This window comes from Lepus europaeus, chromosome 17, assembly GCF_033115175.1.
Source record: "Lepus europaeus isolate LE1 chromosome 17, mLepTim1.pri, whole genome shotgun sequence".
In the NCBI taxonomy this organism is placed as follows: Eukaryota; Metazoa; Chordata; class Mammalia; order Lagomorpha; family Leporidae; genus Lepus; species Lepus europaeus.
In genome coordinates, this window is record NC_084843.1 from 78,924,427 (window position 1) to 78,994,026 (window position 69,600).

The 69,600-nt window shown below is 57.5% G+C and overlaps 3 protein-coding genes across 3 annotated transcripts; all 3 read left to right on the plus strand.

Annotated features, from left to right (window-relative positions):
* The first annotated feature begins 27,736 nt into the window (after positions 1-27,736).
* GDF10 (growth differentiation factor 10) lies at positions 27,737-38,541 on the plus strand. Its single transcript, XM_062215274.1, has 3 exons — positions 27,737-28,043; positions 35,539-36,446; positions 38,350-38,541. The coding sequence occupies exons 1-3, from the start codon at positions 27,737-27,739 to the stop codon at positions 38,539-38,541; spliced, it is 1,407 nt and encodes a 468-aa protein (XP_062071258.1).
* An 8,906-nt stretch (positions 38,542-47,447) lies between these two features.
* On the plus strand, positions 47,448-51,341 carry GDF2 (growth differentiation factor 2). The gene is made up of 2 exons (XM_062214650.1): positions 47,448-47,884; positions 50,376-51,341. Exons 1-2 carry the CDS (start codon positions 47,524-47,526, stop codon positions 51,305-51,307), a joined length of 1,293 nt encoding a protein of 430 aa, XP_062070634.1. The 5' UTR covers positions 47,448-47,523; the 3' UTR covers positions 51,308-51,341.
* A 6,722-nt stretch (positions 51,342-58,063) lies between these two features.
* On the plus strand, positions 58,064-66,259 carry RBP3 (retinol binding protein 3). Its single transcript, XM_062214317.1, is given in 5 exon segments — positions 58,064-61,108; positions 62,046-62,236; positions 64,181-64,323; positions 65,230-65,608; positions 66,226-66,259. Coding segments are annotated over 5 exon segments (3,792 nt in total).
* Positions 66,260-69,600: the final 3,341 nt, after the last annotated feature.

A 69,600-nucleotide genomic window follows, 5' to 3' on the forward strand; every position in this document is an offset into this window, starting at 1 on the left:
GCACCAGGAACCAGGAACTTCCTCTAGGTCTCCCACATGGGTGAAGGGGCCCAAGGACTTGGACCATCTTCTACTGCTTTCCTAGGCCATAGCAGAGAGCTGGATCAGAAGAGGAGCAGCCGGGACTAGAACCCAGTGCCCATATGGGATGCTGGCGCTGCAGGCTGGGACTGGGGCTGGGGCTTTACCCGCTACGCCACAACGCCGGCCCCTTCGCTGGGTTCTATCAGTCAGCCATACCCAGTCTGAGGCACAGCCCAGGAGATAATGCTCACAGCTTGAAGGAAGCATGTGCCACAGGTGTGCAGCTCTGATCTCCCCCCGCCCTCTGGTTCCTCACATGCTAGGTGAACTCCCTGCTGCCCCTGGGCCCTGCCCCTGCCAGCCTCCTATCAACACCCTCACCTCCCCCGGGATCTGTGAATGACACATTTCTTAGGATTCAGGCACTTCAGTGTCCCTTCCTCAGTGTGATTCAACACACACACACTCACGAGGCGAGACCTCCCCACGGAGGCCTCCCCTGCACACCCCTTGCCTGCTGGCTGCTCCCGAGAGAGGCCTCAAGACCAGATTAGAAAGAAACCATAGCAATAAATGCAAATCACAACAAACATGAAAACTGTCCACAAGGCTGCCCCCAGCCACCCCCCACCCCCCGCAAGGAACCCTGGTCACTTGTCAGGGCATTGGTCCAGAGGCCCACTGGCCACCTGAGGAAGCCCTTGGCATGGAGGACGAACCCAAGCTTAGAGAAGCCCTTTGTTACTCAAAAGGACCCATAGACAAATGGCTGCTGGACATGAGCCTGGGCTGGCCCCAGAGACCTGGGGAACAGTGCCGACAGCGACTGCTCACAGGCCAGGCAGAGGGTCTAGGGGGCCGGTGCTCTGGTGGAGCGAATAAAGCCATCACCTGCAGTGCCAGCATCCCATAAAGGCACTGGTTTGAGTCCTGGATGCTCCACCTTCGGTCCAAATCCCTGCTTATGCACCTGGGAAAACAGTGGAAGATGGCCCATGTGCTTGGGCCCCTGCACCCATGTGGGAGACCCAGAAGAAGCTCCGGGCTCCTGGCTTTGGACCAGCCCAGCTCTGGCCATGGTGGCCATTTGGGGAGTGAACAAATGGATGGAAAATATGTCTCTCTGTCTCTGGCTCCTAACTTCGGATCAGCACACCTCTGGCTTCGAGGTCCTTTGGGGAGTGAACCAGCAGATGGAAGACTTCTGTCTCTGTCTCTCCTCTCTCTCTGTAACTCTGTCTCTCAAATAAATAAATAAATACTCAACAACAACAAAAACATATGTACCAGCAGATGCTTCTAAGTCCAGAGGTTACCCCAAGGACATTTAGCTTGACAGAGCACTGAGGGAAACACTTGCATCCTGCGTTTTATTCAGTGGCGTTGAGGAGTGAGTTTGTGTCCCTGAAAAACGTGTATGTGGGAGGTCTAACCCTCAGCATGATGGAGGTGGGATCATTGGGAGGGAGCTGGGGTTGGATGAGATCACAAAGGTAAGGTCTTTATGATGGGGTTGGTGCCCGGAAAAGACACCCCCTGGTGGCAGTTTGGCCCATGAGGTGCAATGTCATTGGAACGCTGTGCTTCCTGTTACTGCACACCCTAAGAGGCTGCTCAGGCAGCTGGGTCCCTGGCATCCAGGGCGACAGATCTCTGCCCGTCTCTGTTTCCCTGCCTTTTAAACCAATAAAAATAACTAACTAATTGAAAGAAGAGGCGACACAAGATGAGGGTGTGAGGACAGTTGCTTGAGCCATTCAGTCGCTTTGTCATGGCCGTCCACGCCGCCTAGCACGAGTGAAAATCATGTAAGCTATTGTCACTTATTAAGAATTCACCGACTATTTCTTACACCATTGGAATGCGTCAAGAAGAAGGCAAAGAATCCTTCTCTTTAAAGAAGGTCTAGGAGAGAAAACAAAACCACTGCTCTTATATTTTTCAAACCGAGTTGTTTGATTATGGTAGCCAAGGGCCACATACGACTCGCAAGCACTTTGGTGAAATGTGGCTGGACCCAGTTAAGACGTGTTGTGTGTGCCACGGCACAATGGGTTCCAAAGACTTATAAGAGAAAAGAAAGCAAGCTTATTAATTTTTCTATCGATCACATGTTGACATACGGATGCTTGGATCCACTGGGTTAAATAAGACGTATTCCAGCAGTGAATGTCACCTGGCCCTCCCCCTTTTCATGTGGCTTGGAGAAAATATGAAATTACACACTTGGCTCACATCCGTGGCTTGCCTTCTGTTTCCATTGGACTGCGCCGCTCTGGAGCCCGAAGCAGCAGACAAAGCAAGGCTTTTGAGCGAAATGGGCGCACATTCCAACCCCAACCCTGTCATCAGCAGCTTTGTCAACACGGGCAAATGACTTAACCTCCGTGACCCCCGGCTTTCCCGAACAGGGAAGTGGGTGCAGAGGGATGCATTTCGCAGCATCCTGACGAAGCTCAGGTGGCATCAGGGTTGCCCTGTGCCTCGTGAGAGTTGGTTACACAGCAGAAAATCCACCGACGTCCCCTCCCAACCTCCTCCTTGGTGGCGAGCGCAAACCACACTGTCAACGCTCTGTTAATCAGTGCCAGCTGCAGGGCTGGTGGCATTGGCAAGATGGAGCCCTGAGCCAACACAGCCAGCGAGAGGAAGTCAAGCCACCCAGAGAAAGTCTTCAACGGTCTCCTGTTCGGAAAGCTGAAAGTTTGGGGGAGTGCTCTGAGTTCATCTGATCGGACTGCAACTGTTGTCCCCAGTCAGCAGAGAATCGCCACGGGGCAGTACTGGTGTGGTGTGTCAAACACAGGTCCCAGCTGCCCCACCCCACCACAAGCACCCCCAGAAGTGCCATGGGGGTCCACACTCATCACTGCCACCTGTGGCTGCTCCAGGAAGTGCACATTAGGATACCAGTGCAGAGATCCATCAGAGGCCACCAGTCTCTGCAGAGACCATCTTCCAGCTACAACAGAGATGAGACGCAATGGGAGAGATGGCACGGCTTGTCCTGGGGAGAAGGGTAGTGCCTCATTTAGTTGTCCAGACTGTAGAGGACTGGGTATAAGCTGTGTCTAAGGCCACGGTGGGTGCCACGCTGTAAATGGACACACGGTGGCCAGACATCAGTGCCAACAGCTTGGACTGAAGTCCTGCTCACTTCTACACACCCACGTTCTGAAAGGGAAAGGGAGAGAGGGGCTTATCTCGGGGAGAGTGAGCGTGTAAGAGCCAGATTTCACAGAAACAAGCAGAGGAGTGTGTGTGTTGAATCTGAAGACTGGACAGATACCTGGAAAGCTGCCGGACCCTGGATGCTCCGGGCATGTGCAGAAGGGTCTAGCCTTGCTCGGCTGCTTCCTTTGGGGATGAGAGCCTCAGGTACAGGGACTCTGGGGCCAGCCTTCTCCCCAGAGCCCAAATGCAAAGGAAAACCAACAGCAAGAGTGGAAGTGGGTGGGCCTTCTGGGAGGGAGAAGTCTTGTTCCCTTGAGCAAGAATATATGTATGTGCCCGCACCATTGCTTAGTTCTCAAAAGATTCAAAGAGCATGAAAGGGACAGGTAGCCCCCAGTGCAATGAGCCGTGTTAGGCTGTGGGCACCCCTGGGATGTCCGAGTCTTTGTCACCTGAGCTCCAACATGGACACCTTCGGTTGAGCAAGGATCTCCAATCTCAGGCTTTGAAAAAGCAGCCACAACCCCTGCCCCAGGGCATGCTGGTGCAGTGGGAAAGTTGTCCTGGGAGCTTCCTCTCTCCTGAAAGACACATACACCCTTCTAGTGAACTTGACTTTGTCTGCCCTTGCCCAGACTCCAGTGACCCCAAGTTCCTGGCCCCAGCCTCAAGTACAGGGACAGCGAGACCAGCGTGCTCAGTCGCTCGCTCCCCCTCCAGTGCCAAAACACAATGACAAATGAAAGCCAGAGCAGAGGAGGGGTGAGGCAGGCTGGAGGCAGAGTCCTGTGCTGGGAGGGGTGCCTGCACCTGGCAACAAGCACAGCCCCACCCATAGTCTGGGCCCCCAGGGATGGGCTTTGGCTTGGGGGGGGGGTAGGGAGGCGCTTCCGGTGTTGCTCAGTGGCAAGTGCCTTTGGGGAACGGGGACATGTGAGTCAGACACAGGTCTTTGAACTCAGGCCCCCCAGCCTGAACTCTGGAGAGACAGGAAGGCACCCTGGGTAGTGACTCACTTTCTGTGGGGCCGCCCTGGGGAGCAAAGGCTCCGCACGTGTGTCCTGGATCCGCCCGCTTTTCCACGGGTGGGGACCAGAACATTCAGACAACAGCGTTGGGTGGGACTTCCGGAGCTAGTGAAACACCCCCAGCCCAGGATACGAAGCAAGGCCTCCATGACCACAACTGCCCACGGCCCTCAACAGGAGGGGAGGGTGGAGGGAAAGGCGCATGGGGCTTACACAACACCCCCAGCAGAGTTAAGCCCACCTGCTAAGTCTTGGAGGAGCAGGGTCCTCGCTGCTGTCCCGGCCACATAGGGAGTGGGATTTTTTTTTTCCCCAAAGATTTATTTATTATCTGAAAGGAAGAATTACAGAGAAGCAGAGGCAGAGAGAGAGGAGAGAGAGTTCTTCCATCCACAGGTTCACTCCCCAAATGGCCATAATGGCTGGAGCTGGGCTGATCCAAAGCCAGGAACCAGGAGCTTCTTCCAGGTCTCCAACATGGGTGCAGGGGCCCGAGGACTTGGGCCATCTTCCACTGCTTTCCCAGCCATAGCAGAGGGCTGGATCAGAAATGGAGCAGCCAGGACTCAAACTGGTGCCCATATGGGATGCCGGCACCGCAGGCGGCAGCTTTACCCACTATGCCACAGCACCGGCCCTGGAGTGGGATCTTAAGATTGGCCATTTCTGTAGCAAACCTGTAACCTAGAAGCACTCACACCCTTTGATGTAATGGTTCCCCCCAGCACTGAATCTATAAAGAACTGATCTGTGATTCTTAGAAATGGTCACTTTGGTATTATTGTACCACCCAAAGCTTACATTAACCAACGACAGGGGCTTGGCCAATCAACCTTTTGCATGTACGATATTGAGGAAGCATGTGGAGTCACAAGGGACTATGGCAGTGCCTTCCCATAAGGAATAGAAATCACGATATGAAAATGTGCAATTGCACAGTCACGGCTCTGTGAAAGGACAAAAACACCCGGATGCAGGAAAAGCCAAGAGCAGATCGATATCAGAACGGGATTTAACTCTGTGATGGGAATGCAGGTCGTATTTTCCTTTCCTTTGGTATTTTCCACATGGTCCCTCATGGGAAACTAGGTTTGATCATTATTTTAAGGTTTTACAGTCACTTCAGGCTGAAGGCCAGTGGACAGCCCATCCAGGCTAACAGAGGGGGAGCCCTCAGGCACGGAAGGCTGCCGTGTGGGTGCTACTGCATGGAACTTGAGGGCCCGTAATGCAGACAAGGCCCCCTGGGATCCCATGATGCAGCCATGGGTCACGGCTTCATCCTGCGCTTCCCCCATGGGGTTTCCCACAAAGCCCCAGGGACTCCTGACTCTTCTCCCAGGGAACGGAGCATCCCCCGTGCCCCAAGTGGAGACTGAACAGAACCATGTCTAGCCTGGGTGCCCACGACAGACCCCAGGGATGGTGGACACAGACGGTGGACTCCCCGGCGTGCCCTCGGTCTGGGATGCTCAGCTCTGGAGCAGCATCGGTGGACAGAACAGATCGGGAGGCTCACCCTCTCTCCTTGGCTCTCTCCGCTATCTCTCGACCCTGTCTCATCACGGGGACAGTGGCAGAAGGGATGATTTCTTCATTCTCCCAGGAGGAGAGGCATGATTGCCACACGTGTCCCGGTTCCTGATGGCAGAGACCCCGTGACCCCTGAGTCACACATGGTGGCACTCGGCACGTGTCTGTGTGTCTTCATCCTCACGGCGGCTGTTTTCCTATTATTCCCACCCAAAGAGGATGTTTTTGTCCTTCAGTGGGGTGGGCCAGCTCCGGGTCCCAGAAACAGCATCTGTCTGCTAAGAGACTAAAAATCACCAGCAAAAGTAATTAGCCACAGAATCTCCCCCTGGGTCAGCGTGACCCAACTCAACCAGGCGAACGCAGAAGAGCTGAAGACGTGGACAGAGCGTGGGGCCCTCGGGCCAGAGACCCTCGGAGCTGTGTGCAAAGAGGAGAGGACTCGCTGTGCCCTTGTGCATAGTGATAGGAAGACTGAAGACCTCTCACAGGGCAGGGGTGGCTGTGCTGAGTCCCTGCAGGGACAGGCCAGGGTCTAAAACACATCCTCACCAGTTCTCCCGCACACGCAGACAAGCAGGAAAATGACCCAGGGTGCGTGGCTATTGGGAACTTCGTGTATCACTTCTTCTGGATGGCGAAGGCTTTCTGGAATCCCTGGGCTCCCCAGACCTCAGCACCCCCACCGTGGCCATCAGCTGCCAGCCAGTAGGCCACCCACGCCCACCCCGCGTCATGACAGACAAAGGAAGAGAGCTCCTGGCTCCCTCCCGGCTGGCCTCCATGCTGCTAGGAGCTGTGGGTTCTTGCACCGGTTCAGAAAACAGCCTGCCTTCTGCCTACAAGCTCCCGAGGCCTTCCAGAGTTCACAGGTGGTAGGGTCAGGAACCTTTCTCTCCACCCCTGAACAACGGGACGTAGCAGTAGGAGAGACTTGGACTGACAACAAGCATCCCCCGCCTCTGGCCCACTTTGGAGGTCGGTTGCATCCCATCGTTGGGACTGACACAACACAACCGGCCCCTGTGACTCCTGGGTCACACGCTCCCTCGGGGGAAGAACAGCATGGATTGAGCACCTGCCATAGGCTTCATGGGATCGGAAAGGGGCCCAGCTCACCCAGTCTGTGCATGGTGGGGCCAGGATCCCGACCCAGCCCAGTTGGCCTGTCGGTCTTGTCCGGCCTCCTCCACACCTGGTTGATGGCAGGAGTTCACTCACCAGGGTGCCACTTTCTCACCCGAAGACCAGAGAAATTGTGGGGTGTCCACTTCAGTCCAATAGGGTGCATAGCGTCACTAATCCCCCCAAACGCTAGTAAAATGGCCACGTGGAATCCAGAACCACAAATATGCAAACAAGAAAAGAAAAGGAGCGATGGCAGCAAATCAGAGATGTTAGTTCCTGGCTCCTGGCTTGGCCTGACCTAGCCCCACTCGTGGCCATTTGCGGACTGAACCAGTGAATGGAAGATCTCTTCTTTCTGTCTCTGTCTCCTCCTTTCTCTGTCACCCTGTCTCTTAAATAAATAAAATGGATATTTTTATAAAAGATATCGGAGGGGCTGGCACTGTGGTATAGCGGGTAAAGCTGCCGCCTGCAGTGCCAGCATCCCAGCTGCTTCACTTCTGATCCAGCTCTCTGCTATGGCCTGAGAAAGCAGCAGAAGATGGCCCAAGTCCTTGGGCCCCTGCACACATGTGGGAGACCTGAAAGAAGCTCCTGGTTCCTGGGTTCAGCCTGGCCCAGCTCCAGCCTTTTCGCCATCTGGGGAGTGAACTAACAGATGGAAGACCTCTCTATCTCTGTTTGCCTCTACCTGTAACTCTGCTTTTCAAATAAATAAATAAATATTTGAAAAAAGATATTGGAATAAGTGGTCCCCTACCATCTCCACACCCTGCACGGTCAGGGGAGTACCCTCCAGGGCCCGAGGTGCACCCACCACAACCTTGCTGGTTATGAAGAGGAGAACTCAAAGTTCAGAGGCACAAGTGACTGCGGGGTACATGGGACTGGGAAGGGGCTGACGTACACATCCACAGCCCCCTCCCCTCCATGCTCCCAGGCCAGGCAGCCGTTCTCCCCAGGGAGGATCTGTGCTTGCTGGCCACAAACACAGCTAATCCCCACCTCCTCAGATTATTCACCATCTCCCAGCACTGAATGTCCTGCCCAATCACTTCCGGGTCAGATTAACCCCTCAGGGTTTCATATTTTTTAACCGTGTGGTAAATGGGGTTGCTTTTCCATTTTTTAAGTTTATATATTTATTTGAAAGGCAGAGCAGACAGAGAGAGAGGGAGAGATTTACACACACAAAAGGCCTCAATGGCCAGGGTTGAGCCAGGCCCAAGACAGAACCAGGAACTCCGCCCTGTGTTTTCCATGTGTGTGCAGGGGTCCAAGCACCTGGGCCACCCTCTTCTGCTTTCCCAAGGGCATTAACAGGGAACTGGATGGGAAGCAGATCAGTCAGGACTCAAACTGATATGTTGGGCTTCACAAATGGTGGCTTAACCCACTGTGCCATGGTGCTGGCCACCTGCTTCTCCATTGTAACGTCTGATTTTTTTGTTGTTAGTATAGCAAAATACAATGGACTTTTTATATTGAATTTGCATTTACCACCTTACTACAGTCGCTTATAATTCTAGTAGCTTCTTAAGAGTTTTTTTTTTAAAGATTTTATTTATTTATTTATTTATTTATTTATTTATTTATTTGAAAAGCAGAGTTACAGAGAAAGGCAGAGGCAGAGGCAAAGAGACAGAGGGAGAAAGAGAGAGAGAGAGAGAGAGAGAGAGAGAGGTCTTCCATCCGTTGGTTCACTCCCTAGATGGCTGCAATGGCCAGAGTTGCTCTGATCCAAAGGCAGGAGCCAGGATCTTCCTCTGGGTTTCCCATGCTGTTGCAGGGGCCCAAGCACTTGGACCATCCCCTCTACTGCTTTCCCAGGCCATAGCAGAGAGCTGGATTGGAAGTGGAGCAGCCGGGACTTGAACCAGCATCCATATGGGATGCTGGCACTGCAGGCGGCAGCTTTACCCACTACAGCACAACGCCGGCCCCAAGACTGATTTTTAATTGGCAAATAAAAACTATGTACTTAATGGCACACAACATGCTGTTTTGAAATACATATACACTGCGGAACAACTAAATGGAGCTGGTTATCATGTGTTACTTCATATGCTCAGCACTGTTTTATGCTGAGAACACGGGAAATAAACTGGTTGCAATTTTCAAGTTTAGGATGCACAATTATTACTCACTATGGTTATGCTGTAGAATACTCTGTTGAACTTATTCCTCCTGTTGAATCTTAGTAGCTTTGTTACAGCTGCTCCTCTGCTTAAAAATGTGTTATTTCAGGGCCAGTGCTGTGGTGTAGAAGGCTAAGCTGCCACCTGTAGTGCCAGCATCCCATATGGGCACAGGTTCGAGTCCCAGCTGCTCCACTTCTGATCCAGCTCTCTGCTATGGCCTGGGAAAGTAGTAGAAGATGGCCCAAGTGCTTGGGTCCCGGCACCTGCATGGGAGATCCAGAGGAAGCTCCTGGCTCCTGGCTTCAAATTGGAGCAGCTCCAGCCATTGTGGCCATTTGGGGAGTGAACCAGCAGATGGAAGACTTCTCTCTCTTTCTCTGCCTCAGCCTCTCTGTAACTCTGCCTTTCAAATAAATAAATAATTTTTTTAAAAAAGTGTTATTCCTATACTTTTGCTCTTCCATAAAATATAATAACCATTTCATCGAGCTTATCAAAAAATCATTCCAGAATTTTAATTGGAATTGCATTGAATGTAAAGGGAAAAATCTGGAAGGACTGACCTTCGTATGATGTTAACTCCTCCATCTCTACATTGGTCCTCCTTTTGTGCTATTTTAACGTAGGCATTCCCAATGTCACCAAGAAGGGCGTGATAGTTAATTTCCCGTGTCTGCTTCACCCATAAAGCACAATTTCTGTCTGTTTCCGTGAGGGTGCTTCTGGAAGGGATCCTCATTAGAACTGTGAACCGGGGTAAGCAGAGGGTCCTCCCCTGTGTGTGGGGAGCAGCCAGCCCCCCGAGGTCCAGAACAGAACCGAACGGCAGGGGCCAGGTGAGCGCCTCCTCTTGGCTGGAGCTGGAAACATCCACCTGCTCTGCCCCTGGACCTGGTGCTCCTGGTTACTGGCTCTTGGACTCAGACCAGGGTTTCCAAAGCTCAGGCTCCTGAGTCTCCAGCCTGAGCTGCAGCGCTGTTTCTCCTGGGTCTCCGGCTTGCAGACAGCGCATCACAGGACCTCTGTCTGCGTAACCAGGTGAGTCAATTTCTATAGTAAATCTTTCTATCATCTCTCTCTCTCTCTCTCTCATCTCTATCTATCTACCCATCTAGCTAGCCAGCTATCCATCTATCTATCCATTCATCTATCTATCTATCTATCTATCTATCTATCCATCCATCCATCCTTCCATCCACCTATCCATCTATCTATCTATCCAACTATCTATCTATCTAATTGCCTATCTAGCTACCTGTATCTGTATCTAGCTATCTCCATCCATCCATCCATCTATCCATCCTACGGCTCACTTCTCTGGAAAACACTGACTAATACCAAATCTTTCGCATTCTTTGCTAGTGGAGTCCCTGGTCCTGTACTGTGAATGGTACCTGATTTCCTAGTTATACATTGTTTCCACAGAGGTCACTGACTTATGTGAAATGAGTGCAGCCGGCCATAATCCTCACCTTTCGCGTGAGCTCTTGGAGTTTTTGTTTTGTCCTGTTCTGGGGTTCCCAGTGAGCAGCTCTTCAATTCCAGTGGATCACAAAGAATGCCCTGACGTCTACTGAGACCTTGCAGCCAGAAAGACAGATGCCAAGTCCAATAGGGTGCTGCAGGAAGCAAAAGAAAACTCCCGAAACACAGTCAGTAATGTTCTAGGAGAGGTGGAGAAAAAGATTGGATGCATAAGGAAACAGGAAAGTATAAGAATTAAACAGATAACTAAACAAACAAACAAGTGCCGGTGCTGTGGTATAGCAGGTAATGCCGCTGCCTGCGATTCTGGCATCCCATATGGGCTCTGATTTGCGACCCAGCTACTTTGGTTCTGATCCAGCTCGCTGCTATGGCTTGGGAAAGCAGTAGAAGATGGCGCAAGTCCTTGGGTACTGCACCCCATGGGAGACCTAGAAGAAGCTCCTGGCTCCTGGCTTTGACCTGGCCCAGCACTTGATGTTGCGGTCATCTGGGGAATGAACCAGCAGGGAAGACCTGTGTGTGTGTGTGTGTGTGTGTACATCTTTGTCTCCCCCCACCCGTAACCCTGACTTTCAAAATAAATAATTTTAAAGAGATAAATAAATACAATAAAATAATTATTAGAAACAAAAGTATATCATTAGCACTGCAGAACAACCGAGGAAGACTTCGGAAGTGCAAGTTAGTGTATCACCCAGAAAATCGACCGGAAGTGTTACAAAAGAGTAAGAAACTAAAGGGAGCAATCCAGTCTAAAGTAAAACAGATGGAAGTTCCAGAAAGATGGGGAAGAGGTGGTAACTATTAAAGCATCGTGCAGCACATTGTCGCCCATCTAAGGAGATGTGTATCCGAGTATCCACCCAGGGCCCAGCCTAACGCCCTGAGTGACAGCACCTCAGACCGGAAGTTAAAGGAAGACCCTAAAACACTTTCACAGTGCAGAAATGCACGCCCAAGGACACGCTAGACTGGAAGAAAGGGAAGGCCCAGGACACCCAGCTTCTCTGCAGGCATTCTGGGAACCGGGCTAGGTGCAACATGCAGCAGTGACCTGTCTGTGGTCTGGAAGAAAGCAGGACTCAAAGGATGAGCAGAGAGAAGACAGAGCAGAGCCGGGCAGCGCCGCAGCAGGTGGTGCCCAGACCCGGAGAGATGTCGCGAGAGGCAAGTGGCCTCTGTAGGCACTGGAGGAGGGCGCTGGATGAGATCCACCCACCGCAGACGACTGGCGGTCCCTAAAGGACCAGACTCCTCAGAAATCGCCATCTGGGAGGAAGTTGCACACGGCAGACCCAGGAAATACAATTCTCTCCTCATTCCCAGCGCCACTGGGTCTCTGCTTTGGATTTTGGCGACAAGCACAGACATCAGAGATCTGCTTTTCCTGAACGGGTCACGGAGGGTTTACTTCTGCTTCCTGAGCGCAGTGGAGGTTGGGGAGGGACAGGACCAGGGCTCTGCTGAGAAGTCCCGCTCTCTGAAGACACCTGGGCTTGGGTCGTCCCGTCATGCTCTGAGCCACTTCTGAGTCTTCTATGGGGACAACTCCAACTGTGCCCCAGGGATCCCACGTGTGTGCACAAGGGGCAGTGGCTAATTCAGGGGGACCGTGGTCTGTCCCCCAGGCTGCTGGCCCCTCCTCCAGGGCCACCTCGCCCCAGGTGTCCACAGGCTAGACCACGAAGGGTTCAGAGACCCAATGGTCACAGAGAAGTCCCCTCTCTTTAGGTGCACTAGAGAGAACTCTGCGCTCCGGGCCTCAGTCTCTCCCCTGGCAGCAAGAGGACCCGCGTGCTCGCTGATGAGACTGAGCAGAGGCCTGGGGACCCCTTCCTCTCTTGGGGTCCCTCTGCCCTCGGCAGCTGTCATCCACCTGCCACACCACCCCATGGGAGCCCCAGGAGCACAGGACTCCTGGAGACGGGGACGATAAAACCCAGAAGCCTCACCACAGGTTTATCAAATAGGTCAGGCAGGCCACCTCAAACAGGGACGCCAGGACCCCGTGGCCTGCACCTTGCTTGTCAGCCATCTTGGAGTTCCCAGGGGACCGCACCCCAACGAAGTGCTCTGGATGGGCGGTGATGACGGCCAAGGGCTGGGGACACGAGGGAGGCTGGGAAGCACTGGGGGAAGGGGTTATTGTCACCTGGCAGGGAAGGACGCTGCAGTCCATCCCCTGAGTTCCGAGGACCCTGAGCGGGCTGTGGTGGGGGTCAGAGGAGCACCCCAGGAGCCACCACCCCCAGACCTGACTCGGCCCAGGCCATTCATGAACAAACGGAAATGGCTATGTCAGAGAGGCAGGGAGGGCTCAGCCAGCGACAGCATGATGCCTCTGCTCCTGGGCTGGGCCTCAGAGCGCGCCCCTGGGGCAGCCGCTGTACCTCTGCGCTCTCCAACGGGCCCCGCACACCTCATCAGATGCAGCTCCGCCAGCTGCACCGTAAAACCCTAACCAGGCACATAAAAGCCGCCCACCAGCCTGCCATGTGCCCCTGCAGAGAGGTGAGCGTCTGTGGCAGCTCAGTGACGCAGGCTCCCGCTGCCTGGCTCCTTGGCAGGAAGAGGAGCCATGGCGAGGCTGCGGGTAGCCACGTGGAAGAAGACACCGAGGGCAAGAGCTGGCACCTCCCACAGTGATGTAAGGGGTGACACGGAAGCCTCAGGTCGCTCTGCACGCAGACACTGCGCCTGGGGAGCTGAAGGTCATCCAAGGTCACCCAGGCAGAGCCAGGCTGGTCCTCCACCCCTTGCTGTCTGGTGGGCATGGCCAGCCCCCTTGCCCGCTCCCCTCCGGCTTTCAGAGGCCCTCCCCAGGGGTATGGATGACCAGGCCCCTCCCCCGTGCAGGCAGAGGGCAGTGTCTCCAGCACCAGCATGGGAGGTAGGATCTAGGGAGCGGAAGGCAAGAGCAGACCCCACACGTGTTGTGTGCACCCCCTGGGTCACTGCCTGCCCACAGCAAGGGCCCGGCTCTGGGGCTCTGCCTGTGCATGGTCCCTGTGCTCCTCTGAGCTCTCCTGCAAGGCTACGGTCCTGCGTCAGCAGCTGGCAGTCACCATGGCCTCCTCCTGCTCTCCCAGAGCCCATGCTGGTGACTGGCTGCGTGGAGGACCACAACAGGCAGGGGACCTTTACCTCCCACTGTACCCAGCGACCTGCAGGTCCTGGGAAGAGCTTGCCTATTCCCCTCCTACCGCTGAATCCTTGGCCTCAAGCACCTTTCCTTCCTCGTTCCCTGTGCTACTTCCTTCCCAGCTCAGTCACCACCTCCAGGAAGCCCTCCTGGGCTTCTCCAGCTAGTTTAGCTAGGACCACCCAGTGAGAACCACTGTACCATCTCTTGTCCCCACCTGGCCTTGTGCCCCTTGAAAGCTGTCACACTCCATCTTACCTTGGGCACCCCTGCTCCTTCTGTCCCCAGAACTACCTGCCTTAGGGCCCTCAGGCATCATCTTCAACAGAATATTGAAGAGGGGAAAAAAATCTCAAAATCCCACAGAGAGGGGCCAGCACTCCCATACAGGCGCCAGTTCGAATCCCGGCTGTAATTCTGCCTCTCAAATAAATAAATCTTTGAAAGAGAGAGAGGGAGGGAGGGAGGGAGGAGAGAGAGAGAGAGAGAGAGAGAGAGAGAGAGAGAGAGAGAGAGACAGCTTGAGGAGCCTCCAGACTGGAGATGGAGCCGTCTGAGGACATCAGTCCTCTGCAGGCCCACAGTGGGAGTGGAACAAGCCAGCCCCGACACCCGGTTGGTTATTAAGCTTCGTGTAGCGTTAGCATGCCTGGGACTGATGGCGTCCTGGGATGCAGGATGTTCAGAGCCCGAACCAGGAAGGTCGTGGGTGGATCGGGATGCTTGGTCACCTGCCCTGCAAGGAGCCAGGAGCCACAGCGATGCAGCGGATCTCACCTGTTCTGCCCCTCACAGCGATCCTCTGAGCTGAGCCCACTCTCATCTGCATCTTATAGACGGGGACATGGAGCTTGCACCTGCTCCAGGACGAAGCCGCTACCAAGTGGGCCACCCCCAGAGGTGAGCTGGGCCTGGGACTCCCGGGGGGCCAGGGAGGGGGCAGCACGGAGGCAGCAGGTGGGGACCGCAGGATCTCTAAGGTACGATTGGCTGCAGCACAGCTTGTGTGCCCCAGGCTGGCCAGGTCCACAGAGACCACAGCAAAGCTATGTCGCGATGGGATCTGACCGGCCAATGCCTCCCAGAGCCTGGCCTCTTTGAGACAAGATACGCACTTGGAGAAGGTCCATGGGATGGTGGAAAACATCAACCAGAAAGCCAGCAGTCCCAGGAGTCCAATACCGGGGAGAGTCCCTTTGGCCTGAAGGACGCAACGTGGAGACGCAGGCTGAAGTCTGCGGTGCATTTACAAAGATGAGGAGGGGCGGGGTGGGAACTAAACTCCTGCGTGGGGAACAGTGGACGCTGAGATGGCACAAGCGGAAAATTCTACTCTTTTTAAAAAGCACGCCCCGCTAACAATCGAGACTGATTTCTCGGAAGCTACGGGTCACAGGATACACAATGTACAAGATGTTGATCAGTCCGCGTGCCCCAGGCAGCTCACCCTTCATCAGATCCCGCAGGACCCTTCGCTGCCAAGAGCCAATCAGAGAGCCCCTGCCGCCGATCGCCCTCCGTGATTGGCTCTCCAGCAGGCCAAGCAGAGTCCTCCGCTGGCATTCTCTCCCTGGGCTGCGCTCAGTCTGGCCTTCCTCTCTGGCCATAAACTATGGCGGAGAGACAGCCCAGAGCCTCACCCCTCCCTGCTCCCCATGGGAGAGAATGGCACTGACACCTGAGACAGAAAGCATCTACGGCAGGCGTCGGCAAACCACAGCCCCCATCTGGTTTTGTGAATAAAGTTTTATTGGCACACGGCCATGACCATTTATTTAGATATTGTCTGTGGTTGTTTCAGAAGCCAAGTTGAGACCACACTGCCCACAAAACCCATAATATTTACTGCCTGGCCCATCACAGAAAAAGCGCTCTGCCCTTTGGCTGAGACGGTAACGTCTAACACGCCGCCCTCACTTTTTATAGCAGCCCAGCATTCATTATCGGATAAATGAACATTAAAGCCGTTTTCATTTTGATGAGGGAGGGAGGGAGGCAGGGAGAGAAAGATGGAAGGGTAGGAGGGGGCCCACAATGTTGAGGTCCCTACTCTGAGTTTTCCCCAAGGCTGGCTGTACCCCCTCTAAACAGCTCGCTTGTCTGAGTCCATCAATCCCGTATTCTCTGTTGTTCTAGCTCCACGTCCTCAGCGTTTGTGTAGATCATGAGGACCGGCAAATCCTTCGAAGCTGAGCATGTCTGGTTTGTTACTCTTCCTTCCTCCGGCCTCACGAGCAGGGCTCTGGGGAGGCAGAGGAGCTGTGAACCACTGGGGAGCATCCGCCCTCACATGCTTCCGTCCTGGAGGGAGGCCCACTTCACTCTCTGGACACACCGCAGACTCCTGCCAGCCACGGTCTCCCCAGGAGCCCCTAGTGTGAAGGATCGGGTCCTTGCAGGACCAGCCCCGCACAGGCTGCCTGGGGCCCATCCCAGCCCGTGATGCAGCGAGAGAGATGGGGACAAGCTAGAACTTGACCCTGTGCTGTGGCTCGGGCATGAACTTGTGCCCCTAGACACAAGCAGGAGCTGAAGCCCTGAAGCCTGGTGTTTGGAGGTGGGTCTTTGGGAAGATATCAGCTCAGGTAGAATGCTGCTGGCTTTACAGGAGGGGGGACAAGACCCCACCGATGCAGTCAGACAGCTGTGCTCCCTGTTGCTTGCCATTCATGCTCTTAGCTGCCGAGGGCCTCTGCTCCCGGGAAGACCACCAGCAGGTGAGACACCCCCCTCCCCGACCACCACCACCCAAGACCTTGCACCTGCAGAACCGTGAGCCACAGTCAACCTCTTTTCCTTACCAAGTAGCCTGTCTTGGGGGTTTCCCTATAGTCTTTTTGAGACACTGACCAACACAGCTTGGGGCATGAAAGCAGATCAAGACTGGGGGTGGGTCTGTGTGTGTGTGTGTGTCTCTCTCTTATTCTCTCGCGCTCTCACTATGCCTTTCAACAAATAAATGAATCTTTAAAAAAGAGTGAAACCCTGCTGGGCAGACAGAGCAACCTATATCCCTGCAGTGGCCTGGGTTTGCTTAGAGCTGATGAGGACGGGGGCTGAACAGGTGAGGCATCGGAAGGTGCTGGGGGGAGGGAGGGCAAAAGAGACCAGCTGAGGGGTGCAGGCAAGCAAGGAGGGTCCCACAGTGGTGAGCACCCCAGCCCAGGGCAAGGGCGGGAATCCAAGGCCGGGACTGGCAGGAGGCCTGGGAGAGGGGGTGCAGCACTGCCACTCAGAGGCAGGTGCATGGTGGAGGGGTGGGAGTGGACAGGTACGACCACACAGAGCCCGGGGGTCCAAGCTGAAGGGCTGGCCCAGGGCTGTGAGGAGAGGGGCTCATCCCTGAGCCGGGGGTGGGCGACACAAGGAGCAGGTGTTTTCTCAAGCAGCGCAGACCTAGCCAGGAGGCAGGTGGGGGAAGCCGACCAGCAGGTGCAGTCAAAGAGAGAGAAGGGATGTCCTTTGGGGGTGGAAGTGGGGGGTGGCTAGCGGCCATGTGGCAGAGGAGGCTGGGCTCCGAGGGACTCCCAGAGACCACCACCTTGAGCACCAGAGGGCAGGACTGGGCCTGTCCCTCACCTGCACCACACAAGGTAAGGGTAGAGCTGCAAGGCTGCTGAAGACGGTAACCCCTCCCCACCCCTCCCCTCCCCTCCCCTCTTCCCACCCCTCCCCTCCCCTCCTCCCCTTCCCACACATCCCATTTTCCCTGGTGGAAGGCACCACGGGGAAGGTTTAGCCAGGTCCTCAAGTCAGAACATCCCAAGACTGCTGGGACCACAGCTTGGCACACAATGCAGGTCTCCCATGTGGGTGGCAGGAACCCAATTACTTGAGCCATCACCACTACTTCCCTCTGTCCATTCAACAGTCAGGAGCCGAAGTTGGGAATCACACTGGTGATCTGCTATGGGACACTGGGCCGAACTCCTGCCTCCAGGCCCTCTCTCAATTACCCAGGGTAATCGCCCCTTTCATGAACTCATCAGCTGATTCGGGGTTTTGGTTGCTTATGCAAAATCCCATTGCTTTTGCTGCAGATGCTGCAGAACGTGAGCTAATCACAGGAGCCCTGTGCCTCATGGTCAAAGGTCTCCCCCATGCACAGGGTGGAATCCCAAAGGGTGTGCCTACCAGGGGCAGAATTCTGGGAGTGTGGCAGAATCCTGCCCACTCCACCTGCCCCAGAGGCGGGCAAGACGAGTAGCAGGTGCATCTGCCTGCAGCTCCGACCTGGCAGGAGGCGGCCCAGGCTGGGTGCAGAAGCTAGAACAGGGAGGAAGTGGAAGACTCAGCGTTCAAAGCCTCTCTGTGGAATCAGGCACAGAGTCGCCCACTCACTCGGCTGACATGTTTTATGGGCAGGAGTAACTATCTTTGCTTAGTGCAGGGCCTGGGCAAGAGAGCCACTGGGGCAGACGCTCTGTTAATAACCTTCATGGAACCTGCTGGAACTCTCATTTCCTTGGTTTCTTCTTTACACCAATTCAGCTTCACTTAAATTTATTTTTAGCCAAATCTTTACTTCTCAAGTGTGAAGTGGAAAACCAGCAATCCTTGTTATAAATAGAAGTGAACCATAAAAATAAATAAAAGAAACACAGGCTTGTGAATTTCTTTTGAACTTGCAGGCTGCTCTTTTTTTTTAAGGTTCATTTTATTTATTTGAAAGGCATATTGACAGAGACAGATGGAGACACACACACACACACACAGAGAGAGAGAGAGAGAGAGAGAGAGAGTTTCCATCTGCCGGATTAGTTTCCAAATGGTCACAATGGCCAGGCTTGGCCAGGAGCCAGGAACTCCATCCTGGTGTCCCATGTGGGTGGCAGGGCCATCTTCTACTGCCTTCCCAGCCACATTAGCAAGGAGCAAAATAGGAAGTGGAGCAACTAGGACTCTAACCGTCACTCTGATATGGGATGCTGGTGTCACAAGTGGCAGTTATATCCGCTGTGCCACAACTCCAGCCCCAGGCTGTTCTCTCCCTCTTCCTCTCCCTTTCTCCTCTCCCCTCTCCCTCTCCCCTCTCCCCTCTCCCCTCTCCACTCTTCACTCTTCCTCTCTCTCAAAGGGGAATCTAGAAGTATGAGAGAGATGGCAGACAGATCCCAGAAGAAAAATGATATTCCTCATAGATGAAGGAGTGAGCAGTTGACACAAGGTTGCCAGATGCCTCCCCATTGCTGTGTCCCATGAGTAGCCCAGGAATCAGGTTCAGACTGAGCACCGCAGGGGTGGGGGACCTGGCCCGCCCCCTGTGAGGAAGAGGAAAGCTGATGGGACACAGTAGGGGTTAGGTTTGCTCCCCCAAGCAGCTCTGAGCTGTGATGCCCTCTTAGAGTGGTCCCAGATAGAGGCAAGGCAGCTCCATGTAGACCAGCTACAACAGATGCCCCAGAAGCGGAGATGTGGCTGAGTCAGGGCGCCCCCTTCAGGTAGCTGAGACAGGGCCTCAGCTGGGAGCCAGGGGCAGCAGGAGACACTCCGGGCAACTGGGGAGCCAGGGCTTGCTTGCTGTGTCTCGAGGGGTGCTGGGCAGCACGGCAGTGTGCACCACAATCCCCCTTCTCCAGAGCATGGGCCACGCGCTCAAGGTGGGAGTCCTCTTCCTGCCTGGGAACTGTGCTCATGCCCAGGATTCGGCCTGGGCTAGTGAGAGATGTGGATATGGCACCTGTTGGTGCTGCCGGGTTTGGGACCTCAGGCCCTCCTCACCTACCACTCGTTCTAGATTATTCTCTATCTCAGTTAGTGTCTTGATTGACTTACCTACACCATCCGATGGGGTGGACCAGACTCTCATCCCTGGGCTCACTGTGTCTTTTTCAGGCTGTGGCTCTGGACGTCTTCTCTTTGCCATCAGAGTCCTGCAGGGAAGTCCAAGATACCCCAGGGGAGCCCCTGGGGGCTAACCACAGCCTCCCTGCCCAGTGCTACAGAAGAGGGCCCGTGGCACATGCAGGGTGGTGCCTCCTCTCCCTCCCCACTGGTCTGAAGACATGGGAGCTGAGAGAGATTGGACAGCACCTATCACTATGACCACTGGTAGACACACTCCTCCTAGGGGCCCAGGACCTCCAGAGCCACAGGCCTGGAGCTGAGGAAGCACAATGGCCCTGACAAGGGGCAACCACTCCCGCTTCCACACTCTGGCTCTGGGACCAATGACGCCTACCAGCTGGGGATATTGCATGTTGGCTACTGGTTTAGGGCATGTGTTGCGCTGTGGGGGAGGGTACAGCTCCAGCCGTTCTTTCCAATGCTCTAGCATTGAGATGTGACGATTCCAGGAGGTCCCACTGGCCTGTGTCCACAGCAGTGGCTGCTTCGGTATAAGGCAAGTCTCTAGATCCAGTGCTATGTCACAGAGGGTCCTGAAGGAGCGGATGGTGGTCTGGTGGTCCAGGCAGGGACTTTGCAGGAAGGATGGCAAATACCCACAGTAAGTATACAGGGTGGAAAGACTAGTTAATCATCCTCGCACCAATTGGCTTGATCAGCCAGGGATGGGGGTCTTCTCAGGGCCCAGCATTGGTGTCCCTGGGTGGGAGGGTGGGCAGGGAAAGGGGCAGGCTGGACAGCCCTGGCTACTGGGTGTCAAGGCTCACAGGTGTGGCAGGCCTTCCAACACTCACAGACTGCCTCACCCACCCCCTGCAGAGCAGATGTCTTCCTAAGGTCTCCAAAGCCCGTGCCGTTTCTTGCTGGTTTAGTCTGATTAGCAGGGAGTCCTCAACACTGAGGGCTCATGGGCTGCTCAGTGGAATAGCCAAGATGGCCCAAGGCCATCCGCTCCACTGTGACAGAGGCAGTAGAGCCAACAATGGCCCTAGGCAAAGAAAGGCACACAACTGTAAATGCACACAGGGCCCTGCACCGTGGCCAAGAAAACTGCTAAGAAACTTCGCTGAGATCCAATGAAAAGGGACACGCTCACTGAGTCGAAGGCTACAGAGCACGCACCCAGGGCCATGCCAGTCTGCTCCAGCCAAGACAGCGCATCTGGCATGGCTGCAGCATTGGACTGCGTCGGCAGGCATGTGTGTCCCTCGCTAGCACATTGTCTGGTGTCTCATTGGCCGGACCAGTGACTCATGAGATGCTGCTAGGCTCTACCGCCCTCACCCTTGGGACACAACCTTGCTGGATCTAGCTGGGGCCGGGGATAGAGAATAGCTCTAGAAGCTTCCCTACTGCCCTAGCTGTTACTCTGCAGACCCTGGCAGAGCTACCAACGATGTGCCTTCCGTCTTTGCACTGGGGGCTTGGGGAAATGGAGTAGCCAGGAGTGCAGGGGCTTGGGGAGCTAGGCCAGAACTGGCCTCCATGGATCCGATACTCCCCTCTCACAGGGGGATCCTCGCTGTCAAGGTCAGCTCAGAGCCTGTCCATCCATCGTTGGAGCGGACGGGTGCCCCCTCCCCCTGAGCAAATGGCCCTGGGTCCCTTTGGGGGAGCAGGAGGGTCATCCCCATCTCCTTGTTTCCTGTGGTGTTGCAATAGCCTTCCTGCTGGGGCCCAGCCTCTCTTTCACTCAGTGTGTTCCTTTTCTAAAAACTGGCTCGGGTCCGGGAATTGGGCAAGAGGGCCATTCCTTCTGGGGAGGTTGTCAGCTGCAGCCTTTGGCCAGTCTTGACTTTTTTTGAACCGTGGAGCTTGCACACACGCTCGTCGGCTGCCCATCAGTCCGGCCCCCAGGGACGCCGTGTTTCTCGTTCGGCACCTCTGCCGCTTCGTTCCTTAGACACTCCCCCGTTTAGAGACCCTGTCATCCCCGTCTCCCCCCCCCCCCCCGGCCCCAACCTTCAGACGGCAGCCACCCTGAGGCTCTGCACGGTGCTTGTGCCCTCGCCCTAGCAGGTGCCGTATCACTCAGGCAGATGGAGGGTCTCCTGTGGAGCCCTTCGCTGGTGCAGACACGCGGTGGTGTCCCAGCCTCGCGTGTTGCCTCTGATCAAGCAAATCCACTTCCAGGTCTACTTGGGGAGACACGCCCAGTTACTGCAACACCTTTGGCACAGATAAATTGTTTAGTGCAGGCTTCTGCTTTTTCCAAGCATCCGGGAGGCAGTGATAAACATATCCGCCCCGTCCCCTTGGGCCCCTGCCATGGTATAAACCTCGAATCGTGGGAGAGAGCTCTGCCCCAGCCAACGCTTTCCCCCAGCCGCTTCAGGCGCTGCCTCTGAAGAGCCTCAAGTGTACGGTGCCTCCCCCATCCCCTTCCTAGGCCAGCTCTGCCCACGGTGGGTAAGACGGGGACAAGATCCCAATTTTCACCCGGCAGCCAGGGGATGGCTGTGGGCAGGTGACGAGAAGGACGAATGTCTGTATCATCTTAACTTTTATTTCCGTTTGAGGGACTGGGGCTGCTGGGGTGGGGGGCATGGAACTCCCAGGAGCTGGGAACTCAGCCCAAGTTGCCCGCTTGGGTGGCAGGGACTCCACCACTGCCTCCTGTGTATTCACAGGAAGCCGGAATTAGGAACAGAGCCGAGAACTGAAGCCAGATGCTCTGACCCGGGACTCAGGTGTCTACACTATTGAGTATTAACCGCCTGGCCAAAGGCCCACCCAACCAGCCTCATCTCCAAGCTGAGGATGTGGGCGCCACTCCCTCAGGCCCAGAGTGTGTGCGGAGACCCAGGGCTGTAAGCTTCTCGGGTGCATCAACCAAGGTCCTCTGCCTCCAAATCTCAGGGCCCCAGTCCTTTCTATTCAGGGGCTTAACTTTTGCAAAGCGGGGTTCAGAATCCAACCACCTCTGCTGTCTTCATATTTAAGCCCCTGAGCTGTGCCTTAGACCAGGTGTCTCAGGAAAGAGACTATGGGATGGCAAGGTAAGCACAGAGGTATAAGCGGTAGTGCTGGTCCCACCGCGCCTCTAGGGGCGTGAGGGGAACAGGGATGGCCAGAGGGAGGAGCTGAATGTGACACAGGGGCCCCAACACAGCCCCCTGGAGCATCCTGGAGCCATACCTGCGTGGCCTGATCATTGCATTAGGCGGTCCCCAGTGAGGGAGGTGACGCTGGGTGAGGCAGCGATGCGAGCTGGCTGCCAGCCCTTCTTGGGAAGGGCTCAGCCGAGAGCCATCTGCACCCAACAGTGCTGGCAGCTGGGGACACGTGTGCCTGGGTCCTGGGGTGGGGGATTTGGGGGTACATCCCGGCACCTACTGCTGTCACCTGAAGGTGCCAGAGAAGAGGGCTGGGATGAGGACTCAGGGAATGCTCGGAATTCCTGGGCATGAGAGGCATGGCAAAGGCCAGGTGGCAAGGAACCTGAATGACAGGATGAGGACGCCAGGCTCCGCCCCCCCCCCCCCCCCGCACAGCAGCGCATGCGCGGGGTTGGAAGGAGACCAAAGGACTCTTCATTCTCAAAGTGTCCCTCAGGCTGCCTGTCCCACAGACAGCTCTTAACAGGCAGGCTCTGGCCAACTCAAACACACACGCACACCCCCCCCCCCCACCCCCCGCCCCCACAGCCCCCTCCCCCAAAGCCGCCCCCTTCAAATTGTCGCTCCCACAGTGCTGCATTCATCTGTCCCTCTCCTAAATAGTCCCAGTGTTCAGCCTTCACGAGGAGTAATCCCAATTCCCATGTTTGCTCAGAGAGCACTGTAGTTCATCAAACCGGAGCCCACGCCGGCTCAGATTACTGCCCAGACAATGTCCTGTAATCCTGGTTGAGTCACATGTCACGGGTATTTTAGCAAAACAGAAATGAATGGCCTGCACCACCCCAGGAAGCCGCGGGAGAGCCGGGGTCCCGCCCCCGGGGAAGTCGTGCCTTCGGAGGGGCTGGCTTTGATTCTCCCGGTTGCCCCCCGACGGCCAGAAAGAGGGTAGGGGCTGAGAGCAGTCACTCCGCTATAAAACGTGAACTCCGCGGATGGATTTTGCCAGAGCAAAGAATAAAAATCTGTCCTTGATTATAAAGTCCTTGGTGCTTGTTATTTTACAGATTTATGGCGCTCCGGCCCGGCGGCCTGGGGCGGCCCTGGGATTCCTGTCTCTAGCGCCCCACAGCTCAGGCCCCGAACGAGAACAGGGAGTCCTACACATGCCTTTTGTCCGTAGGCCTAAGAGCTTTGAACATCCACAGGGAGACCTGTAAATCATCCTCTCCGTCTTGGGCTGGGGATCGGCACACACTGATCACAGCGGCTTGGGGACAGGGGTCTGTGACTTCCTCACCCAGGGACACCTCCCCCCGCGCCTTTCCCTCTTAGCTCTTGGCACTGTGTGCTAGGAAGTGCGTTTTCCCTACAGAGCAAGGAACAGCCAGGCGAGACCCTCTCCCCAGATTCCCAGTGTCTGGTCCACATGAAATGGGCTACAGGCTCCACTCAAGGTGGATGAATGGCGGCACCCTCATGCTAAAACCTTACTGATCATCCAGGGAGCAGCCTGCACTTGTCCTCTTTTAGAGCTACGAAACCCAGGCCCCGAGAGGGCAAGGAAGTAGCTGAAAGTCACACAGCCAGGAAGTCGTGAGAATAAACACAGGAACCCAGTCCCAACTGGCTTTGCAGGGTTGTACGGATCCTCTCAACATCCAAGAAATGGGTTGGCATGAGGCCACAGACCCGAGAGTGGAGCTTTGCGGCTGAAACAGGGTCTGGGGTCAGCCTTTTTATTGAAAGGGGAGGTTACCAGGGTTCAGAGAGGCCAAGGGGCTGCACCCAAGGACTGGTGAGTGCTGTAGACTTCCCAGCAACAAACTAACTGGACAACATCATGTAACATTTTTTTTTTCTACGGGAACATTTCATTCTTGATGGACAGACAGACACAGGCAAGCCTGTTTTAGAACTAGCCCAGGTGCTAGTCTCTGTCTCACCTAACCCTGTATCCTCATGGAGACCCTACAACTGCTGAGATAGTGCATGGCAGAGAGGCCCCAAAGGCGGAGGGCACCCCCAAACAACCTCACACCTCTCTGCAGAGAGCACTCTCCATCCCAGTTGGCAAGTTCAAGCTCCCAGCATGCGCCACCCCTGCCAAGGGCGGGGTGTGTGTGGAGAGCTCAGATTGGGGTTCTCCCAGGCTCGGGAAGATTGTGCAGGAAGCTCTCAGACCTCGGAGCTGGGAGGACTTGTAGCCATCCACACAGCCCGCCATCTCAGCTCATAGTTGCAGCCGCGGCCCGAGCTCCTAAAACACCCTGGCTGGCCGGCTCCACAATTAGCTCCTTTCCAGGCTGGAAGCCCTGTTCTGCATGAGCTGTGATGGCACAGACATTGTTCCTTCCCTCGGCCAGGCCGGCGCGGGGGCCGTGCTGGGAGCCAGCGAGGATGTGACCCGGTGGTAATCTGAATTGCTTTACCAAACACATTTTTATCCCATCATCCCGGCTACATGAAAGAGAGCCACAGCGGCTCTAGTGTTCGCGACTTTACAATCCCGCTGTTCAGCCATAAAATGAGGCAAGAAATATTAGCCGGCCCCAGCTGATGCCTTAATTCTTTCCCAACAATGTCAGAGGAGCCGTAGCCTACAGGTTTTAGTGCGGGCTGAAGCCTGACCCTCGGGCCGCCTTGAATGGAGCCGGGAATGAGTTAAGGAGGGCCGGGAGCCTTTCACGGACAGGGATCCCGAATAGCCCAGCTTGTGCCGGCCTCCCGCAGACTCACCCCGCTTTTCACAGGCCCCGATTGTGTACGGGCCCCAGCAGAGACAAAACTGCCCCTGGGCAGAGGTTACCCCCAGGCGGTGCAGGTCAGGGGCGTTGTGGGGGAGAAGTGGTGGTGGTGGGGGGCTCCGAAGGGAAGTGATGGGCACAGGGAGAAGCAGGGAGCTGGGGTGGGGTGGGGGAGGGAGCAATAAAAGATGGCTTGGACCATTTATAAGGAGAGATTCACCAAGGCCCCAGGCTTCGACTGGCTCAATCCCCTGGTCTCTGTGCGCCCTGTTTTTTGAAACCCGGTTCACAGAACAAATGTTGCTCCCGGGTTGTCGAATGCAGTGGGAGCTTCATTGCGGAATAAATAAAATGTCCCTTCCAGGCTGAGGCTCTCCATGGGATGGCCTCGCGCTTGACACCAAGAGAGCTTAACAAATGCCAAACGGGTTGTGTTTTGCACACCCACAGAAGGTTTCTCCAGCAATTTTTCAATTATTGCATTGTGAGCCCTCCAAGAAAAGTAACTCTTTTGGCTGTCAGAACCTAATGTTACCCAGCAAAGGGAACAGAGCATTCGCGGGTTGGCAAATAGTGCCCCGGAATGCAGCAGGGACAGTTCCTGGGAACTAAGGCTCCTTGGGCGCCATGCTGCCCTCCTAGGGACCCTGGGGGGTGGGGTGGGGGGCCCTTAGGATCCTGACTCAGTGAGATGATGCCTTCTCAAAAGAATGTTTTGAAATGCATACGATCAAACATGAACAGTTATAAAGGAAACCAATAACTAGAAGGCAGTTACCAAAACTATTTTTAAAAGACAAGTTTGCAACATAGTAACATAGTGAGAGGCCCATCCCAGGCGATTTCAAAGAGCTCAGGGAGAATGGAATTAAAAGATAAGTTTATGTCCGCGCAAAAGAAAATATTGATGTCCATGCAGATGAAGGATCTTCAAAAAGTTCATAGAAAAAAAACATGGTGATAAAACTATGCATGGATTTCAATTTTTTTTGGCACCAACATGAACTTATCTTTGAATTCCACAAACCGTTTGAAGTCCTTTATTTATTAATTCATTAACTGACTCCCAGCCGGCCAAACAATGCCTCCAATTTTAAAGTGGCGAGAAGCAAAAACAGGACTTTAGGATGTAGCCGGCACCTCTCCTGTGATAGGAAAACATCAGCGGGTGGCGGGTGATGGTGACAAAGTCCCACACCTCATACCAGTGTGGCTGGTTGCCTGCATTTCTGTTAGCAAACACTGAATTTCAGTTAAGATTAGCAAAAATAAAAAACAGCCTAAAAAAAAAAAAAAAAACAACCCAGCAGACCCACGGGGTCCCTGGATTCCAGCCATGGACAGGAAATCCTGCTAGAGAGGGAAGACCAGACTCCAGATCTCCCACTCCACGCGTCCACCAGACTCCCTTCACCCTCCCTTCCCTGGGGCCCAGCCTCAGGAGAGCCACCACCCTCGCCCCTCTCTCTCGCTCTGATGCTTTGCAAAGGTTTTAAAGCAACTTGAAAGCTCCTCGCTTTAGACTCCAGGTCTCAGCCTCATGGGGGCCTTGTTCCTTCAACTGTAAGCACTGTGGAAAAGGCGGGGTCCCCTACTCAGCTGATTCTGCATCAGAATCTGGCTGTTGCTCCCACCGCTGCGAGCTTTGGGGGCCAGAGCCTTTCTTCTCAGAGCCTGCCCAGGCAGGGTTTCCGACGCGCATTGGCTCAGAAGCAACTGGGGCGCGCACACACACCCCCCTCCCCGGTCTTGCTGGGCGAGCTGTCGGCTTGCAACCTCAGCCGGCGCATGCCATTGCGGGGGCAACCCGGCAGGCGGGCCCCCTCCAAAAGCAGCCCAGCCCCCGCATGGCCCGGGCCCCGGCCAGGCTGCGGCGCCGACACACAGCAGCCGGTCCCAGGGCCGGGTCTCGGGCTCCAGGCGCGGGAGCGGGGCGCGCGCTCGCCCACGCCCACGCCCCCCCCCAACACTCGCGGGCGCACACCCTGGCGCGCGCACGTACACGGCAGCCGGGCCGGGGACGCTGTCGGCGGCAGTGGTCCCGGGGTGAGAGCAGCCGGGTCCCCCCGAGGGCACCGCCGGCCGCCCCGCCCCGTCCCGCCCCGCCCCCTCGAGCCCGCCGAGCCCGGCGCTCCGTGGGCTGCGAAGTTCCTCCGCGCGAGTCCTCCCAGGCAGCGCCCCGGCTCCTGCTCGTCTCGGCTCCGCTGGGGCTCCCAACGGCCGTGACCGCGGCCCCGGGGGCTCCCGGCCGCCAGTCCCGCGCGCATCTCGGGACCCAACGCCCCGCGCCCCTCGACTGCCCGGGCTCCCCCGCGCGCCTTCCCGCCGCGGAGTCGGGCAGCCGCCCCCGGTGCGCCCGCGCTCTCCCTCCTCCTCCTCCTCCTCCTCCTCCAGGGCTCCGGTCCTTCGCCGGCGTCACCCCACCATGGCTCGTGGCCCCGCTCGGACCGGTCCGAGGCTGGAGCCCCCGCTGCTGCCGCTGCTGCCGCTGTTTCTGCTGCTGCTCCGGGACGCAGGCGGCAGCCACACGGCCCCTGCCTGGTCCGCGGCCGCCGACGGCCTGCGAGGGGACGAGGACCCGCAGCCGTCCCCGGGGGACGCGGCCGCCACACTGGGCCCTGGCGCCCAGGACATGGTCGCTGTCCACATGCTTCGGCTTTACGAGAAGTACAGCCGGCGGGGCGCACGGCCTGGAGCGGGCAACACGGTCCGCAGCTTCCGTGCCCGGCTGGGTAAGTAGTGGGTGCCTCTGCACCCCCTCTCCCCACTCCGCGGGCTGGCTCCCTTGTCAGCCCTCCCCGACTCGACACGCCGCTTCTGCTCTTCCTTCTGTTCACTCATTCATTCATTCACTGACGATTCAGGCTGTGAGCTTGCAGTAGGCACACCTGCGTGGCACCGAGGTCCCGCCCCCAGGGACTCCCACTTTTGCTGGACACACACGATCCCATATGCAGGGCGGCCATGGGACATGGGTTGGGGAAGTGTCCTGGTTCCCCAGGGGTCAAGTGTGGGGGGGCTCTTGCTGGCTGAGGAGGGCACACCCCCAAGAGGACATCAGGCAACCCTAATAGAACACCAGGCCCCAGGGTCCAGGCAAGAAGCCGGAGCCTCGGGCCTGGGGCGTGTTAGCAGTTTGGGTGGCAGAGGTAGCCGAGTGGCCTGGGAAGGACCTTGGGTACATGGGACTGAGCGTGAAGTTCATCAGGCCACAAGGGTTTGAGGTAGGGGCCAGGAGCTTGGGCAGTGGGAGCATCCCACCCCTTTCCTGCCTCGCTGCTCGTCCTGGATGGAGCCAGGCCGGGCTGTATCTACAGGCTCCCAGGGCAAGTGGAGGTGCAGGGGTGGTGGGAAGACCCTTGTTGTCATGGTGACCACTCATGGCTGCAGAATGCTGTTCCAGAAGCTGTGGGTGGGGGTCCCCTGCAGCCTGTGGGGGAGGAGGCCATTCATCAGGAGAAACCCCCCTCCGTGCTCAGGCTCCCCTCTGGAGGTGGAGAGGAGCTAGCCCAGCCTTGGGGCCAGACTGCCGGGGGTCACACAGTGGGACCCAGTGTAGCACTCGTGACCTCAGAGCCAGATATGGGGAGCTGGGCCTCTCCACCAGAGAGGCTGCAAGCCCTGGTCCTCCACCGAGCAGCCTTGGTGGCTCCCGTATCCCTCGGCCACTGCCTGGAGTCCATTCCTGGAGCGAGGGTAGTCAGGGAAGCCATAGTAGAGGTATCTGTCAGGAGCATGACCCGGGCGAGTCCCGAGTGGGCTTGAGGGCCCTCACCTATGACATGGGCAGAGCATACAGGATCTGCCCCGGGGGGCTGCAGGGCAGAGGAAATGAAGCCATATGTGTGGGTTCGAGCCCAGCCCAGCCCAGGTGGCTATTGGTGCATGGCGTTCCCCAGGGAGGACAGAGCGGGGGCTGAGCAGTCTGGGTTTGTATGGGTGTCGAGTGGACCTTGTTCTTGATGAAGCAGGGACCTTGCTGCCCCTGGGGACAGGCCTGCGTGTGGAGGTGCACGTTTCTGTCTCTGCTTTGTGGAATGGGCTGGGATACGTAACAGTGGAGCGTGGGGTGTTAACCACCCCCCCCACCACTACCACAAGGTCCTGGAGACAGAACTTCATAGCCAGCACTCCCATGAGCCACGTGAGGAGACTTGGGTGTGGTGCCCGTGGCCAAGCTGTAGTGTTCTCGCTGCCTTCACCTTGCTGCCTCATGCCCATCAGCTCGGAGCCCAGGCCCTGGGAGGGGCAGTGTGGAGCAGACGTGTCTGGGAAATCAGAATTCTGGAACAATCTGGAACTGTCTGACAAATCCCTCTTGTTTTTTTGGAACCCGGAGATGAACTTGGGCACAAAGCCCAGCTTCTCCAGCCTCTGGCTGTGTGCTGTGGTACACGTTGCAGGTCTCTGGGCATCCATTGCCTTGTGTGTGTAGTGAGCAGGTAAGGATTGGGTGGGACAAGGAAGGTTTTATGCTTAGCGTAGGGTGGGGGGGTTGATTTCTCACTCCGTCCCTTGAGTCATCTGTGTTGGCTTTGCCAGCCTCAGCGTGCCTGCTGCTTTTTTTGGTCTGTTTCTAAGATTTATTTATTTATTTGAAAGGCAGAGTGACAGAGAGAAAAGAAGAGACAGAGACAGAAAGAGAGGTCTTCCATCCACTGGTTCATTTCCCAAAGGCCACAACAGCCAGGGCTGCACCAGCCCAACGCCAGGAGCCAGAAGCTCCATCCAGGTCCATGTGGGTACAGGGGCCCAAGTACTTGGGCCATCATCTGTTGCCTTCCCAGGTGCATTATTAGGAAGCTGGACTGAAAGTGGAGGACTTGGAAGTTGAACCAGCACTCCCATAGGGATGTGGGCATCCCAAGAAGTGCCTTTTTTTTTTTTAAGATTTATTTATTTAAAAGGCAGAGTTGCAGAAAGAGAGAAGGAGAGATAGGGAGAGAGAGAGAGAGAGACAGAGACAGAGAAATCTTCCATCCACTGGTTCACTCTCCAAATAGCTGCAATGGCCAGAGCTGGGCTGATATGAAGCCAGGAGCCAGGAGCTTCTTCCAGGTCTCCTCCATGGGTGCAGGGACCCAAGCACTTGGGCCATGCTCCACTGCTATCCCTGGCCATTAGCAGAGAGTTGGGTTGGAAGTGGAGCAGCCAGGAGGACCCATATGGGGTGCTGGCCCCAGAGATGGAGGCTTCACCTGCTATGCCACAGCGCCGGCCCCTCAAGCAGTGGCTTGACCATTGCGACCACATCTGCTCTGTGCGTGGAAGGAGGTGTGGGCCTGAGCAGAGCCCCTCATCTCATGAGTGGGGCCACCAGGGCGGGGCTCCAGTCTGGTCTTGACTGGGTATCTGCTGCTTCGCCGTCACCAAGTCAGCTCCGAAGGACAGCCTGTGAGCTGGACTGGGAGGTGCAAGCACCCAGTGCTGTGACTGAGGTGGGGGACTTGACCATGACCCAGAGTTTTGTTGTTGTTGTTTTTTTTTTTTTTTTCACTTGGAAAATTGGGTTAAAAATCCTCCCTTCCTGATAGCGATTTTTATAAAATAAACGGAGACACACGTCAAGTGCTGAAAACCATTCCTGGCACACGTAAGCGTCAACCGTTTGTTTAGGAGCCCTTACTCCTGCAGCGCCAAGGGCTGGGCTAGACTGTTCACACCTCACACTCCTGCAGAATGACCCTTGTTGAAATGTAAGCTTCCTTAACCTCCAGTGTGACACTGAACTTGAGTGAGGTCCTTCCTCTCCAAAATGAGTAACGCCACATACTCCTCTGTCAAAAACTGCCCCAAGTCAAGTTCATGTCAGCTCCCTGCTATACCCTAAGCACCCTGTTTGGTAGCAGGTGCTGTGAGCCGAAAGGACATAGCCGCGCACAGGTGCTGGCTTGGTCCACGAAAGCTCATGGGGGCTGGGATGGCGGGGAGAACCAGGCAGAAGAATGGGGTGGTGGGATAGCAGTGCCATGGAGAGATGAACCGGGTAGTGAGAGGTCCAGGACGCCTTTGCAGAGCAGGTGAGGCCCCAGGGGACTTTGGAGTGCAGGTTCAGTTTCAGCAAGTGTGGAAGTGAGGCAGCCCTCGGAGCGTCAGGAGCTGCCGGGAGGGAGTTTGGCTTTAACGAGGAAATAAAGTGCAGAGAGAGAGGTAGGGGAGAGAGGTGGATGAGCAGGAAGCAGTCAGGCGGTGGAGAGCTTTGAGTGTTAGGAGTCTGTCTGTAGGCAATGAGGTGGCACCTGCTGAGGCTGTATGTGACAGACAGCAAGGATGGAGGAAAGAGAGGGGCTGCAGGGGAGAGAGGGGGCGAGGAGAGAGAGCAGAGAGGTTATAAAAGGAATGTGTATGTACTGGGGAAAGTCTAGAAATCACAGAGGGACCGCAGTGAAAAACAGCATCTCTAATCACACACCCAGATACAACCAGAGGGAAAGGGGGATACTGCAAAAAGTTCCTGCAAAAATTAGAAGTTGATCTTGTAGCCAATCACTTTTGAAATGAAGAGTTTTCTCATCATACACATTTCCATGAACTTTTTGAACACCTCTTCAGTTTTGAAGCATGAGTGTCACATAATGGGGGTGACAGTTCTGAGAGTCCTGTTGTCCTTGAAGTCGGCCCCGGAACGAAGCTTCTGGAGGGCAGGAAACAGCATTCAGGAGGCAAAGCCAGCAGGGACTGGGGGTAGAATAGAAGCAGGAGGGGCAGGAGAGGAAGAGGCAGGGCGGTCTCCTGGGACAGGAGGGGTAGCAGTGATGGCGTGGTGTCCTGAGGCGGTGCCAGCCCCTGCAGCCACCTGGCCGCTGTGTTCCTAGCCTGTGCTGGGTGCCAGACATTGCGCTGTGAGCGAGCTCTGCAGAGCCGATCTCACAACTTTCGCCCCTTTACCGATGAGGAAACGGAGGCACAAGGAGATCCCAGGACTTGCCCAAGGCCCCTCAGCTAGCAAGCGATGCAAGCAGGAGGTTCACTGGATTCTGCATGGAAGCTGATGCTCAGGACAAATCGGGCCCCTGTCCCTCTCCATGGCCACCCCAGGCTGGCCCACCCCTTGCTGCCTTCACCCAGCCTTCTCACGCTAGTCACCCTGGTGGCCGTTTCAGGGGAATGGAGGAAGTACAGCTCTGGATGAGTGCTGCAGCAGGTCAGGCTGCCACTTGCAATGCCAGCATCCCATATGGGTGCCGGTTCAAGTCCCGGCTGCTCCACTCCCCATCCAGCTCCCTGCTAATGCACCTGGGAAAGCAGAAGAAGATGGCCCAAGTGCTTGGGCCCTGCCACCCAGGTGGGAGACCTGGATGAAGTTCCTGGCTCTTAGCTTCAGCCTGCTCAGCCCTTGCCATTGTGGCCATTTGGGGAATGAACCAGCAGCTCTCTCTGGCTTTCAAATCAATACATCTTTTTAATTAATTATTTACTGGCAGAGCCATCTGAAGGGCTGCTCTTGGCTGAGGTTTGGCCAGCAGAGAACTTACAGGCACCACTGGGCTAGGAGGTCCCTTCCCCCACCCCAGTGCCCTCAGGAAGGAGGCTGGGTGCCCAGCATAGCGGTCAGATTACTGGGCATTCCAGAGATGTACGCACGGAGAGGTAAGCTTGGTCCTTCCCTGCCTAGTGAGTCGGAACCCAGAAACATCTCAAAAGTGACCTGTGCTTGCAAAACACGTGGCAGTGACAGTCTGTCCATTTGCTCTTAGGCATGTCTGATTTATAGCCAGAGGGTATGGGGGCAAAGGGCGTGGGCTCAAGGTTAGCCAAGCCTGACTGTGTGGCCTTGGGCAGGTGATCTGGCCTCTCTGGGGCTCCAGCTTTGTGTGCAGAATGCATGCCCTTGGCTTTCTCCCTCATGGTGAAGTGAGGACCTAGGCATGCAGAGCCGCCAGCACGGGGCCAAGCACGTACCTGGAGCTCAGAACTCCATAACTGGTAAACACTGTTACAGGCTGAGCATCCCCCACCGGAAACCCCACATCACAAGTGCTCCAGAATCCCCAACTTTGAGAGTGCCCACAAGTGGAAAATTCCACACCTGACCTCATGTGACGGGCCCCAGTCAGAACCCTAGCACACGGAAAACATTGTATAGAATCGCCTTCAGGCTGTGTGTGTACCCGAGCACACAGAGTGTGTGGAAGGTGGATGTGAGGCCTAAGGGAACTCCCTGTTTAGACTTGGGCCATCCGGAAGTGATCTTACCCATCTGCAAGTCTGAAAATACCGCAGATCCAAAAGTCACACTTCCGACCAAGGATGCTGTATTCCTATGTAGAGAGAACACAGGAGGGAAGTTCTGGCTAGAGAGCTGGATTTGCACATCTACTGCGTCTTTGCAGACCAGACGAAGCCTGTGGACTTCCTAAGGATACACTCTCTGTGCTCCTGGACAGCAGCAGGAGCCCCCTGTGCTAACTGACAGGCCTGGGGCTTCCTGGGCAGGATGTGTGCGGGGAGTCCCACGCTGCAGTGACACACAGCTCTGAGCACGACCGGCCCGAGGATCCAGCAAAGAGGAAAACATGGCCCTGCCCTCCAGGAGCTCACAGGCTCTGCAGGGGCTCTGTGGGGACACAAGGACCAAGCAAACACGAGCCAGGATGTCCGGAGCTGCTGAGATGCAGAGAGATGGAGTGGGACTTCCCAACACTTGTGAGGGATGGCATTTGAGCATAGACCTGAAAGGGGGTGGAGCAACACCTGGGGGAGGAGCCATGAAGGAAGAGGTGGGGCAGAGGGACAGGGCTGTGCTGGGGACAAAGGTGGAGATGCAGGCAGGACAAGCAGGCCTCGTGTTGGTGAAAGATGGAGTTTTGGTTTAGTGTCAATGGAAGGCTCTGAGCTGCAGCACCAGCACCCTGGGGCGCCCTGGGACAGTGCCCTATGAAAGTGATGGGATGGGGACACTGCTGCTGGCCTTGTCACTGTCATCATCAGCCTGCTCTCCCAGAAGGCTGAGGCCTCCACTGATCACCGTCGCCTGGTCCCAATGCAGCCCCACTGTTAGAGAAGAAGGTTGGCCAAGTATTTATTGGGAGAAATGAGGAAGGGGGGAGAGGGGAGGGGCCTTTCCCACTGTGAGCCAGGGACCAGCACAGTGGCTAGGCCAGAGGGACTTCTCTTCAGGGTCTTCTCCAAGCCGAGGACTTCGTGTAATGTCCCTGCTCTCAGCCTGAAGTCCCCTGCATGCATGCGTGCAGGTGCACACAGAGAGGACCAGCTTGGGGGCCCACCTGTGCTGCAGTTGGGGTGACCCATCTGGACCTCAACAGCTCCCATCCGGGAAAGTCTTCAAGAACAGGCTGACCCCTAAGGGGTGGGCTCCCTGTGACCGCAGACATGATGGCCAGAACCCCTGAGGGCTGGCCAAAATAGGGATCAAGCCCCTGGCGCTCATGGCCATGCGTGTGGGAAAGCCAAGTTCACGTGTGTATCAGGGCTCTGTGCTGCGGTTGATGGCCGGAGCCACTGAGGGACCTGTCGCCTCCCTGGTGGGGGTGTCATGAGGATAAGGTGATGTCTAGGAGTGTCACCTGAGCTGTGACCCCCTGGATGTTCGTCTGCTTTCCTCCCTGCTTAAGAGTAAGGGAAAACCTACGGTGGAATTTTGCCTCCTTCCCATCAGAAAGGAAGAACTTAGAACTGAAGATTCTGATTGAAAAAGAATGTGGTAGCTACAGGTGTCAGAGAGGTGGAACCCCAAGCCATGGTCTTGGGGAACCCAGCATCACCCCCACACACACCTCTCCCAGGCTGGGGAGCTCTCTCCTCTTCTGGCTCTGCCAGTAGGGGGTCACGGTGGCAGGGGGAGGGAGGGGCTGGGCCCCTGCCACACAGGTCACCTGCTGGGCGGCAGCATCACAGGGCAACAGGAAACACACTTGCTCCCCTCCGAATCCAAGAAAGGACTTGGCCGGGGCTGAGCCTGGGCAGAGTCCATGGCCCCACAGAGCTTCTCCCTCCCTCCCTCCCTCCCTCCCTCCCTCTCTCCTCCTTCTCCCCCCCTCCTTTCCCTTCCTTCCGCAGTGGGACACTGCCAGTCCCCAACCTCATTCCCAGTTTGTTCTTTGAGGACAACCAAGGGCGCCCCCTTCCGTCAAACGTGAGCCCTGCGGGGCGATTTGGGGACCTTCCCTGCACACACAGTTCTGGGCCCTGGGCTGGAGAGCCCGCGGAGCAGGGCGCGAGGTCGGCGGGCAGCTAACGGGCCGCGGTGTGTTCTCCCTCCGGCAGACGTGGTCGACCAGAAGGCCGTGTATGTCTTCAATCTGACGTCCATGCAGGATTCGGAGATGATCCTCACGGCCACCTTTCACTTCTACTTGGAGCCGCAGCGGCGGTGGCCCCCGGCGCGCGGACTGGCCGCGGGCCCGCCGGCGCGCCCACACCTGCTCCTCCGCAGCCTCCCGCACAACGCGGCCACGCAGGGGCTGCTCCGCGCTGCCCTGGCCCTGGCGCCGCCGCCGCCGCCGCGCGGCCTCTGGCAGGCCCGGGACATCTCAGCCGTGGTGCAGGCGGCCCGCAGAGACGGTGAGCTGCTCCTGTCCGCGCAGCTCGACCCCGGGGACAAGAGCCCAGGCCTGCACAGGCCCGGCGCCCACGCGCCCTACATCCTCGTCTACGCCAACGATCTGGCCATCTCGGAGCCCAACAGCGTGGCCGTGACCCTGCAGCGATACGACCCCTTCCAGGCCGGGGACCCCGAGCCGCGCGCGGCCCCCAACGGCTCCAGCGACCCCCGCGTGCGCCGGGCGGCCGCGCAGGCCTCCGGGCCGCTGCACGACAACGAACTGCCCGGGTTGCACGAGAGGCGGGCGCCGGCCGCCGCGCACGGCCCGCGTCACCACAAGCACGAGCTGTGGCCGGGCCCCTTGCGAGCGCTGAGGCCAAGGCCGGGGCGCAGGGACCGCCGCAGGAAGGGCCCGGAGCTGTTCGCCGCCGCCGCCTCCTCGCAGGTGCTGGACTTCGACGAGAAAACGATGCAGAAAGCCCGCAGGAGGCAGTGGGATGAGCCCCGGGTCTGCTCCCGGCGGTACCTCAAGGTGGACTTCGCAGACATCGGCTGGAACGAGTGGATCATCTCACCCAAGGCCTTCGACGCCTACTACTGCGCGGGCGCTTGCGAGTTCCCCATGCCCAAGGTAGGGCCTGACCCCAGACCCCTGCAGGTCCCTCTACCTGCAAGGCCTTGATTGCCCCATCTGCAAAATGGGTACAATAACACCCCGCATCTGGCTCTAGGCACAGAACAGGTAGGTCACAGTGGCCAAGTGGCAGCCAACTGGGTGGACGCAGCCCTCGGATTTGTTTTGGCTTTAGCTTTTGAACGTGCTGACTTGGCTAAATTGGAATTTTAAATTAAGAACATTTTTGTTTTGAAAAACAAGAGGAGTCCCCCCCCCACACACCAAGGATTTATTGATTTTATTTGATAGGCAGAGTTAGAGAGAGAGAGAGAGCTCTTCCATCACTGGTCTATTCTACAATTGTAAGGGCTGGGCCAAGCTAAAGCCAGGAGCCAGGAGCTTCATCCAGGTCTCCCGCATGGGTGCAGGGGCCCAAGGACTTAGGCCATCATCTGCTGATTCCCTAGGTGCATTATCAGGGAGCTGGATCGGAAAGTGGAGCAGCCGGGGCTCGAACCAGCACTCATATGGGATGCTGGCACTGCAGGCAGCAGCTTCACCTGCAAGGCCAAAATGCTGGCCCTGACAAGCCATCTGTTTAGAAGTGTGCTCCTGGGAGCACTCACTACATAGGCTGCGTGCATGCTGCCCCCTGTAGGCAGCGCATGTCCCTTCCAGGCCAAAGCCATGGCACCTGCTGCCAGTGGGGGCCTCAGGGCACTGGCTTCTGGGACCAGCAGCCTCTGTGGCTCCCCCAGAGTGGGTGGGCTTCCTCCTCCATCCAGCTCAGCACAAGGACCCACAGGACAGCGACTTCTCCCTGTGCGCTGTTTTATCCATGGCCCTGGCCTGGCCTTTGAGACCCTCAGCCTCCCTCCGGGCTGGGCTGTGGCCCTGTCGGTCCCTTTCCCTGTGGTCTGCACGGTGGCGGGCTGGCTGCCCTCCACGTCACAGTTTCCATCTGCTTAGCTACTTTGAGGCCAGGTAATGCCTTCCCCTCCAAAGAAGGAAGTCAGTGCATAAATCCAATTTGAATGTAAATAAATCAGCCATCTGGGAAAGCCCGGGCCAGACATGGGAGGGAGGGTGATTAACCTGCTTGGGGATTCTAGGGCTTCTCCCTAAAGCCCTGTAGAGGGAAGGGGGGCAGGAAGAGGTGGTTCACAGAGAGGCTGGGTCTGCAGGAGTGACGTGGCCACGTCAGCACTGTGCTTGCCTTATCAGCTGGCTCTCGCCACCCCCCAGTACACAAGGCACCAGCCCAAGCTCTGCAGGTGCAGGTGTCCCAGACTCCCGCATAAGCACCAAAGGATTTTTCTGGTCAGCTGCACCTTGTAGAAAACGTGGCGTAGTTGGGGATGGTGTCCCAAGCAGTGTCTCCGCTGAGCCAAACATCTTCCCCTACTTAAATTAAGCCTCAGTGTGTTCAGTAAAATGAAGGTCTCACACACCAGGTAAAACAGGTAGGATGGTACGATGGGGCGGAGCAGCACCTGTCGCTCCAAATCAGACACACCTGGGGAGCGTCAGCTCCCTGCAGCGAGGCCTGGGGCGGCCGCTTCGGTGCCTAGGGCACGGTCACCCAGGAGGCGTGTCTGCAGCAGTCCACGCCCTGGCAGCCCGGGCCGGAGCGCCTTCCTCGGCTTCCCCTGCCCGCAACCCTGCATTCGTAGGGCTGTGTGAGGCGCGAGCGCCCTCTAGTGGCCAGTGCCCGGTAAGGGTTGTGGCGTCCCTGCGGGAAGCTAGAAGCTAGCTAGCTTTTCTTGCAGGGAAAACGTGCCCCGGGCTTGGTGATCTGGTCTTTGCCTGGGGCCCTGGGCCCACAGCAGGGCAGAGCAGTGTGGGCTGGGGCCCTGACGCCAGTGTGCGGGAGACGGCAGGAGCGCTGGAGTAACCCTTCTGCCCCCGCCCCTTGCAGGTCGTCCGTCCGTCCAACCACGCCACCATCCAGAGCATCGTCAGGGCCGTGGGTGTGGTGCCCGGAGTGCCGGGGCCCTGCTGCGTCCCCGACAAGATGAGCTCCCTCGGGGTGCTGTTCCTGGACGAGAGCCGGAACGTGGTTCTGAAGGTGTACCCCAACATGTCCGTGGAGACCTGCGCCTGCCGCTAAGACCCCTGCAGGGTGGCTTCGGGAAGCTGGGGCTGCAGCCGCAGGCACGAGACCAAGTGGGGCCGGAGCCACAGAGGGGCCGGGACTGTCCTGGGGGCTTTCCGTGCTGCGGACTTGGTCCCGTTCTTTCTGCTCACCTGCTGGAGGTGGGCCGTGTCCACAGGGCTGGCCTCTTGTGGTCAGCACCTCAGACGGAGGAAGAAGACTCTCGCTCCCTTCCCGCGCGGGAGCATCTCCGGGGGACGTGGGCTTTGGGCCACAACGCGGTGACTCTGGACATCCCAGCTCACGGTGGGGGGGGGGGTGTCTCTACCTTTAGCCCCACCGCGGAAGCTCCTATACACGCAGTATGCACCTGTAACCCATACCCGGCCCGTGTTTCTTAATATATATTTTTATTGTAAAGCAAAAAGGAGGGGGCTGACCCCGGTTCTCCACAGATGTATTTGCGCTGATGAAGTGGGTTGTTGAAACATGCCACGTGCCTACTAAAAAGTAACCGAGATGTTATATTTTTGTAAATTCTACTTTCTATGCTGTAGATGCTGTACGTTATGTGTTTTTATGAAAAGCTAATAAATTAAAGATACAGTGGTATCTTGAAAGACCCTCGCCCCTTCCAAAATCCTGGTGGAGCCAGAGACACAGAGCAGGGGACACAGCCTCCGTTAGGGTTGGGGGCAGGTCTCCCAGGCCATCTCTGGACCCTGCTATGCTCTTGCCAAGCTCCAGAAACCCCCAGAAAGCTCCCCCATCCAGTCTGATCCCCACCCTGGAATGCCACCAAGGTGGGACATAGCCCCAGCAGGCCCTGTGGCCTCTTGGAGATCCCTCGGAATCGCTTACCTGGGGGGGGGGCACCTGTTGATTGGGAGGTGTCTGAGGCATTTAAAAGAGCGCCTGGGGTTGCCTGGGCAGAGACTTTTTTTTTATTTGGGGCTATTAAAGCCTATGAGGCTTAATAGGAGCTGTTGGAGGTCACTGGAGGTCCAGACACAGCTACGGGATGGGATGGGCCACGGAGGCTCCTTGTGCTAATTGTAGGGCAATCCCCAGCAGCCCCATCCCAGAAACAGCTGCCCCCATTTGCCGCCTCACTCCCCCATGTCTATGCGGCCACAGTGCCCCCAAGCGATGCCCTGGCGTTTCTGAAGGACACTCCATCCAGTCTGAAGCTGGTGCATCCCAGCCCTGTCAGCTGGGTTCTGAGAGGCTGCCGAGGCCCCAGCGGTCCTCAGAGGACACTGGAAGCGGCAGGCCTCCTCCGACAGGGCACACAAGAGGAGAGAAGCAGCCCAGGCTTCTGTCCGAGGTGGGGCGCCAGAGTCTGGGGCTCCCGTGCCAAGGAGATGCAGGTAAGGACCCACTAGACCACTGTCCAGATGCCATGGGCGGCTCTGCGAGGTCAGGGCCTCCTGTCCCCAGGCTGCCCCGAGGTGGAGCTGGCTGGGGAGTGCCGGTGCCCAGTTCTCCATCTCTCTGCAGGTGCAGTGGCTCTGGAAGCCAGGAGGCTCTGAGCAAGGCTGCAGTGGCAGCCACTGGAGGCCGAGCCGGGGAGAGAGGTCTCAGAGTCAACAAGGAAGGGAGATCCCCAAGAATGACCCCAGGACACCCATGTGAGCAGCTGCCCTGGAGCAGGGGCATGGGCTATGGGAAAGGGACAGCCACCTGCCTTCCCTGCAAATTGGCTGCCAGCAGCCGCACCCCACAGCAGCCATGGCTCCGCGACGCCCTCACTCCATGCTCTTTTTTCCTGTAGAACTGTGCATGGGACAAGGTCTCCTGTGTAGCCGCAGGGGATGCCCTGCCAGCTTCCTGCTGGGTCCTGCACAGTCCTCTGGGGGACATGGCGGGGTGTAAGGAACAGTGAAGTTAAGCCCAAGCCTTGCAGCTTGCTGCGACCCCAAATCTCTTCTTCCATGTATTAGCTCCCTCCTCCACCTCCTCCCTCGCCATCTTTTCTCACTCTCTGCTCCCTTGCCATTTTCGATAAAGATGGGATATCTTGTGCCCTTACCTGTCTCTTCCTGGCATCTCTGGAGGACCTTCAGGATCTCCCCCAAATGCCCACAAGTTCCCTGGGTGTTCCCTGTTGGATTTCTGGTGTGGGGGAGGGCAGACTGAGAACTCTCCATGGGGGTCCAACCACAGGCAGGGGCTCGAGCCTAGGCTGGTGGGAAGGTGTCCAGGGGGTACCAGCTTCCCTGGGGTGAGGGGCGTGGCCGGGGAATGCCACCTGCACCTGCTATCATCATTGAGTCTCCAGTTTCCAAAGCACTGGGCAATTTACTGATGGCTCCTCATCCAGCCTGCCAACAGCCTGGTTCCCCTGCCCGGCTGGCGTCCCAGAAAACTGGCTTAGGAGGAAAGGACAAGCAACACACCCACCATGGCTCACCAAGACCAGGCAGTGCCAGGGTCACGAACCCGGCTGCCTGAGCTGAGGCCTCTGCGGCCAGGGCTGACCGTGAACTTCCTGGCCAGTGACCCCTCCCAGAGGCACTGGGCACTCTTGCAGAGGAGAGTCACGAAATAGCTTCTTTCCCTGTAAAGCCAAAAAGCCAGCATCTCATCGGGGCCAGGGTCCTGGCACAGCCAGTTAAGCTGCTGCCTGCAATACCAGCATCCCATAGGAGCACCGTTTTTTTGGTTTTTTTTTTTTTTTAAGATTTATTTTATTTATTTGAAAGACAGAGTTACAGAGAGAGGTAGAGACAGAGAGAGAGGTCCTCCATCCACTGGTTCATTCCCCAGATGGCTGCAATGGCCAGAGCTGCGCCGATCCAAAGCCAGGAGCTTCTTCCTGGTCTCCCCAAGTGGGTGCAGGGCCCCAAGGACTTGGGCCATCTTCTCCTGCTTTCCCAGGCCATAGCAGAGAGCTGGATTGGAAGAGGAGCAGCCGGGACTGGAACCGGTGCCCATATGTGATGCCAGTGCCTCAGGTCAGGGCTTTAACCCGCTGCGCCACAGTGCCCCCCCCCCCCAGGAACACTGTTTCAAGTCCCAGCTGCTCTACTTTTGATCGGCTCCCTGCTTATGCCACCTGGGAAAGCAGTGGAGGGCCCAAGAGCTTGGGGCCCCTGCTACCCACGTGGGAGATCTGGATGGAGTTCCAGGCTCCTGAGTCAGCCATTGCTGCCATTTGGGGAATCAATGGATGGAAAAGGTTGGGGAAACCACCTGGTGCATCCCTTTTACTGCAAGGTGAGAGGAAACTGAGCTCGGGGACCCCAGGCATCCCTAGGTCCAGGCCCATCATACAATGTCACCAAGGCTGCAGCCTGTAGCTCTGCAGCTGCTGTGGCCAGCAAGGAGTCTGCCGTGCTGAGCATGGGAGGGCAGAGATGGGGGCCCAGGGGAGGAGTGGGGGAGATGCCACAGAGACACCGATTCTGGGGCCAGCCTGGAAGGGGGACCTGGCGTGGCTGGTGGCACCAGGGTGCTGCTTATGCAAGGAGCTTATTCCCCCCCCCCCACCAGCCCCCAGCCATGAGTTTTGCACCAACACGTTTGACAGCTCCCCTCTACCAAAACCTGGAAACAGAAGATCCTTTGTAAATGGATGCTTCTGGATTTCTGCTCCCCTTGTCCCTTCCACCACCTGAAGCCATGCTGTTCCTTCAGGTCTGGTCCCCTCCCCCTGCATCTCGCCCTTGTCTGGCGCAGCCCTGACTACCTCCTCTGATGGCACAGGAAATCTCCGTGTGTGAGTCAGGGTGCATGGGTGAGCAGAAGGATCTGTCGGTTGATTCGATGCTCGCACGACTGTTGTGTGCCAGGTACTGCTCGGGGCCATGTATTCCTGTTCCACCTCTCAAAGGCTCCTATGACTTCCCTTGTTTGTCAAGTTCGCCGTGTGAACTTGAACTTGCACCAGACTCACAGGTTGCCGGGGTCACCAGGCATTGTGTCTGATGCAGGCTGAGACAGGGCTCTTCTCCTGCTGGTTCGGGAGCCACGCTTGGAGAATAGGTGGCTTCGCAGTGGGGTGTCCTGGGACGTCCATGGTCCTCAGCCTCTGGAGATGGCTGGGTCACAAAAACTCCCGCCCCCTGGGGTGTGTGTGTGGGGGCTCCTTTCTCCCCTCCACTGAAATCAGTGTCACTGCTTGAAAGGATGAGATTCAAGGGTCCTTGAAATGCATGGAGGAGCTGACTGGGCTCTCTGGTTCATTCAAGTGTGAGTCTCCCATAGCAATTGCACAGGGCAGTGTGGTTCCACAATTCACGGGCCCTGGGGGGGCGGGGGGGACAATGCTATAAAGCCTTTGGTTAAAAATCACCGTGGCCTGGAGAGGGCAAGCTACCTGGGCCTCAAGACCAGTGGGGGGTGGGGGTGGGGATAAGGCTGAGCTGGCAGCTGCCACTGGAGCACACCCAGCCTGCTCGGCCCTGCCCCCACAGGATGCTCCTCCAAACCCTTCAGGCAGGGGACAGTGACGGCAGGTGTCAAGGTGCAGGATGGAGGTGACACCTCGAGCCAACAGCAGATCAGCAGTCCCAGTGCCCTTAGCGTGGTTGTCACATGGACGGCTGCCCTGAGAACGGAGGCTGTGGGTGGAGGGCGGCCACGGGCTGGCCTGGAAGGCGGTAAGGACCACCCCCAGGGAGGACAGCTGGGAGGGAGGGAAGGCATGCCTGGCTGGGTGGAGGAAGGGTGGGGACAAGAAGATCGGGCACTGCAGGGACAGGACAGTCGCAGTAACAGTGATTGTTGTGCACCTGCTGTGCTGACAGCAGTGAGTTCCTGAGAACACCCAGGCATCTGAGGGGTCTGCCCTGGACACACAACTCCTCAGCGACTCTGATTCCTGAGCAGGGGCCCTGGAGCAGTGCGGGAGAGACTCCTTGGCCTCTTAGGAGACTGAGGTGCAGCTCACCAAAATATGGAGAAAATACCGCCAGCCCAAAGGGCAATGCAAATGAGCTTGTTTGTCCACTAGCTTCTGGGAAAAGACAAAATTGCAACAACAAAAAATTACTTGAAGATCTTAATTGGGTGTCACCTGCAATTTTAAGTATAAATTATGAAATATTTAATTATCTGTTTTATATAAAGTGATAACATATAATATCTGTACATAACATTATAAAATAGAATGAATGTTCCAATGAGCTGAGCAGAAGTAGTTGGTTTTATAGGCAGAAAGAAACAGAAGAAAGCAGCAAAAAAAACAAAAAACTGGCAATTTCAAAAAAAAAATTGTAAAATTTATTTATTTATTTGAAAGGCAGAGTTACAGAGAATGACAGAGAGAGAGGTCTTCCATCTGCTGGTTCCCTCCCCAAATGGCTGCAAACAGCTGAAGCTGGGTAGATCCGAAGCCAGGAGCCAGGAGCTTCTTCCGGGTCTCCCACACGGGTGCAGGGGCCCAAGGACCCGGGCCATCTTCTACTGCTTTCCCAGGCCACAGCAGAGAGCTGGATCAGAAGTAGAGCAGCGGAGACTTGAACTGGCGCCCATATGGGATGCCGGCACCGCAGGCAGGAACTTAATCAGCTACTCTACAACACCAGCCCCTCATTTCAAAATTATCCTCCTTGTGGCGTTAGCACAGGGGACACTTCCTCCTCGGGCCAGTGCAGGCAAACTGGGCCCTTGAATTGGTTGCTGTGAATCTTGTGATGGTTTCGGCATTGGGTTTGACGTGTGGCACCTCGCATAGGGGCTGCACTCTGATCCAATGGGCTCTGTCGTAAGCCAGGGCAGGAGGTCTGTCCAGGGCAATGTGGGCCCCTGTGATGTTGCCTGCACAACCACCAAAGGAGAGGCGCTCAGCCCAGCAAAAGGACCTTTGAAGAGCATTCTGGAAAGCAGTGGCAACATTGTCTGCAACTATGGTGGCCTAGATGGTCCACTTCTGACAACTCTATCTCAGCAAATGCCATCAAATATACAATAATGCACCTTGCAACATTATCTCCATAATAGTCTAATTGCCCCACAGCTGGAAAACAGTTGAGTCACCCAGAATATATCCATGCAGCCGTATTCAGACGTTAACAGTGAGGGTCACACAAAAGGAGGCTAGTTACACAACCCTGCGGTGGTCTCTCCTAGCCACAAGATCTACTCACTTGGAGTTCATCCCAGCCTGATCCTCTCCTGGGGGCTGCTAAGGACATTAGTGCCACTCTAAGGGCCTGAGCTAATCAGGGTGTTGTGTTCCCTTGGCTACATACAGTGATTGGTTGGGGCATGGGCAGATGATCCAATCAGGGTGAGGGAGACACTGGGAGACTCAGGGGACTTCCTGGAAAAAAGGCCTTCGCTCCGCCCCACCTCTCCTCCCTTCGAGTGTAATGGCCAAGGGCCTGCTGCAGCAAGGGAGTGGGCATGTGAAGCCCCGTGGGGAGGGAAGGCTGAGGGCTGAGTCTTTTGGGATGCTGATGTCTGCAACTTGCAACAAAAAGAACCTTAAACACTACTGTTTTAATGTAAAAAAAAAAAAGGAGTGACATCACAGGTGACACTCAGGATACTCAGTCAGGGGTTGCAAGGGTTTTGGTCCTCTCCAGCTTACACCAGAAGTGTGATGTCAGCCTTCAGTGTGTCTGGGCGTAGATCAAATCTTTGGTCTTTGAAAACTCATGCACATGGACTTTTCTGGAAAACACAAGGGAAGACTTAGAAAGCACGCAGTTTGGGGAAGGAGGGATGGGGAGCGGTGGGGGATAGAAATACCACCTGCTGTGGGCCCCTCCAGGTGCTCAAGTGCACCTAGGCCTCTACCACCAGCTTGGGTGACCCCATGGGTAAACACAGTCCTTATCTGAAACCCCGGATTCAAAACTCTCTGAAAGCCTCTATTCTTTTAACTCTTTCTGGGGCAAAACCTGACCTCATTGGCTGGCTGCTCTATTTCACTGCAGAAATATTGATGTGTTTGATTTTAGGGTCTTGTCTCCCACCACACCCATCTCCCCAAGTCGGAACCTTTCTGCGTCTCAAAACACTGCCAGCACATCTCAAAATATCAACCGTGGACATCCCCGGGTGATGAGTCCGTAGCTTGCATTTTATTTCCTTCTTTATAATGTTTCGCATTTTCCAAATTTTCTGCACTCTATGCTGCCGTTATACCTGGTGGGGGCAGGAGTCGGCGGGGATGTCACATTTAAATGTTTTTATGTAATTGTTTGAAAGACAGAGAGACAGACAGACAGCTCTCTTCTGCTGGTTCACTCCCCTAAATCACAACAGCCAGGAGTTGGAACTCCATCCCGATCTCCCATGGAGATGGCAGGGACCCAGCTGCCTCCTGGGGTGTATGTTGGCAGGAACTGGCATCAGAAACATACCTGGAACTTGAGCCCAGGCTCTCTGACATGGGCTACATAGGTCTAACTAGTGTACTGAACACAACACCAAATGCCTGCCCCATCACATTTTTAAAAAACGAATAGTTAACTGACCCTTGTACCACCCTGAGCATATCCAGAGGGCTCCCTGCCGCCACGTGGCTCAGCCACTCCCGTGTGAAAATGTCCTGGTGGCCTCGGGGGCTGGAGCACACTGGGGGCCATTTACCGCCCTCTGAAGCTCCATGCACCACACCACACTAGGCAGGTGCAGCTCCATTTCCCAAGCTTGGCACCCACTTGGGTCTTTCCCCCCCCCCCTTCCTCTAGCCCTGGGCTGGACCAATGCCCAGAGCCATTTCCTGCCCACCCCCAAGCAGTTGGATGAGGACAGCAAGTTCCGTCCGGGTGTGGCCATTCAGGGTTTCTGGTCTCTCCCTTCCCCCCACTGGGATCTGTGACCACAGCCTGCTGGGCCCCTCCTGCATCTCTCTGTGTCCTCCCCCAGGAGCCCCACCAGCCCGGATCAGCGTCAGCTTCAAATTCTCCCCAGAGTGGACCACCAGGCACACCTGCCAAGTGCTTTGAACGGTGCTCTTTCTTTGCTTTGCACCAGAGCCTCTTATGATGGACATAGACAGAAACTATAATGACACAGTCCCTGGGGTCCCTCGGGCCACATCAACTGGGATGCAGCTTGTCAGCCTCCTCTGGCCAGGGAGCCATCTCAGAGCCTTCTCTGCCTGCCCAGACTCCGCATAGCTCTGCTGGCTGATGGAGTGAAGCAGGCTGCCCACCCCCAACACACACACATACACACACACACAGACCAGCGACAGAGCTGGTCCGGGAGCTGCCGGGGGCTGGCAGGCTGCAGTGTGTTTGCAGGGCTACTGCAGAACTGGAAGGTAGGGAGAGAGCAAGGAGCTTCTTCCGCCAGCTCCAGCTCAGGAGGCCCAGAGGTGGGGAGGAGGCAGCCAGAACAGAGACACCCATGCCTGTGGCTGCTCCTGTTGACCATCTTCCATCATCACAATTCCCCTCGGAGCGGGAGGCGCTGAGAACCAAAGTCAAAGCTGCTCCAGGTTCCATTCGTGGGGGCTGGCATTGGAACCCCCATCCACCCTGACCCCGAGGTCCTCCTGGCCACATTAGATAACACAGGAATGGCAGTGCTGGGCAGGCAGCTCATTGGACAGGCACAGGGGCCGTGGTGCGGCCACGTGACAGGTTCCTATTCCCAACTGAGCAGGCGCACACACGTTTGCCATGAACTTGGGGTGTCCACTGCGGTCATTGCTATATTTGGAGGGCTTCTGGGCCCTATTTCCTGGCTTCTTTGTTCCTGAAGCCCAGGGGCTGGAGTGTCCCCTGAACGGAGCTGGCCGGGAAACCAGCCAGAACCCTAATTAGGGGGCAACGACCGACCGGTGGAGGGGATTCTTCCCGGGAGGCCGTGTCCTTCCCACAGGCCCTGCGCTTTGCCACATGTTTACAGAACCTTCATTAACCGAGGGTCCCTCCTGATAACAGCTCCCCGCGCAGCTTCGTGGGGCCAGATAAGAACAACCGGATGGCAGTCCAGGCCCACGGGGCTGGCCGCAGTACTCCTTGTGGAGTCAGCGGGATGACGATGCAGGCGCGCTCCTCCCAGGCCGCTCCCTGCGCGCGCTAACGCCCCATGGTCTCCTCCAAGATGGGCCCCGGGCCGCTGTGGGTGGCCCTGCCCGTGCTGTCACTGCTGTCCTGCTCCGGGCAGGGAAAGCCGCTGCAGAGCTGGGGACGGGCCTCGGGCGCGGGGAACAGCCGCGCCTCGCAGGGGGAGCCCCGAGCGGGGCCGCCGCAGGGCGCGCTGGATCTGCAGGTGTTCATGGAGAACATGAAGATGGATTTCCTGCGCAGCCTCAACCTGAGCGGGGTGCCCTCCCAGGACAGGACCAGGGCGGAGCCGCCGCAGTACATGATCGACCTGTACAACAGGTACACCTCGGACAAGTCCTCCACTCCCACCTCCAACATCGTGCGCAGCTTCAGCGTGGAAGGTAGGGAGGGCGTCGCGGAGGGGTGGGGCCTCCAGGGCTGGGCTCGCAGGTCCATTGTGGCCCCTGGTCCGCGGTTCAGGTGGTCATCGTTCAGGCTGCCGGGAAATGAAATGAAGAAGTGGCCTGTTGGTTTCTCCAGGCTCATTCCAGGGCTCAGCAGTCGCCCCCGCTTGCTGTGCAGAACTCACTCCCTGGCTCCTGGGCCAATGGCACACAGTAGGTGCTCAGGGGTGCCAAGTCTCCCTCGCCCCTTCTCCCCCTGCCCTTCCTCCTCGCCACTCTGCTCTCCCTCCAGCCCATGGGTATCCCCTCCTACTCAGAAGCAGAACACTTGTTAGTCCCCAGCTCCCTACCATATCACAGAGCTTCAAAAAGTCCCTTGTGAAAAATGGACTTAAAAGTGCATTTTGGTGCAAAAAAAAAAAATCTGAAATCCATGTAGCTTTATTCATAGTATGCATTTTGCTAAGAAAGTTTTGAAGAGATGTCAGTTTTTTAAAAAAATATTTTATTTATTTATTTACTTGCGAGGCAGAGTTAGAGAGAGAGAGGTCTTCCATGCACTGGTTCATTCACCAAATGGCCCCGCGATGGCCAGGTCTGTGTCAGGCTGAAGCCAGGAGCCAGGAGCTTCTTCCAGGTCTCCCACGTGGGTGCAGGGGCCCCAGGACTTGGACCATCTTCCACTGCTATCCCAGGCCATAGCAGAGAGCCGGATGGGAAGAGGAGCAGCCAGGACTAGAACCGGCACCCATATGGGATGCCAGCACTGCAGGCCAGGGCTTTAACCCACTGCACCACAGCGCCAGCCCCAAGGCACTGACACTTCTTACTGCTGCAGTCCTGTCTGAAGGGCCACGGGGGCACAGGCCTCTCACCTCCCAGATCTCAGCCTTGCGAACATCTAAGGGGCTCCCAGCTCAGCACCCTGGCCAGGCCAGGCCAGACCAGACCGCCGGGGGAAGAGAGCATGTACTAGAGTCAAGGCCACTCGCTTCAGTCATGGCTGCCTGCCCAAAGTGCTGGATTTTCCCGTTGTCCGAAAGAGAAAAATCCAGATTCCACGTGAATGAGCCTGATTTGTAACACTAGCCTCCCTTCTGAGAAAGACAGAGTCTGCAGCTCCCCAGGCCCTGGGTCCCCCATTCGGAGCCCTCCTGGGATCCCAGCATTCCCCTCTGCTTCCCTGCACACAAGGTCCCGGAGGGCCCAGGGAGGCAGGCTTTGGTGCGTGGAGGGAGCCTGTACAGGAGGGAGCAGGGCGTGTGGGATTCAGAAGTCTCTACTAAGCATCCACTGGGAGCCAGGGACCGTGTCCAGGAGGTTGGAGGCAGCGCTTTGTCCGAGCCTCACCCCGGCTCCGGGAGGGAGGCAGGACAAACCCCATTTCACAGATGAGGGAAGCTGAGGCACAGAGGGGATTGGACTCCCCTAAAAGGGGCAGAGTTGGGATTGCAGCCCCAGTCTGTCGGACACCACCACCTGCCCACGGGGTTCTGGGAGAGCACTCCCTTCGCTGCTGCTGGCGCAGGGTAGGCGCTCAGAAACATCACTTCTCTCCCCTCGCTGTGAGCGAGCTGCGCCATAGTAGACATGGGCTGATGGCTGAGGGTCAGCTCTCTGGAAGCAGGGATTGTTTTTTTAAAGATTTATTTATTTATCTGAAAGGCAGAGCTACAGAGAAAGAGAGAGAGAGAGAGAGAGAGAGTCCACCAGTTGGTTCATTCCTCCAAATGGCTGCAAAGGCCAGGGCTGGGTCATGCCAAAGCCAGGAACCTGGAACTCCATCTGGGTCTTCCACATGGGTGCAAGGGACCCAAGCACTTGGGCCCTCTTCTGCTGCTTTCCCAGGCACCTTAGCAGGGAGCTGGATTGGACGAGGAGCAGCCCGTCTTGAACCGGTGCCCATAGTTGCCAGCACAAGTAGAGGCTTAACCCTATATGCCCCAACAGCAGTCCCAGGAAGAGGAAAATGGAGGTGATTCCTTGTCTAAAAAACAGGCCCCATTTTGCCTGATGTGACAAAGCCATGAGGCTAATAGATCTTTTCCACACGAATATTGGAAAAAAAAAATCTGTTTTCACTGTGCTTTGGATTTACTACTCCAAAGGATTTATACACAGTGTAGACGCTGAGATGTGTAACGCTGACTTTCACAGCCCCCTCCGAGGCTCTTTGCTGTAAATCCATGCCCAGAGCATCTTCCCCTAAGCCTGACAATGAACGCCTTTAGTCCTTGCCCCGGTGTGAGGGTCCTCACCAGCTCAGTGCATTTTGACAATGAGATACCTTAAGTCCCACTCATCAAGTTCTCCCTGCGTGAGTGAGGCTTACAGGGAATGTCCTGCCCGAAGCAGCTAGTCTGGCGCTTCCCAAGCTCCTAAACGCGTGCTCCCAAATCCGCTTCCTCCCTGAGGGCTGGCTTAGAGCCAAAAGGCCTCATTCTGCACCAGGCTCAGCTCCGCCCACCTCCGTGTGTTTGCATTTCAGACGCGGTCTCTGTGGCCCCCCTGGATGACTTCCCTTTCCAGAAGCACATTCTGCTGTTCAATATCTCCATCCCCAGGCACGAGCAGATCACCCGGGCCGAGCTCCGGCTCTACGTCTCCTGTCAAAATCACGCGGACGCCGCTCACGGGCCGGAAGGGAACCTGGTGATCTATGACGTCCTGGACGCCTGGGACGGCGCCTCGGGGACCAAGAGCTTCCTGGTGTCCCAGGACATCCGGGACGAGGGCTGGGAGACCCTGGAAGTGTCCGGCGCCGTGAAGCGCTGGGTCAGGGCGGACGCCACCAAGAGCCAGAACAAGTTGGAGGTGACCGTGGAGAGCCACAGGAAGAGCTGTGACAAGCTGGACATCAGCGTCCCCCCGGGCTCCAAGAACCTGCCCTTCTTCGTCGTCTTCTCCAACGATCGCACCAACGGGACCAAGGAGACGCGGCTGGAGCTGAGGGAGATGATCAGCCACGAGCAGGACAGCGTGCTCAGCAAGCTGGCCAAGAACCGCGGCGGTCAGGAGGCCGCGGCCGAGTGGGAGGTGGCGGACGGGCGCGCGGCCGTGGTGCCCTCTTTGGCCCGGCGGAAGCGGAGCGCGGGGGCCGGCAGCCACTGCCAGAAGACCTCCCTGCGGGTGAACTTCGAGGACATCGGCTGGGACAGCTGGATTATCGCGCCCAAGGAGTACGACGCCTTCGAGTGCCAAGGGGGCTGTTTCTTCCCCCTGGCCGACGACGTGACGCCCACCAAACACGCCATCGTGCAGACCCTGGTGCATCTCAAGTTCCCCACCAAGGTGGGCAAGGCCTGCTGTGTGCCCACCAAACTGAGCCCCATCTCCATCCTCTACAAGGACGACATGGGGGTGCCCACCCTCAAGTACCACTACGAGGGGATGAGCGTGGCCGAGTGTGGCTGCAGGTAGTACCTGCCGGTGGGGCTGGGCGAGCTGCGCGGCAGGGGACGGGGCTCTGGGGGTGGGGGCTTGGGTGGGGCTCCAGGGGCGGAGCTCCACAGCGGGAGGAGGAAAGTGCGCCTGCGGCTCCCCTCACGCCCCGCCCAAAGTGCACGCCTGCCCCCCTCCCCGGATGATGCGGAGTGGGGTGGGAGGCGGAACATGAATGTCCTGCACGGCTGTTGAATTGGGAGCAGAGATGCCGAGAGAAAAAAGAAAATCCAGAGTGAGCAGAAATGGGCGAGAGGCGATGGAGGGAAGGGGCGGGGAGGGTGCCAGGGTTTATGGGAATTACAGGGGTGGGGGAGCACAGGGCGTATTCCCCACAGCAAAGGAATGGAACAGGCCCCACACTCATCGTGTGTCGTGTCACCTCCCACAACCTGCCATGGCGGACATGATGACCCCAAATCCACAGACGCAGAAACCCCACCCCGCGCAGGATTCTCACGCAGGCCCCGGGGCGCTTGGCAGGTCACTCTGTAGCCAACAAGCAGTTAGATCCTGGGAGACAGGAGCGTGGAGGCCAGGCTGGACTGTGTGCTGTTGGATACACAGCAGTGTAACCAAGCAGCCTTTTACCGTGGGAGTCCAGGCTGTCCCTGCGGTGCCTGTGGCCACATGCTTGTTAATATCAACCCTGAGTCACTGACAAACGCCCCCAGCAGCAGCTGCAAGAGAGGAGAGAGAGAGAGTGCGCGCGCTGGACAGCAGCCCTGTCCTGGGTACCCTGGCTAAGCTTCTCTGTCCGCTGGTGCTGCGCCCCCTACGGTCAGCCATCCCCCCAGGGCCAGGAGCTGTCCCCTGGGCTCACGCTCTGTGACATTCCGCGAGGGGTGGGCACATTTGGTACGGCCAGCAGCTCTGCAGATCTGCGGGCAGCACCACCTGCGCTGGTGGCACCCAGGGCACCGGGGCACGGACTCAGGCCTGAGATCTGAGTGTGTTGGAATTAAAAGTGCTCTGGCTTTGGCATCGGAAGCGTCCCTCTGTTGCCTCTTTGTACTTCTGTGATTGACATCCAGCCCGCCTAGGGGGAGGGCTCCTGGTACCCAAGAACCCCAGTCCTGTCTCCAGCCACCGGCTCTGCCCACACTTGCCTGCTTTCCTGGAGACCATGTGTCCGGCTACCAGGCTCTGGGGGTGGAGGGAGGGGGAGGGGGACAGAGGCTGCACCACCCCCATCTGACTCGCCTCTGCCTCCCCTGTCTGATTCAGCTGGAGGAGCCTGGAAATGCCAGGCAGGGCCCAGGGAGGGCCACTCCCACTGGTGGACGCTCCTGTGTGTTTCATAAAGCGGTGTGTGAAATGTTTACATGAAAGCCACCAACACCTGTAACACTAGGACACAATAAACTATCACTGTGTAATTCCTGGAGTCGTGGAAGATGAGAAATCCCGGGCCAGGCAGGCAGTGGGCGGGGGATGGCTGCACTGCTCCCAGACAGTGACCAAAGCCCCCTCCCAGTCCTGGCACTGTGTTGCTGCACCTGCATGACCGTATCACTCGAAAATAAAGTCAAATGTCTGAGTTGTGTCTCTCCCGCGCTCCGGCTCACCCACCCTGCCTTGTCACTGTCCCCAGGGAGCTGAAGGGGAGGGCCAGAGCAGGCGGAGTCTATGTGGGCGTGTCCACGCTTGGTTGGTGCCTGCACATGCAGGTGTGTGTGTGTGTGTGCAGGTGTGGCTGTGTCAGTGGACGACAGCTGTCTGCTTCCCTGTCCTCCCCACTTTGGGGCAGGGGGGCCTCGGGTCATCCCCACCCAATGTCCAAGGACCCGCCCCACTCTGCCAGCATCTTGCCCGTGATGCCCAGCTCCAGCCCACACCTCTGGCCAGGCCACTCCCCCTTCTGCACCCTAGCCCTGCCCACTCCCAGCCTCACAGGGCAAGCCCCACCTTCCCTGCTGGAGGGCCCAGCTCCAGTGCTATCCCCCGACCCCTCTGCATACCCCCTGAGTCTGACACAGCCTCTGGGGCTTCGGCTGAGTTGTCACAGGCCTGCTATAGGCAGGTGCCGTTGAGTCCTCTGGGGACAAAGCTGTGAGCCCCTTGCCTTGGTCATGACCAGAAGATGGGTGTGGGCTGTGGCGCAGTACAAAGTGATGTGAACCCAGGCAGGGGCCAACTGCAAGGCATTTAGGGAGGGAACCAGCAGATGGGAGCGTGTGCTCTGTCTCTTAAATAAATTTCTTTTTATGTAAAAAAGCCAGCAGGGGTAGTATGTACAGCACGGGAACAGTTATACGAACTACCTTGAAAACTACCTTGAAAGGTAGTTCATAAAAGGACCGGAAACACACCAAACAGCAGGAAGGTGGGAATGTTAAAGTGGCATTTTGCTTTATAATGGTCTCTTTCTTTCATAATTAAAAAAGAAAAAAAAAAAAAACCCATACACAGGAGCAAGAATGGAAGGTGAATAAACCAGTGCTGTGAGTTTTTGTTTCTGAGCGAATTATTTTTGGGTAACTTTCAGCATCTTCCAAATTAAAAAAAAAAAAAAAGTCAAAGACAGGACCCTTGTATAGCCAAAGTCGCTTTTGTTCATGGTCGCTCTGCTCATAAGCCTTGGACTTCTGCAGGTCTGATGGTGCCTCTCTGAGGCCCCTCAACCCTGGGACCTCTGGTGTTGCATAGTGAATTCCCCCCCTCTGGGGGGGGGGTGTCCAGGCTCCGAGAACTTGGCCTTGAAAAGCCCCTCATTTCCCTCCTCCACCTATCAGTCAGGAACGCTGTCCAAAGCTGCACCCTTTAGAACATGCCACTCAGCCGCTCCACTGGCTTTTCTCACACCGCATGTGACTGAAGCTGGGCGGCTGCTAGCCCCGGCCAAGAGTCAGACAACGTGAGAGTCAGCATCCCAGTGATGCCCTGGCGTTTCCTGCAGGCTTTTCTCCTTACAGCTACAAGATGGCTGCCTGTCACCAAGCATCACATCCATAGTCCCAACAGGAAGAACAGGAAGGACACACACCCACTGAGTGTGCTCTCCCAAAGGTCCCAGGGACACCAGCTCAGAGAGGTCCTTGCACAAAGAGCCACTACATCAAAGTTCTCTGCGCTGGGACTGCCCCTCTCTGGGGGTCAACTTGGGTAAATGTTAGGGTCACTCCAGCGTCTGCTATAAAAGCTTCATTCGCTGCTCTCCCGAGCTCTTCCCGTGCCTTAGACCCGTCCACCCGTCCTGGGCTGTAAGGCGTGCACATGGACAACATGGCAAGAGCGCGACAAGGACTCGTGAAGACTCCCTTGCCCAGGGCGTGCGTGTCCGCGACGCTGGAGGCGCACCGTCTGCGCGAGGATCCCACGAGCGCTCTGATTCCCTTTGGCGAAGCCGGTTGCTCATCGATCTGCAGCAGCGCCCCGCGGCTGCCGGTGGCCACAACCCTCGCGCCTGCGCGCGAGCCGTTGCTCTCCATCTTAACTTGGCGTGTCTGACTCTGACGGCTTTTGACTTCCTTTCTCTTTTCATTTGCAATACACATAATTTGTTGGGACAGACTTAATAAAAAAAAAAAGGCACAGGATTTGAAATCGGTGAAGGGCATCGCCAAGGAGACAGCGGCAGCCGCCAGGTCGGAGTGGGGACAGAGAGGCGGATGGGGGAGGGGGTGTTGGACCGGGACCCGGGGGAGCCCTGGATGCTACCCAGCTGCCTCTCGGGCCTGAGCAGCCCCTGTGGCCGACAGATTAGAGGCTGGCAAAAAAAAAAAAAAAAAAAAAAAAAAAACAAAAAAAAACGTCCAGCGATAGATCCGTACAACTGATGATGGCAAGACAGCCCGATGTTGAAGCTGAGGATGGGCTGTGCATAGACAGGAGACACACAAATGACCAACACGCGCGTGAAAAGATGTCCAGTGTCATTCGCCTTCAGGGACATGTCACTCAAAGCCTCCATGTGGCTCTGCTTTGCACCCACCCAAGCGGCCGCGACCAGAGACTCAGGCCAGAGCCGAGGCGCTGCGTGGGTGTGCAGCTGCCTAACCCTGCTCCCTGCTGGTGGTGAGGTTGCGCGTCTGTGAATACGTTAAAGACCACTGCAGTATACACTTAAATGAATGAATTTTATCTCAGTTAAGCCAGCTTAAAAAAAAAGATTAAGGTGGGGGGGGGGCAGTGTTGTGACGGAAGCAGCCTAAGCTATTGTTTGCAATACCAGCATCCCGTATCGGGGCCCTAGTTTGAGTCTCGGCTTCTCCGTTTCCGATCCAGCTCCCTGCTAATGTGTCTGGGAGAGCGGCACAGGATGGCCCCACGCCCAGGACCCCAGGCCTGGCAGAGCAAGCCCCATGGGCCATACGGGACACCACGGCCCTGCTTGCACCTGCTGTCTACACACGGGGCTTCTGATGAGCTGGGCAAAGAGGACCCGTGGGGTGAAGATGATGCTTAGGATGCCGGGGATGGCCGTGCTTGGACACGGGAGCTCCTGGGCCAACGCCTTGCCTCCCAAGATCAGCTCCACGTGGGGCGACTAGGGCAAGAGAGAGAGAAAAGGCAGCTTCCCACTTGCTGCCCCTGCCTGGCCTCTGCCCCTACTGCTGCCTGCCACAAAGCCTTATGAGGAGCCCACTTCCTGGTGAGCAGCATCGAGCTCACTCCTTGAACTTGAACCTAAGCTCCAGGCCCTTGGGAGTCTGCCTGTTGCCTGCTCCCAGGCCTCCCAGCCAGATTCCTGGGGCTTGGGGGAGGCTGTGCTTCCTGGGTTCACCCTTGCCTGTGTCCCTGGCTCTGGGTCAGCCAGCCCCTCCCGACTGTCACCCTGCAGGTATCAGACATGGGACACTGCTGAAGCAGTAGGGGGTCGTCACCGCCTGCCACCACTCTGGGCCTGGGGCTAAGACACAGGGACAGAGGAGGCGTCCCTGGAAGACCCCTGCACCGCGTGCTCAGAGCTGTGGGTCCCCAGGTGGAGGCGGAAGGGAAGGCTGGTCTCTTCAATGGGGGCTGAAAAAATGCAACAGATGCAGGCGTTCCGAGTCGTCTGGGGCCTCCTGACCCCACCCCCGCCCCCCTACTTTGCTCTTGCTTTCCAGCTCTCGACCATGGGTTACGAGTGGCGGAGTGGTGTGGCCATATGTCCCTTGGGCATTAAACAAATCCTAATGAGCTGTGACTGAGTTTGCTTTAGCTAATTGACCTCATTGGCCTTCATATACCACCTGGCAAACATCTCAGCTAATGATTGCCAGAGGACGGACTGTGGCTCGCCAGTGTGCAGAGAGCGAGTCCCCCCGCTCCCCCACCTCCACCCCCCAGGACTCAAGACCACGTCCTCCAGCTGCCTGCTGGGAGCTCTTGGGATCTGGCCTGCTGCCCACCCAGCCCCTAAGCAGTGTGTGTTGGGTCAACTCAGGGGAGTGAAGATGGGCAGTGCTGGGGGGCGGCTTTCCCACCTGCCCTGCCTGGACCGCGCACCTGGGCCCACACCAGGGGGAGGCACAGACAGGCTCTAGGCTCTGGCTCCAGGGAATATCCTTGGATATTTGTGCCAAGTCAGTGGCAAGCAGGACCCAGGTCACTTCCATGAGAAGGAACAGGAGTCAGGAGCCTGAGAGTCCAGCTTCAACCATGCCCCTGGGACTGGCTCACAGGGGTGCTCCCTGCAGGTGGGGGCAGGGGTGAGCAGTGGTCGTCTGGATTCTGCGGGGGGCCTGGGGCTGCAGACACCCGAGTCCTGCTACAAGGGGCTCTCCCTGCAAGGGCCAGGCTGTGGGCCGAGCCCTCCGTTAGCAGGGGTCTCCTTTGGCCAAGAGGACAATGCTTGCCAGATCTCCAAGCTGACCGCAGGGTGCAATGGTGGGAATTGTGGTCCCACAGGGTCTCCCACTTGCCCCACACGTGGTGAGGTCCAGACATCCCATTCCTTCCTGCCACTGGAGAGCTGTGAAGGGGCCATGCAGTCCCCAGGAGGGCCATGGGATCCCCACACGATCCCCACACACAGGGCATAGGAAGGAGGGTCAAGCCGCAGGCTGATGGCAGCCCCAGACTGAAGCCCTGGGCTCTCAGGTGAGCATGGACCACCAGCCTGTCCCTGGCTTTGTCTCCCCACCCCCACCTGTCACTACCTAACATGGCAGGCATCAGTCATGGCCTGGACTCTCTGACCCGTTCCTTTAGCCATGAAGCAGAGACAGGTACCTGAGTTTTTCCTGCCTGCCAGGAATAGCAAAACACCCTACACACGTTTTCCCATTTAATCTACACGGCGAGGAGGGTGCGTTCCTAAGGTCCCGGAATAGGCAGTGACAGAATGAAATCCACTTCAGTCCTCACCCAGCACAGGGAGGAAATGACATCAGCTTGCAGGTTAAGCTGTCTCCTTTGCCGGGCTCTGGGGAAAACACCCAGCTTGCAAAATATAAAGCACCACAGGGCCTATCGCATGGCAGGGGGAGGAACACAACAAAAAAACACAGTAAGTGGAGGGTGGCAGGGCAAGATGGGTTGCAAGTACCTTCCAGCCCCTTCGCCCCAGTAACCCCCCTACCCGCCTCCCCCAACCCCCCGCTGATGCACTTGAACTTGAATTAGACAGGATTAAAGGCTTATCAGTGCTGGAAGCCTTGCCCCGACTCCCGAGCTGAGCCCCAGACCTTCTGTCTGGCACCTGAGAAGGACGAGGGCGGAAGGTGGCTGTGCAGAGCGGGGCTGGGGCCTCGCACACCACAGCGGGAGCCTCTGCGTGGAAGCCAGGCCACTGGCGGGATCTCCACGATGACACGATGGAGCCTGCTCTTGTGCACGCTGCTCTGCGGCCTGGCTGGCCCCTCGCACCTCTTCCAGCCCAGCCTGGTGCTGGACATGGCCAAGGTGCTCTTGGATAACTACTGCTTCCCGGAGAACCTGATGGGGATGCAGGCGGCCATCGAGCAGGCCATGAAGAGTCAGGAGATCTTGAGCATCTCAGACCCCGAGACGCTGGCCCAGGTGCTCACGGCCGGGGTGCAGAGCTCCTTGAACGATCCACGCCTGGTCATCTCCTACGAGCCCAGCACCCTGGAGGTGCCCCGGCAGGCCCCAGCACCCAGCAACCTTACCCAGGAGGAGCTGCTGGCCTGGCTGCAAAAGAGCATCCAACATGAGATCCTGGAAGACAACGTGGGCTACCTACGGGTGGATGACCTCCCGGGCCAGGAGGTGCTGAGCAAGCTGGGCGGGTTCCTGGTGGCCCACGTCTGGGGGCAGCTCATGGGTACCTCCGCCCTGGTGCTGGATCTGCGGCACTGCACGGGGGGCCACGTCTCTGGCATCCCCTACGTCATCTCCTACCTGCACCCGGGGAACACTGTCCTGCACGTGGACACCATCTACGACCGCCCTTCCAACACAACCACAGAGCTCTGGACCCTGCCCCAGGTGCTGGGTGAGAGGTACAGCGCTGACAAGGACGTGGTGGTCCTCACCAGTGGCCGCACGGGGGGCGTGGCCGAGGACATCGCCTACATCCTCAAGCAGATGCGCAGGGCCATCCTGGTGGGCGAGCAGACCGTTGGGGGCGCCCTGGACCTGCAGAAGCTAAGGATAGGCCAGTCTGACTTCTTCCTCACCGTCCCCGTGTCCAGATCCCTGGGGCCCCTGGGTGGGGGCAGCCAGACATGGGAGGGCAGCGGCGTGCTGCCCTGCGTGAGGACACCGGCTGAGCAAGCCCTGGAGAAGGCGCTGGCCATCCTCACCCTGCGCCGCGCCCTGCCGGGGCTGGTCCGCCGCCTACAGGAAGCCCTGCAGGAATACTACACACTAGTGGACCGCGTGCCTGCCCTGCTGCATCACCTGGCCACCATGGACTTCGCCACGGTGGTCTCCGAAGAAGACCTGGTCTCCAAGCTCAATGCTGGGCTGCAGTCCGTGTCCGAGGACCCCAGACTCCTGGTGCGTGCCGTGGGGCCCAAAGAAATCGCTTCTGGGCTCGAGGCGGCAGCTGAGGACCCTCCAGAGGCAGCCCCCACAATGCCTCAAGACGAGGCTGCCTGGCAGGTGCTAGTGGACTCCGTGTTCCAGGTGGCGGTGTTGCCGGGCAACGTGGGTTACCTGCGCTTCGACAGGTTTGCCGAGGCCTCCGTGCTGGAGGCCCTGGGCCCGCAGGTGCTGCGGCAGGTGTGGGAGCCCCTGCAGGACACGGAGCACCTCATCATGGACCTGCGCTACAACCCCGGGGGGCCCTCCTCCGGCTTGTCCCTGTTGCTCTCCTACTTCCAGGGCCCCGAGGACAGCCCCGTGCGCCTCTTCACCACCTACGACCGCCGCACCAACATCACGCAGGAGCACATGAGCCACACGACGCTGCTGGGCCCCCGCTACGGCAACCAGCGCGGGGTGTACCTGCTCACCAGCCACCGCACCGCCACCGCCGCTGAGGAGTTCGCCTTCCTCATGCAGTCCCTGGGCTGGGCCACGCTGGTGGGCGAGATCACAGCCGGCAGCCTGCTGCACACCTGCACGGTGCCGCTGCTGGGAACCCCGGAGGGCGGCCTGGTGCTCACCGTGCCTGTGCTCACCTTCATTGACAACCACGGCGAGGGCTGGCTGGGCGGTGGCGTGGTGCCCGACGCCATTGTGCTGGCGGAGGAGGCCCTGGACAGGGCCCAGGAGGTGCTGGAGTTCCACCGCAGCCTGGGCGCCCTGGTAGAAGGCACGGGGCACCTGCTGGAGGCCCACTACGCGCGGCCCGAGGTGGTGGGGCAGGCCAGCGCGCTGCTGCGGGCCAAGCTGGCCCAGGGGGCCTACCGCACGGCCGTGGACCTGGAGTCGCTGGCCTCGCAGCTCACGGCCGACCTGCAGGAGGTGTCCGGGGACCACCGCCTGCTGGTGTTCCACAGCCCGGGCGAGCTGGTAGCTGAGGAGGTGCCCCCGCCGCCCCCTGCTGTCCCCTCCCTGGAGGAGCTCTCCTACCTCATCGAAGCCTTGTTCAAGACGGACGTGCTGCCCGGCCGGCTGGGCTACCTGCGCTTTGATGCCATGGCCGAGCTGGAGACGGTGAAGGCCATCGGGCCACAGCTGGTGCAGCTGGTGTGGCAGGGGCTGGTGGACACTGCCGCGCTGGTGGTGGACCTGCGCTACAACCCCGGCAGCTACTCCTCGGCCGTGCCGCTGCTCTGCTCCTACTTCTTCGCTGCCGAGCCCCGCCAGCACCTCTACTCCATCTTCGACCGGGCCTCCTCCCGGCTCACGGAGGTGTGGACCCTGCCCCAGGTGGCCGGCCAGCGCTATAGCCCCCACAAGGACCTCTACATCCTGACGAGCCACACCAGCGGCTCGGCGGCTGAGGCCTTTGCTCATACCATGCAGGACCTGCAGCGGGCCACGGTCATCGGGGAGCCCACGGCCGGAGGGGCGCTCGCTGTGGGCATCTACCAGGTGGGCAGCAGCTCCTTATATGCCTCCATGCCCACCCAGACGGCCCTGAGCTCCATCACTGGAGAGGCCTGGGACATGGCAGGCGTGGAACCTGACGTCACGGTGCCCATGAGCGAGGCCCTCTCCATGGCCCAGGACATCGTGGCTCTGCGTGCCAAGGTGCCCACGGTGCTGCAGACAGCCGGGAAGCTGGTGGCCGATAACTACGCCTCCCCAGAGCTGGGGGCCCAAGTGGCCGCCAAGCTGAGTGGCCTGCAGAGCCGCTACTCGAGGGTGACCTCAGAAGTGGCCTTGGCCGAGATGCTGGGGGCCGACCTGCAGCTGCTATCGGGGGACCCACACCTGAAGACGGCCCACATCCCCGAGGACGCCAAGGACCGCATTCCGGGAATCGTGCCCATGCAGGTGAGAGCCAAAGGAGACCTGGCTGGGCCCAGAAGTGGGTTGACCAGTTGTCTGCATGTGCAGGGTGTCCAGGATTGTTCCCATGTTAAGTTTTTCTCTGCGGCTTCTTCCCCCTCCCCATCTTATCTTCCCATGTGCTCTCTGCACCTGTGGGGCCCCTGAACACCTCTGTAGAGCATTCGGACTTACAAGGGTCCAGTGTGAGACCCCACCCCCACCCCGGGGTGGAAGGAGGAGTTTCCATGTTGGCAGGTGCATGGCAGGTTGGGGAAGAGTCCAATATGAAGGCCCCGAGCCGTGCTTTCTCCTTTGGGAGCGAAGGGTTTGTGTTCTGCAGAGTTCCCCATCACTGACCCTGGGGCTGCCGGGACAGTAAAGCAAGGCTGAGCATGACTGCGGGATGTGGGCATTTGGGGCCCTGCTGCATGGCGCAGGCACGTGACTTAATCCCTCTGGGCTCCAGTTTGCTCACGCAAAAGATGAGGCCCATGGGGCCTCCCACACTGCCAGCAAAGAGCTCAGACCAGACCCAGCCCATGCTGAGGGTGGCTCTGGCCCCCCTGCCTGCCCTGGTAAAATGGACAGGAAGCTGAGCTCCGGGATACTGAGATGTGTCGGTCAGGCAGGTGGGGGGGGGAGGGGGAGGAGCCAGGAAGGGGGCTCCTCCTGGGCCTCCTTTCACCCTGGACAGCAGGACACGGGGTGAGCAGGTGCGGGCATTTTCTGCAGAGATGCCAGCATGGGTTAGCCATGTACGGGCCCACATCTCCCACACCCCCGGTACATCCCTGACGCCCTCGGAAACACAATAGTGGGAGCCCTTCCCCCTGCCCTTAGCACTTCTCCCGACCCCGGGGAGGTCCCTGGGGACCCCTTTCCCGGCTCTGCCATCTGCCACCCTGCCGACACCGCTGAGCAGAGCCTGCCACTCTTCCAGATCCCCTCACCGGAAGTCTTCGAGGACCTGATCAAGTTCTCCTTCCACACCAACGTGCTGGAGGACAACATCGGCTACCTGCGCTTCGACATGTTCGGGGACTGCGAGCTGCTCACCCAGGTCTCCGAGCTGCTGATAGAGCACATCTGGCAAAAGATCGTGCACACCGACGCCATGATCATAGACATGAGGTCAGTGAGCCCGGCCGGGCCTCAGCCAGAGATGTGGCAGAGGAGCCGGGAGGGACCCGGCCACCTGCGGAGGGACCAGCTGGCCCAGGCATGCTGATTTAGTTGGCCAGCACGGCCCCAGCCCTGGCAGGCTTTGTAAGTTCCTCTGAGGACATCCATGTGCACCCCACATGGGCAGTGACCCTAAATCTGCCGGGTCCCAGGATTCAATGGAGAGGAGGCAGGGGCAAAGGGAACATGAAAAATGCCGATTCCTGGGCCCCAGCCAGCCTGAGCCAGTAAATGGCTCCAGGGAGAAGGCCTGGTAATCTGCATATTTTTAGAATTTTATTTATGTATTTGCTTGAGGAGAGAGAGAGAGAGAGAGAGAGCGAGCAGGGAGTGTTGAGTCCAGCCCAGTCACATGGTTCTTTGGCCATCACCGGTCCTCCTCCCAGGGAGATCATCATCTCCACAGTCCCCGCTTTGTGGGCACCTGGAACTTGAGCTGGAGGCCCCTGTGCCCCTACCCCAATCATTTTCTTCCTCAAACACCCCCGTGGACGTCAGAACCACCCTCCTGCTAAGTCTCCTGATTCACTGAGCCATCCACGCTTACCCCTTCTGTTTGAGAGGCAGAGACAGACAGACAGACAGACAGAGAGCTCCTGGCTGCAGGTTCACTTCCCAGCAGTCAGGATTGGGCCGAGGCCAAAGCCAGGACCTGGGGACTCCACCCCGGTCTCCCACGTGGGCGGCAGGAACTCAACCGCTTGAGCCGTCACTGCTGCCTGCCAGGGTCTGCCTGGGCCAGAAGCTGGGGTCAGGAGCTGGAGGCAGGTGTCAAATCCAGACACTCCAACTGGGGACAGGCATCCTCCGAGTCTTAACTGCTAGGCCAAATGCTCACCCTGTCCACTTTTTTTTTTTAACATTATAAAGAAATGTTTGTTTTGACTCACGGTTCTGGAGGTTCACAATCCAAGGTTAGGCAGAATTTTGCTGATGGCGTTCTTGCTGGCAGGGCATCTCCTGGTGACAGACTGGGAGTGAGTCTCTCTGTATCAATCAGTCAAGCAAGCAGGCATCTCTCTGCCTAGCCATCCACCCATCCATCTGCCATCGATCATGATTCTTATAAAGCCACCTGGATTCAACCAGAGGGGCTCCGTTAATAGCTGATCCAGGACAGTCACTCCCCAGGGACCCTATGCTCCACACCTTAATTGGATTAAGTCTTCTACCCTCTTACTACCACTAACACAAGACTTGTGGGGCCCACTGAATGAGTTTGGGGGCCAAGTACTATTCCAGCCAGGGGAGACTTTCCTAGCCTGTGGAAGGAAGGCAGCCCTGCATTGGGTGTAGGCCCTAAAGTCCACACCCAATGTGTGCTGCAGGTGCACTTGGCTTAAAGACCACTCCAGCCAGGCTGCCCCAGGCCACCACCAGCAAGTGGCTCCTGATGCACCACAGCTTTGAGTGGGGAGGCAGGGGACCCGTGGAGGCCACACAGTAGGGCTGATCCAAGCCCCGAGACTACCAACATGCCTCAGTGCGATGTGGGGGCACGTGAGCTAAGATGCCTGGCAGGTTTTATGAAAATATCACAGGGCTTCCCAACTCATGGGCTGTGTGGCCGTGGGGGAGCTGTCCATGGTCAAAACTGAGGGACACTTATCCCCAAGTTCCCAACTGCAAGGCTTGTCAAAGTCTTTACAGCCGTAACACGTGACCACAGAGGGCAGGTATGGGATTCAGGGCTTTCGACGTGTGCTTGCCTACAAGGTCTCTTATTCTCAAGAGACTAACACTCTGAGTGACACGGACACATGGAATTCTAAAGGGTGAGGCAGGGCCACTAACTGAGGCTTCCTGGGCCAAAGACCCCAGCCTCCCTGAGGGGGGCACCCAGGGCCCACCTGTGAGCCCAGCCCAGCTATAGGCTCACTGCCTGGCCCCCAGGTTCAACATCGGTGGCCCCACCTCCTCCATCTCCGCCGTGTGCTCCTACTTCTTCGACGAGGGCCCACCAATTCTACTCGACAAGATCTACAGCCGGCCCAATGACTCCATCAGCGAACTCTGGACCCACACCCGGCTCGCAGGTGCGTGGAGCAGACTCCTCCTCCCTGTCCTTGTTCTAGAAGTTTCTAAATGATCATGGAAAGACAACTGGGGTTGCAGTCCCAGTAGCTGCACTACAAAGCCCCTGGCACAGCCTGTGCACTTATTTGGTGCAGGGGTTCATGAATCATTGCAAAACCCATTTCCTAGAAGAGGAAAGCCGGCGTAGACGAGGTCGGGTACCTTGTTCACGGTCACTCAGCTGAAACGTGGCTGGGGGCCACCACACCTTAGCCTGCTGTCCCAAAGCAGAATGAGGAGGCTGCTGTCTGTCACTGAACCCAGGGCTCACCACATCCCCCTCTCACCAGCAGCCCCCACACTTGCCTGGACAAAGTAGAAGGTGTGGATGACCTGCCATGCGGCAGCTGGAGGAAGAGTCAGCCCTGAGTCCCCCTCACCCCTGGGTCTCCCTCCATCTCCCTTTGTCCAGCATGCAAAACCCAAGCACCTGTGTGCCCACCAGCAGGAGGGGGCCTGCAGAGACCCCTGCATTGCTGCCTTATTCCAACAAGTATGTTTGATGATAGTGCAAGGTGTAAGTAAAAGAGCCAGGCAGAAGCTAGACTCAAATTCACATTCAAGACCAGGAGTTGAAAACAGGGGTGGCTTCTCTGAGGTGTCCAGGGCAAAAGGAGAGCACTGGGTGTTCTAAGGACAGGCAAGCCGTTCCCATGGCTGGCAGGATACAAACACACCCGCGCGGTCCTCAGGCTTCCAAAGGCTGGTGGGCACCCGACACATCCCCATTTTCCAGATGCTACAACTGAGGCTAGGAGAGGGTCTGCGGCTTGCACGTGCCCACAGGATGCGGAACTCAGGTGCCCAGGAGCCCTGATCTGACTCTGTGTCCCCGGGCTGGGGGATGGGGGCTTTCTGTCTTCCAGGTGAACGCTATGGCTCCAAGAAACCTGTGGCCATTCTGACCAGCAGCCTGACGGCCGGCGCCGCAGAGGAATTCACCTACGTCATGAAGAGGCTTGGGCGGGCCCTGGTGGTCGGGGAAGTGACCAGCGGGGGCTGCCAGCCACCACAGACCTACCACGTGGACGACACCCACCTCTACATCACCATCCCCACAGCACGCTCCGTGGGGGCGGCGGACGGCAGCTCCTGGGAAGGGGTGGGCGTGACGCCCCACGTGGCTGTCCCTGCAGACACAGCTCTCACAAGAGCCAAGGAGATGCTTCAGCACAGCCTGATGAGGGTGAGGCGCAGCCCTGGCCTGTAGAACCACCAAGAGGTGCACAGCCCATCCCCCCCGGGGCAGGCAGCACCTTTGGGCCATGGTCCTGCCTGGGCCCCAGGGGCCTGCCAAGCAGTGGAGGCCTCTTGGGCTCATCTACACGACCCCCTGACCATTGCACACATCCTCCCTAGAGACAGGGGGCTGGGCCCCCCAAGAGTAATCGCGCCACCATAGTGGAGGAGGTGACCTCCAGATGTCCGCCTCCTGGCGGTCACACCATCATCCTACATCTCTGTCCCGTAGAATTATTCATGCCCTGCAGAGGCAATGCACACGGGCGCCACTAGAGGGAGCTAGGTCTTTAACAAGGCAAAAGAAAAGAGGCAGGTGGAATTCATTTTCCACTATTTCTAATAGTGTAGCGGCTCCTTGGCTTGCAGTTGTGTTAGGTGCTGGTAAACCCACTGCACCGTGGGACTGCGCTACCTCGAGCCTCATCAAGTAGCCTGAGCAACCGATCGCAGAGCTGAGAAGTCAAACCATTGTAAGGAGAGGATCTTCCCTGCCACTCACCTCCCACACCGTGTCCATAGTCACGCCGCCTGAGCACGCAGGCCACACACAGTTGTGATGATTGCATCTGCCCGTGGACAAAGGCTTTGCCGCACGTGAGTTCTTTGTGCTCGCGTCCCAGCTGCATGTTCCAGGTGCTCAGTGGGCACCTGTAGGATCAGGCACAGCTGAGACAGTGGGGCCCGCTCTCCCGACACTCTATCCCAGGTAGAGCGTGTCTCCCGTGAGCTTCCCACCACTGCTCCCCCACCATGCTCTGCAACCCTCAAGGGCAGGCACTGCCACACTCCAGCTCTGCCTGACACTGGCCGGGCGGCTGGTGCAGGTGTCAGGTGCACAGTGAACACGTGAGAATGTGGGCATGCCCAGGAAGCAGGGCCCCCACGTGCAGCTCTCACAGGCTTGGCCCGAGTGTGTCCAGGGAGGGACCCCTGGCTGGTGCCCTGGGAGCCATCCAACTGCCCTCTGCCAGAGTGACCAGGGCCTCAAAACCGATAAACCTCCAGGGCTTACCCAAAATCCTGGTAGGGGTGAAGCTGGGAAGAGGGAAGAAAGCCCCAGGCTCCAAACAGTGCTCAGGAAGCCCAGGGCTCTGGGATGGGTGGGAGAGGATAAGGTGTCCCTGTCGTCTGGCCTTGGCTTCTAGTGCGCTCAGGCTGCACCTGCTGGGGCCCACGTGGGCCACGCCCATACAGCTTCCCCAAGAGGACTTCTCCTAGGGTGCTGGGCTCTAGCCTGACTTCTGCGGATCCCTTGCACACTCCAGAGAGCTGTGACATCTGGGAAACCACTGAGCCACCCACCCCTGTGCAGAGGTGGTGGGGAACCCTGAACAAAGCCTGTCTAAACCAGTTCTGATTAAGGCAGAGAATTTCACCACAGTCCCTTGCTCTTGTGCTACATCCAAATAGGATGATTGACAGGCGAGCTCAGCTTTTCTTCATTAGATCTGCTAGCTTCCACTCAAACGTGGGACTGCCCCACAATCGCTTGCCTCTCTCTCTCTCTCTCTCTCTCTCTCTCTCTCTCTCTCTCTCATCTATGTGGCTATCTGATGATCACCTAAATTTTAACATTGATTTCTTCTGAGTGGTAGAATGTGGAGTGCTGTTTTAACCTTTATTTGTTATAGTTTGCTTTTTCCCTCTAACCCTCATAACAAGCATAAATCATTATTTTCAAATGCAAGTCGTTATTCCAAAAAATAAAATCAGTAAACTGAATTAATTAATCGAGCCACTAGCCATAACTCAGAAGCTTGCCAGTGGTCATCTCATATTGTTTCTTTTTTTTTCCCCCTGGGGGTTTTCTTTTCCCATCATATGCATTGCCTGGACTGGCATTCATAGGCAGCTGGTTTGGCTTAAGGCGTGGCCCTGGGTGCTGTGGGCCAGCAGATGGCAGATTCTGGTCAGTGGGGGGCGTGGTGGAGCAGCCCTCGTGCTGGGTGCTGGATGCGATTCTCTCCTGAGTTTTAGGCTTGGATATGCTCATCTTTCGTCACTGTAGCTTTACAAAGCAATGACTCATTTAGCCAACAGTTCTGGACCCTCAACGGCCCAACAGCCCAGTGTCAACTCTTGTGAGCACCTATGTTGGCAGTGTCACCCCACAGCAGGAGGACAGGCAGCCAAAGAGCCCTGCTTCTCAGCCCCCTAACCAGGGCCCACTGCTCTTGACCTAAGGACCACCCAGGGGGAGCACGCCTCCCCTGGATGACAAACTCAGCCCCCCACAGGAGGGGTCAGCTCAGTCCCCCACTCAGGACCACACACGCACCCCAGTGGCTGTCTGTCCCCCATCAGGACACCCTGCGTTTGCACCCTGTTTGGCTGCACACTTACGGAGAGGGAACCACGGGGAGCCCCTGTCCTGACATCAGCCAGTGTGGGCGGGAGGACCTGCCCAGCCACTTCCCAGCCACACCCTCCCTGGCGGTTGGTTTCACTCTTTAGGCCTCCATTTCATCATCTGTTAAGGGAACAGATGATGACACATGTCAGGCTGTGCAGGTTGCATAAGTTAGCCCAGGGCCCAGCCCACAAGAGCTGTCATCAAAGCCCAATCTCCCAGCAGCCCATGCAATGGAGGCTGAAGCTTGACCCGCAGCAAGCACCCAGGGACAGCACTCAGCAGGGGCGGCCGCAGCCCCCTCGGGAGGTGTTTCCCAGGTGTGACTCTGGCTGAGGTCTCGGCTGAGTGGCCGCCCCCTTTTCCCTGCCCGCTGTCCAGTCAGGTGCCCCTACCTGCTTGGAGATGGGAGATAGGAAGAAAGTGCCAGGGAACCAAAATCCCACAGGGCCTCTCCTGTGGTTGGCGGACTCCACTGGCCGGCAGCCACTTGGAGCCTCTGCTCAGACAGGCCTGGGCCCCTCAGCCTCTCTATGTCCCCATCCGAGGCCTCAGAGGGACCCAGCTGGCTCTGCCCCCGGCTCACCATCTTGTACACAGCTGTACCATCTCCAGACACACAGACTCCCTCCTCTCTCTCCCCCTGCCCCACGCCCCTGGGCTCCCACCATCTTCAAGACCCGAGATGGGGTAACACTGCTTTGCCCTGGGACCAGCCTGCCATCCCCTCTCTCTTGGCTTGGGGTCCCAGCCTGGGTCTCTATGGCCCCCTGCCCAGCTCTGGCCCTGACCTCCGGCTGGGGTGGGGGTGGGGCTCTCCAGAAGTCACTGCTATGTGACACTGATACTTGTGGGAGGTTGTGTCTTGCAGACCTGCTGGGGGAGCAGTCCAGCCAGGACCACGCAGGTGGGCTGGAGTCGGGGGGGCTAGAGGGTCCCAAGGGGCCCAGCTGGGCCCTATGGGGACACCCCATGTAACAGATGGCCACAAAAGCCCTGGAGAGGATGCAAAATAGCCAAGTCCCAAAAGGGGACAAGACAGGGCTTCCATGTTGCTCTGCAGCGAAGCTCAGACCACAACGCTTGACCATTAGGAGCCAAACCTTGCGAGGAAGGTGCATGCTAGGCCATGCCTCCTGCATCTCTGCCCCTCCCTGGAGCACAGCAAGGTGGATGCACAGCAAGGGGCCCTCAGGGCAGGCCCTGGGAGCAGACACGGGCAAGGTGTGGGCACTGGTCACTTGAGAGCGCTTTCTCTCCCTGGCTAGGAGCGGATCACACAGGAACAAGGTGGTCCAGGGCAGTGTTCTGGGTACCAGGAGCAAACCACACATCTCTGCCAGGCAGGAAAAGGTGTCCTTGCTAGAGACAGGGCTCGCCCCCTCCCCCCGCCCACGGTCAGAGGGGCCAGGGAGACAGCAGCCACATGCTACATCCAGAAAGGGATTTGAAGGAGCACCGGGCTCGGCTCCCATCCCATTCACTCCCGTCTCCCTGTGTTTCTGCGCGTGTCTCACGTGGACACCACCTGTGGACAGCCACTTCACCATGGCAAGGGCCTTGGCTGGTGCACAGCTGGGATGCAATGCATGGATGGCCTCAGAGAGAAGGGAGGCAGCCCACACTACCCCAGGTGCCCACCAGG

Coding starts and splice junctions, on each gene's coding strand:
- GDF2 (XM_062214650.1), top strand. CDS start 47,524: ATGGTCTCCTCCAAGATGGGCCCCGGGCCGCTGTGGGTGGCCCTGCCC. Junction 47,885..50,375: donor GCGCAGCTTCAGCGTGGAAG/GTAGGGAGGGCG, acceptor TTTGCATTTCAG/ACGCGGTCTCTGTGGCCCCC.
- GDF10 (XM_062215274.1), top strand. CDS start 27,737: ATGGCTCGTGGCCCCGCTCGGACCGGTCCGAGGCTGGAGCCCCCGCTG. Junction 28,044..35,538: donor CAGCTTCCGTGCCCGGCTGG/GTAAGTAGTGGG, acceptor TCCCTCCGGCAG/ACGTGGTCGACCAGAAGGCC. Junction 36,447..38,349: donor GCGAGTTCCCCATGCCCAAG/GTAGGGCCTGAC, acceptor CGCCCCTTGCAG/GTCGTCCGTCCGTCCAACCA.